The following is a 72,089-nucleotide window of genomic DNA, read 5'->3' as shown; positions in this document are numbered from 1 at the left end:
GAAGAAGCTGCAAGGAGAATGAATGAAGGAGGATCGACTTCTGATGAACCTCCTTCTAACAATGCTTCTGTCGAGGGGGAGCCAAGCTCTCATGTCGAGGGGGAGCCAAGTTCTACAACTCCAACCGAAGGTGCTTCTCCAACCGAAGGTGCTTCAACGCCTGAAAGCTCCGCACCACAAGAAACCCCTGAACCTCAAGTTTCTCAAAGCTCATCAATCGAGGGGGAGCATGATGATATGACGCTTGATTACGATAGCCAATCTGAGCCAGAAGAGATGATCAATGCTGAACTAGACCCAACCTTTGATCCAAATTACCCTCCTCTTACCAAATGGACCAGAGATCATCCTATCTCTCAAGTGGTTGGTGATGTCTCTGAAAAGGTTCTGACCCGATCACAACTGAAGGCAAAACAGACATCCTTATTTTCAAAAGTTGAGTTTTGTATGTTTAACTCATTCGTATCAAAAGTTGAACCGAAGACAGTTAACACTGCCCTCGATCACTCTGACTGGGTTCAAGCAATGCAAGACGAACTGAACGAATTCGAAAGGAACAAAGTCTGGCGCCTCATTCCAACTCCACCAGATGCTTCGGTTGTTGGTCTTAAATGGGTTTTTAGGAACAAATTGGACAAGGAAGGAAATGTTATAAGGAACAAGGCTCGTTTGGTTGTAAAGGGATACTGCCAGGAGGAAGGGATTGATTATGAGGAGACTTTTGCTCCTGTGGCTAGGCTTGAATCTGTAAGAATATTTCTTGCTTATGCTGCTTACAAAAACTTTGAAGTTTTCCAAATGGACGTCAAGTGTGCCTTTCTTAACGGAGAACTCGAAGAAACCGTGTATGTGGAGCAACCTCCTGGGTTTGTGAACGAAAAATATCCAAATCACTGCTACATTCTGGATAAAGCTGTATATGGCCTTAAACAAGCTCCGAGAGCCTGGTATGAAACGCTAACAAAATTTTTAAAGATGTCTAAGTTCAAACAAGGTTCAGTTGACCCAACCTTCTTTCGCAAAAAGGAAGGTAACCACCTTATGATAGTTCAAATTTATGTCGATGACATCATCTTTGGCTCTACGAATCCCAGCTTAACAGCTGAATTCAGAAAGTTGATGGAGACTAAATTTGAAATGAGCTCAATGGGTCCTATTAACTTTTTCCTTGGTTTAAATATTAGACAGGGACCCGAAGGCATCTTTATCAATCAGGAAGCTTACACGAAGACTCTCCTAGCAAAGTTTGGTATGATGGGAGACTCCAAAGTCAAAATCCCAATGACATTCGGCACCAAGCTAACTCCATCCCTAGACAAACCAGCTGTCAATATCACGCTCTATCGTCAAATGATAGGCTCACTAATGTATCTAACTGCTAGCAGGCCTGACATCATGTTTTCTGTGTGTTATTGTGCTCGATTTCAGGCAAACCCACGCGAACCTCACATGCTTGCAGTGAAGAACATCTTACGCTATCTCAAGCGAACCACCTCCTTAGGTCTATGGTATCCTTCCAACTCAGGCTTCTTCGTTCAAGCCTATTCTGATGCTGACCTTGGAGGATGTGGACTCGACCGAAAAAGCACAACTGGTGGCTGTCAAGTCCTTGACGGGAAGTTGGTCAGCTGGCAATCCAAGAAACAAACGTGTGTGTCGTTGTCTACTGCCGAAGCGGAATATATTGCCGCTGCATCCTGCACATCTCAAGTGATTTGGATCCAAAGTCAACTTCGAGACTATGGACTCAATATGAAGAAGATCCCACTATATTGTGACTCTGAAAGTGCAATTAGGATCTGTCATAACCCAGTACAACACTCTAAAACCAAACACATAGCACTGAGGTATCACTTTATCAAAGATCACGTGGAAGATGGAAACATCGAAGTTCACTTCGTAAAAACCACTGATCAACTGGCTGACGTCTTTACCAAAGCTCTTCCTGAAGCATCATTCAACAGAATACTGCAAGGGCTAGGTATGATGGAATCAGAGTCAGTACCTCACACTACCTCTCAACCTCAAACGTAAGAAGCGAAACCAACCGAACGTTCGGGTTCGGTTAAACCATCTGACTCGCTCATTACTTCAAAGGTAGCTTTTCTTGGTTGTATATTTCTTGTACAATTTTGTTTTTCTTAATATTAAAAGTATTTTCCAATTGCATGTCTAAATCCATTGGTTTCTCAAAATTTTCCAAAACCGAAACCTACCGAAGGTTTGGGTTCGGTTTTTCAAAATTTCGTTGAACCGAAACCAACCGAAGGTTCGGGTTCGGGTTCGGTTTTTCAAAACTTTGTTAAACCGAAACCAACCGAACGCTCGGGTTCGGTTTTTCAAAATTTTCGGAAACCGAAACCAACCGAACGTTCGTGTTCGGTTTTTCAATTTTTCATTTTCTTCTTTCCCAAAGTTTTTTTTAAGTCTTATTTTTTTTCTTCTTATTTTTTTTAATTTTATTTTATTCCTTGACATGAAACTCAAAAACACCAAAAATATTTTTTTTGTATGTTCGTTCGTTTATGGGGGTATAATAGATGAATTGCTTAAGTGTCCCTAGAAGCATGCTGCTGTATGTGTCCCAAGCCTCATAAGATTTTGAATAATAGCCTTCATGACATGATATACACAATCCTTGTCTTCCCAATAAGGCTAATTCATTTATTCTAATCGTGAGCTACCTCACTCTCTTCTCACATGAGTTGAGAGTTTCCTGCTTGGTCCTTACTTTCGCAGCTGAGGTACTATTATCTTCTTACACCATCTCTATTACTTTCTCCATTACATTCGTTTCATCAACGTAACCCTTGAGACTCTCAGAAATTACCACTGAGGTTTATGGTTACACAACATCTGTGTTTATGATCTTAGTTGTGTCACTACGAGCTGAGTGAAACCCAAAATTCAACGCCTAATGAATTGACGGTGAACAATTAATTTGCTCAAGTTTTCACCAAAGGATTGACGAATGTACCCTAATGAAATCTCAAATTTTCTTTTGTGTGATTCCTATGAAATTGTTAAACACCATAACATTTCTACCCTTGGAATCCAGTTTTTATTTTGTTTTTTTTATCTGAGATTTTATATTTTTCCAAGCCAATTTAAAATAAATTCTTACCTACTTGTTCAACAGGCTACACCGGTCTCACAAGTACTTTGTTCACTTTCTTTCTTATTTCAAGACTAGAATTGCTGAATCAAAGCGAAAGCCACCCTTATTTAGCCTAATTAAAAGAAGCCTTTCAACATTTATTAATAAATGTTTGATCGTAATTCAACGGGAATCCACGCTAACACTTTAAGGTCTCTCTTGACCTTGAAGGAAGAGATTCATGCCCGGGATCATCAGTTTCGTGTCATTATTGACATCACAGTAAATCCTTAAAAGAGTTGCTTTATTTCTTTTTCTTTTACACTCTTTTGCACGAAAATCTTTGATTTTCCAAAATTCCGTTACTAATTATTACAGGCTGTATAATTACTTTGGTGGTTAATTATGAAGCTGTGGTAAAAAACAATCCACGTGGGTATTTAATTCAAAAGATGCCATTTCAAAAGATAAGACGAAAGGTTGCTGACTTGGCGGGAGTTAAACGGATTAAAATTCAAACGACGGTAAAAAGTGGGCGCGTGTGAATTTGAAACGACCATGATTTTACTGACATTGTGGACGCGTGTGCGAAATCCAAGCGTCATCACTCTAGCATTAAAAGGCGCGTGAGGATTTGAACCGGTTTTCTTCTGAAACGGCGCTTATTGGGCGGCGTGATCCTAGGAATCTGACACTCTCTCTCCTACGTGATCAACACACGCCTCAACTGTCATCCATCTGTCACTCAGGAAACCTTTTCGTATTTCCATAGAAGATTTGAAACGATTTTTCTCTCTCCTATCTCCCACTATAAAAGGCCATCTACACCACCTTTTACCTCTTTACTGCCTACGAAATTTCCAAAGAAAAAATAATCCCAAAAAGCTTTACTGTTCATCATCTTCTTCAATCCTCAACAATGGCTGAATCATCTTCCGTCCATGCTACTTCACAAATCCTACCCATCCGTCCGCAACAATGTCTGGTGATTGACCTCAACCCTTTGGCGTACGACTCCTACATGTCGCCGATTATTGAGTGTTTGAAGTACTCCCAACTCGCTCCAGCACTCTCAAGAATCGAATCTGTGCCAATGGTGGCCCTATCGCAGGTTTATGCGACTGCTTATTACGACAAGGCAGTCGAACGGGTGTTCTTCGAAATTGCAGACCACAAGACATCAGTTTCTCGACAACGCTTCTGCACCATGCTTGGGTTGGCTGTTGACCCATCGAGAATAAATCCGGAGACGATTCCGGTTGGGCATCTGTTTAACATGTTTTACAACATGGGGTACACGGAGGTCCTCACCTCCGTCGCTAAGTTCAAAAAGTCCTGCCTGCCGCCACAGTGGAACGGCTTGTTTACAGTCCTATTAAAGGGCTTGTCGGAACGGAGTTCAGGATCCGACGGTGCCAGTCGCCTCTTCCTGTCGATCATGTACGCGGTCTACAACGGGATTAACCTAGACTATGGGTTGGTCCTATGGCAACAGCTCATTCAGAGCCTTTCTTCATCATCACGACACTCTGAGGTGTCGTTGGCCCGTTTCTGGATTTTGATTACAAAATAGGCGATAGACAAGTTCGACATTCCAACTGCTGCCGGTGCATCGATATCTTCTGTTGGTACGTTTCATACCAAGAAGATCATCGTCTCAGATGCATCTAAATTTTCGTTCATTGGCTCCATCCCGGAGACAATGTATGGCGATGTGCCCTCTGACAGCAGGTTGATTCGGACGATCAAGGAATTCAGGACAACTGGTCCTAGGGAACTGACACCGGATATGCTCAGGTCTATCCACGATGCAGACAAACCGGTGCCCAGGGGCAAAAAGGCAGACAAAGGGAAGCAAGCGACCAAAGCTCCGAAGGGTCCTTCTCCCAAGAAGAGGAAACAGACAAAGGTCGCACAGTCCCCGCAACCGAAGAGGAGGAAGACTCAACCGAAACGAAAGCTTGTTATTCCCTCTTCTTCGAATGACTCAGAGCACGAGAGTTCGGGTTCGGACGGCTCTCAAGGAGGCGAAACCCCACAACGAGGCAACACACCACCTCGGTCTCCTACCCCTGAGATGGAACTTCATAATTCACCAATCCATTCACCTCCTCAAACCATTCCTACTTCCATTCCGACCATAATCCCCACTACCACTATTCCACAAACATCTTTCCTTATACCACCACCCATTTTCACAACTGCAACAAAAACACCACCAGTAACCGAAACACCACCCGTAACCGAACCACCACAAACCGAAACCCATACAACCGAACCTACCCATACTCAACCACCACCCAAAACTACCCCACCCAATACTCAACCTCAACATACCCCAACCACAACACCCCCAGCTTCACCACCCCCTCCATCTCCAGAAAATGCCTATGATGGAGACAACCCTTACCTTGGTGGTGAACACATGAACTTTGATTCGGTCTACTATAGTCCGTTTCAGGTTCAGAGTGACGAGGAGGATGATGCTCCAGTGACAAAGAAGCATCTTAAAGAGCTTAACGAGAAGGTTGATCTACTTCTCGCCTCCTCTTCCAACCAGCAGTCCTCTCTCTCTGAAGCTGCGCTTCAGAAAATTGTTGATGCCTTCTCGAGGGCTCAACATGATTCGGTGGCCTCCGCAACTGCTGCTATTGACGCCTCAACCAGAGCCTGTGAGGCTGCGACCGAAAAAGTCGATAAACTATTCTCCGACGCTTCTATCCTGTTGAAGTCCTTACAGGAAAGCGCCGACGCTACCAAGACAACTTTGGAACCGATTGTTCAGCAATTGGCCAAGTTTGTCTCAATGGAGTTGACTTCGTTCGCTGCCCTTCGCCAAACCCTAAGCGACGACAACTCGACTCTTCGTGCCTCCATCGATGAACGTCTTGCTAAGCTACAAGAGGATCTTGCGGCTGAAAACTCTTTGATGGACGTTCTGGCAAGCAAAACAACCGCCCTCAAGATCAAAAGCACGCAGCTTTCAAACTCACAACAACAACTTGAAGCTCTTCGATCCGAAAGGGAGGTCATCAAGACATGTGTTTCGGATGTACACGCTGTCTTATCCAACATCCTGGAAGCACATGATCCGATCCTAAACTATTCGGTGAGGAGAACCCTTGCTGAAAAACTTGCTCCTGCCTTGGCCCTTCTCAGCAAAATAGAAGGCTTACCGAGTTTCGTGTCCATTCCGAAACAAGGGGGAGAAGATAAGCAGACCGGATCGAAACCACCTCCTTCCTCCAAAGCTACTCACACAACCGAACCACCTCAGACTGGTCAAGCTTCGGGTTCGGGTGTGAAGGACAAAGGGAAAAACATAGCTGAGGAAGAAGATGAAGACAGGGAGACCATTGCTGACATGTTGAAACGAAAGAACAGTCGCAATGTGGATGAAGATGTAAATCGTGTGGCGCGAGAGGCTGAAGAAGCTGAACGCAAGCAGAAGGAAGCCCACGATCTCCTCGAGAGCAGGAAGACTCTCTTCCCTGCCTGGACTCGGGAGCGTTTGTTTAAAGAGGCCATAGAAACTCCCAGCATATTATGGCTCGAGCCGGTTATCTTGTTCGACTGCAATAATACTGTCGACTCGCAGTTCGACATGCCGCTGACTCGAAAGGCGTTTATCTTCCACGCTTTCTCAAACATCTTTGAAGTCCCTCATCCGAACGCTGAGCTTGACAAGGAGCTCATCGACTTCTATCTGGCGGCTGCTCGTCCTCAGTACCTAACTTGGAGCGCCCAGAACATTGTGAACGTTCGGGTACTGAAGCCTTACACCGAAGGTCGTTTTATAAACGTTCGGTTCAAGGTGATTCGGGGATCTGCAAGAACTGCTCATCTTATCTCCCTGGCAGATCTACTGAACTTAAATCCTCATGATTGGATTGTCCTGTATAATATCCTTTTGACTAATGAAGCCGAATATGGTCCCATTATAGACCATATCAAAAGGATGTTAGCCTGCTACATCATGGAGGTTGCCCTAATGGATCAGGAGGTTGCCACAGTCTTCAAGAAGAAACCGAAGATAGCTCCTGTGGGATCGGCTAGTGATCTCAACCAAATGAAGATGGGCAAGATAGATCCGAGACGCAACTCGGTTATGTTCACTAGAGCAAAAGGACATAAATGTCTCTTTGCTTTAGCTGACAAACACCTTTACACCACTGCTTGTCTGGAGCACGTGTTATCAATCATCAAGAGGTGTAAAGAGAATTCAGCTGATGACATCAAGTACTTCAACGATATGATCCAATGGTACATCCGGTTTAGACAGACGATTCTCTCGCTCACCAAATGTCTGTTTAACACTGTGAAGAAGAAGGTACCTACTTCAGCTGCTGGCCCAAGTAACAAATGAAGGTCTCGCTCCAAGTGACGCAAAGGGGGAGATTGTTGGGCTGAAGTTTTGGTTAAGTGTTGCGTCGTTGGGCTCGAATGTGTATTTATTTATTTTGTATTCCGGTTTGGGCCTGTCCAACCGAGAGCCCATTATGTTTATTATATATGTATATGCTTGCATGCATATTAGGTTAACGATTGATACGATAATTCTAGAGCGTAACGATAGCATTACAGATTTCTTTAATCGTTCTTGTAACCTACTAATCCTCTACAGTTGATGTTCTTAATCGAGCTCTTTTGAGGATTTTGTTTTAATCATTCGACTCGTTTGATTCACACTTGTCTCGTTCTTATTTTCATGTTCTTACAGTTTTATATTTATTTGCCTGTTTGAGATCTAATCGATCTTCATAGATTTAAAGGTTTAAATCTCATCAATTTATAAAATTATATACCTACTATAAAAATATAAAAAATATATCAAAATTGATGGTTTTTAATTCCCTACAAAATGAGTATAATATATGTATGAAATATATTTAAAAAAAAAAGTGAGGATATCCATTCCTTGGCTTTTTGGTGAGGGAAAGGAAAATGAGGGAAAGAGAGGTATGGCCACCAAAAGTGAGGGAAGAGTCCCTCCCACACCCTCCCGTCTAACCCTCTCAAATAGACAAATATCCTTTCAACTCTTTTATACATTTTTTTTAAAATGTTAACCTTCAAAATCCTTCTAGATTTCAAATACGCCTTTCCTTCTAGATTTCAAATACGTCTTTCCTTTTCGTGGTTGTTGCTGATACTACGCGTCCCTACAACCATTCCCTATAAATACAAATCAAAACACCATTAATTAATCTTCAAAATCCTTCTTGATATTCATCTGAGATTTCACTTTGCAAGAATTTCAAGGACAAAAAAATGTCAGGTTTAAATATCAATTTGGTGGTGATTATGGCGCTCATGCTCTCATCTGTGCAGTTTCATGGCACGGAGGCTCAAACTACCCATGTGGTCGGTAACGCCTTGGGCTGGAATATTCCTCCCAACGGACCTTCTGCTTACATCACCTGGGCATCAACTCAGACCTTCAGAGTCGGCGATGTTCTTCTCTTTAACTTCATCACCGGATTCCATAACGTTGTTGAAGTACCGCAGGCGGCATACGGACCATGCACCACCGCCAACCCCATCTCCATGGTACGACCGGCCCCGCTAGAGTCACCTTGAACGCACCCGGCACACACTATTACATATGCACCGTTAGAACTCATTGCCAAATTGGTCAGAAACTCACCATCAACGTCTCCGCTAAGGCTGCCACCCCTTCACCAACAGCAACACCCGCACCGGTTTCTCCACCCACAGATAGCACCAGTCTACAACAACCATCACCCAGTTTTGCTCCATCTTTCACCACCGTGGTACCCTTCAGTTTTTTGGCGATCGCTTTAGCTTTATTTTATTAGATCTAGTGTTTACTAATTACGATGAGAAGGGTGTACGTAATTAGTTTTTGTTTGGATTTTCTCTTTTTAATTCTATTCATATATTTCAATGTACTTAAAGAGATTAATATTTGCTTTATATATGAGTATTTCCCTTATATTTGGCTTTTTTTGAAAAGAAACATGGGACTATACCACTACGGAATCAATATTAGTAGCTCATACTTGGATACGTGGCAATTATGATAAATTTTAGAAAATGGGAGCTCGACTTTTTTTATTGAATTAAAAGATACCACTACGGAATCAATATTAGTAGCTCATACTTGGATACGTGACAATTATGATAAATTTTAGAAAATGGGAGCTCGACTTTTTTTTTTTTTTTTATTGAATTAAAAGATATGGTGATAACATGGCTGTTCTAGACCCTCTAAGAGAAACCTACGAAAAAGATCGTGCAAAACTTTATCCATATTTATGTCCAATAATAATATAAGACGATACATGTAATTAATACATTTGTTGATAATACTTTGATGTTTGCGATTTATCTCATGAAAATAACAATAATGAAAATAATTCATTCAAAGGAGGATCCAGGATCAAAGTGAAAGAGTATCCCCAATAAGTAAAGGGTATCTCGACAAAAAAAAATCGCTTAATACAAAATAAGAAAAAAAATTCATAACGTTGTTGAATTATAAAAACTAACTGTTACATGAGCAAACGAATCAACAATATTTGATCCACTACGGAACAACATATTTATTCTAAAACTATAGTAAAATTATATACATCCGTATTAGATAATACACTTAAGTTGTTGTAATACTAGTCTTGTGGCTTTCTTTTGCAACAAAGGATGGATTAAACATTAATAATGTAGCTTCTTGGCATTCTTTTGCATCCTTAAGATGTCTTCCTTTTATACGTCCTTGTCAGGAAATCATCATAAGCTTCATGTTTGTCTTCTTTTGCATTAACTTTTGCATCATTTAGGTTTCTTCATTTTCATATGTCCTTCTCGTTAGGAAATCAATATAAGTTTCACGTTTGTCTTCTTTTGCGTTAAGTTTCATCTTAGACATGTGAGTCTTGAGGGACGCCAAGACTCACATTAGAATTATGAAATATCATAAAAGTACCTAAAGATATAATCTCCACATTCTTAGATAGACTGAAATATGTTGTCTCGCTACTCTTTACTATAACAAATTCTTATTGCATGGTTGAACGATACATCACGAATAAGCAAAACATTAATAATCGCAAGGAAATATATGACTCGCAGACACCATTATCGAGATTTGTTGGCGAGGTTATTATATATATATATATATATATATATATATATATATATATATATATATATATATATATATACAAACACACACAGAAGTAGGTTCATTCGAAAATATAAATATCTTGCGAAAACACGAAAACATATTTTATCTTATAAAAATCAAACACATGTACTATAAAAAAATAAATTTATTAGCAATAAATTAAAGATAGTAAGTTTACATTGGATGATGTTATGGTAATATAGATTTTAAGACGGTTTTAATAATTACTTTTTTTCACGTCCTTAATCATTTTTAAATCCATGATTTCCTAATAAAAATGTTAAAAATCATATTTTGCTAATATGATACAATTTCTCATCTATCATCGATTATCATCATGTATTTCAAAGTTTGGATGAATTATTTTCCAAAATATAATGTTGAGGTGACACAATATCATAGGTTTTTCTTATTTTCGTGTTTTCGCAAATTATTTGCATTTTCGCATGAACACTATATATATATATATATATATATATATATATATATATATATATATATATATATATATATATATATATAGATCTTAGGAATAGTACCATGTAACCTAACCAGGGTATTGTTCATAGGGTTACTTAATTCCACCGAGGTTAGTTTAATCCCTACGCCGCCTCATCTCTCAAGCGCCCTAAAACTTCCTTCGTATATGTTAGTTACTCCTTACCCCGTTTGCGCAGACTTTATAACACTACAAGAAATATACCCTTTAGCGGCGACACTATTACCGGCGACAAGGGGCTTTACCGACGACTTTAGATAATGTCGCCGGTAAAGCCCCTTGTCGCCGGTAATAGTGTCGCCACTAAAGGGTTGCCACCCGAATCCGCACTTTCCCCCTCTGTTACATCTGAACCGTTCGATGAGATATCCAATCCAACGGGTGGGGTGTCTTATCCTGTCTAACCTAATACCGGTGACACAGATGTCGCCGCTAAAGGTTAAAAAAAGTCGCCGCTAATAGTTCACTAAAAATGATGCGGTACCCTTCCTTCCAGTTTGTTGCCGCTATTACTCATTGTCGCCGGTAAAGGGTTTGGTGTTGCCACTAAAGGTGTCGTCGTTATTGCCTCTCGCAGATAAAAAAAACGCACGCAGAAACCCTCCATTCTTCATTCTTCTTTCTGTTTGCTTCCAATTTCCTTTAGCATTTTGCCGATTTTCTCTTTAATTTGCTTCTTCCAAGCAAATTTCTCCCCACATTGTTCCAAGCAAATATCTCTAGGTGTGGTTAAAGCTTTTGGGACCAATTTCTAACTCCATTTCTTGAAGAAAGGTAAGTTGATTTAGTAGTTTCATTTTTAATTTGTATGTTAATTTCGATTTGTAGCTTTATCTAGTGATTGAATGGTAATAAATTGTTCATATTCTTGTTTTTGGTGGTGTTGTTTTGGATTAGAAGCAAGTTATTCAATTTCTTGTTTGTGGTTATTGAATTGCAATTAGTTGTATAACTTCCACTTGTAGTTTAGCCTTTAGGGACATTTGATGATTATTAAAAGCTGAATTTAATGACTAAATTGCAATAAATTGTTCAATTTCAGTGATTTTGGTGGTGTTGTTTAGTTTTTCCGGTGAGGGTACTTTCGGGTGAAGACTAGTTTTTCCGGCTACATATCCGTTGATTTTCGCCACTACAGGTTCTGTTATTTCATTTTTTGTGAATTTGTATTTATATGTGAAATTATGTGAAAATTGCCGTATGTGAAAATTAGATTGTATATTTCGTATTTGTTTGAATATATGTGAATTTGGTTTATATATACCAATGTATGTGTGTTTGATGTATATGTGGTATATTAGTATTTCGTAGAAATTATATGTATTTGTTATAAGTAGGATGTTATTGTGTGTATGTGAATGTATGTATGCTTGTTGTAAATGTGGTATATGATTGTGAAACTTTTGTATTTGGTATAAATAGGATGTTATTATGTATATATGTGAAATTATGTGTATTTGGTTTAAGTAGGATGTTATTTTGTGTGTATGTGTATGTATTTGTATTTGGTGTATATGTGGTATATATATGTAAAAGTATGTGAATTTCATCCTCTTATGTATTATATAAAACTATGTGGTTTTGGTATAAGTAGCATGCTATAATTGAAAAAAAAATAAAAATAAATTATTGTTATAATTTGAAAAAAAAACACAAAAAAAATTATAAAATTGTTTAAAAACTTATATACAAAAAATAGAAAGTTTCTAGTTTTTACCCAAGCTAACTCCAAACTAATTAACCAATAAGTTATATAGTTAACTTATAATCTTCAAATTAATTTATAAGGTTATATTTCTATAACCAATAATAATCGGTTACCATAAAAATAGGTTAAAGGATGCTATAATTGAAAAAAAAATAAAAAAAAATTATTGTTATAATTGGAAAAAAAACACAAAAAAATTATAAAATTGTTTAAATACTTATATATAAATACTAAAAAGTTTCTAGTTTTTAAGTGTCTTATTTGCAACATATTTATATAATATTATAAATTAAATATATATATTTTTTAATCTCGACGGTAAAAAAGAACAACACAACAACATAATATGTATGTAAAAGTATGTGAATTTCATGTTCTTATGTATTATATAAAATTATGTGGTTTTCTTATAAGTAGGATGCTATAATTGAAAAAAATAAAAATAAATTATTGTTATAATTGAAAAAAAACACAAAAAAAATTATAAAATTGTTTAACAACTTAAAATTGTTTAAAAAAATTATAAATTTGTTTAAAAACTAAAAAGTTTGGTAATTTGGTTTTTGTCCCAAATGCAAGAAATAGCAATGTGCTTTGGTTTTCTGTCTTAGTTTAAAAATAGCAATCTACTTTAGGATCGTAAAATGCATGTTGAATTGGTAGTTTTGGTTTTGTGGTGATTATTTGCTAAAAGGTTTGGTAATTTAGTTTTTGCCCAAAATGCAAGAATAACAATGTACTTTGGTTTACTATCTTAGTTTAAAAATAGCAATCTACATTAGCATCGTAAAATGCATGTGGAATTGGTAATTTTGGTTTTGTGGTGATTATTTGCTAAAAAGTTTCGTAATTGGGTTTTTGTCCAAGTGAAAGAAATAGCAATGTACTTTGGTTTTCTTTCTTAGTTTTAAAATAGCAATGTATTTTGATAGTTTTTTGTTTATGTTTGACAATCTAACTTATAAGTTTATATATATATATATATATATATATATATATATATATATATATATATATATATATATATATATATATATATATATTGTTATTAATTATGTAGTTGGAAAATCTTCGTGCAATGCTCAGCGACCCGACATGTGGGGATGAACTTTATTCGTTTTTTCAATCACAAAATAATCAAGGAAACGATGGGAACGAAGATGGTGGTATGTAAGGATGCGTTTTATTTGCATATGTTGTCATGCTTTGCTACTTGGTAGATTGTAAAAATTTGGTTGTTTTGCTACTTGGATATTATGACTTTTGATATTTAATTGTAATCGGATGTTTGTTTGTAATTTGCATTGACACTATTATGTTTGATATTTAATCGGATGTTTGTTAACATTTAATTTGTAATTAGCGTCAACACTATTATTTTTTATATTTAATCGAATATTGTTATTACCGACGACATTATCACCGCCAACCAAAATCATTTATTAAAAAAAAGAAAAAAAATGAAAAATATTATTACCAGCGACACTTTTACCGGCGGCAAATATTATTACCGGCGACATGCTTATTAGCGGCGACAGTACTCATTAGCGGCGACATAGTCAATAGCGGCGACTTTTTTCATTAGCGGCGACATAGTGACCAATAGCGACGACTCATTATCGGCGACGCGTCGCCGCTATTAGTATTACCGGCGACTATTGGTAGTCGCCGGTAAAAGCCTTTTTCCTTATAGTGTAAGTCAGTGATTCCGTCATCCGTCTTTAACCACTTCAAATAAATCGATTCTCAATTCCACCTCCGTCGGCAACTGTTGGCGTTCTGACGATGACCATGTCAATTTGATGATGTTTGTTCCACAATTTCATTTCTCTATTAACTCCGACGATATAACCCTTCGGGGAGGCAAGGTGGTGATGCCGACAGCAACCATCCTCAAAAGCCCGCCGTTATACCCAAGAACCCGATTCTCCCAGACCCCTTTACTACACCCTCTAATAGAGAACGATTTTCTCACCGTTGCCTGGTGATGTCAGAATCCGTAATTGCCAAAAAAAAAATAAAAGAACAAGAACGCCTTCGTGTTGATAAAGAACATGGCAATATCCATACTCGCGTCAAAAATGAAAAGGTCAGGTTTCATTTCTATATCTTTCTATTTCCCAAACATACGTAGATTGAAATTGAAAAACCTAATTTTTAGTATATATATTTTACGCATTAACTGTTGTTTAACTTGCAAATTTGCTTTGGTTAAGACCTAAGCCAACCGAAATTTCAAAAGTTAGGTTTACTTTTTTTGGTTAATTGAGGAATTATTGAAGATGGTTGTTGTCCCGACGACTTGTCGTCGGCATAGAGTTGACCAACTTTCTTTGACCTTGAACTGTAAGCTGACGATATATCATCCGAATAGGTTAGGCGGGAAACAAAAAGTTTTTCGCAGCTTCTGAAAATGTGTACCGACTACATATCGTTGGTATATGTCACGACAAATATAATTTACCTTTATTTTTATTCCATGGTGCAGAAGGTAGAAACAATACCGTTTCGGGAGAGCTATACCATCGACACGTCGTCGCCTTGCCACGCTGCAATCCTGACGACTTGTCGTCGATACAGCTCCCTATTTTCAATTGTTTTCTTTGTTTCGGCAATAAAAACGGCGTAATCTTGGCTAGTGGTACCCTATGATGATGACTTGTCGGCGGCAGAGTGTTTAGCCCCATCAAGACCAGCGACTGCATCATTTCACTTCCGATGTCTCTCTTTCTCTAATTCTGTCGACGAATAAACCTCCTCCGGTCACTCCCCTTCGCCGACAACTAGCAGGTATGCTTCTTGGTCCTTTTATTCCTCTTAATTTTGTGATTGGTCAAGGATTTTACTCCGGTTTTGAGGTTTTTTGTCTGGTTGTAGCTTTCATCTTTAATTTTGGGGTATTATTTCCAGTTGCAGCCTTCATAGCCTTCATCATCGTCGGCCCTTCACCACCACCGGCCTCTACAGCAAGCTACACTGGTCATTTTAAGGTAAGATCCTGATTTCTCTTTTTTATTATTTTTTTATGTTTTGGGCAAAAAAAATTTTTATGTTACTTGTTTAGGTATGAAAACGAAATTGGGCATGATTTATTTGATTTTGTGTTTAGATGTGTACATATTTAGGCAAAAATGGCAAAAATAGGGAGATTTATGTTTTGTGTTATTTTTTTAGGCATGAAAATGAAATTGGGCATGATTTGTTTGATTTGGTGTTTAAGTGTGTACATATTTTTATAGAATTGGATGTATTATATATGTAACATTCCATTTGAAATTTAATTAAATAAGTAAATAAATAATAAACCCTTAACCCCGAGATGTAAATCATATTATTTTATTGTAACCCTAAATCCTTAATATTTAGCGGGGTGTTGCCCCCTTCAGTCATGCATGGATCGCCGAGCATCGTTGTCGCTGATCTCATGGCCGACGAAGGCATGGTTTGCGAACCCGACGTCATTTTAATCGGGAATGGTCGGGAGCGCGAGACTGTTATTGTTGCTATTGTTGTTTGCTAGATAAGGGTGTTGATCTTCTTCCTCCTTCGCCTTTCTGTTGTGGCGCTGTCGCCGCCGCCGCAGCTCCGAGCGACTGCCCTTTGTGCTCCGGTTGCCGCCTGCCACCCGAAGTGGATGAGATGGGTGTGTGATTTTCGACAGAACTCGTGTTTGTGTGTGTTGTTGCTTCACCATGAAGTGTGTGTGAGGGTGTGTTATTGGCCAGAGAGCTAGGCGGACCAATATAGCAGCCAACCATGGTGGCTGCCGCTATGGTGCTTCCTTTTGCCACAACCAGCCACCGTGAGGGGTGATTTTGTATGTGTTTTGGTGTGTGTGAGCGTATTTTATTAGTATGATATTGTATGGACTTTGCTTGGCCAGGAAACTAAAGAAAAAACCCATCACCACCACCGTAAGGTGGTGGCTGTCATCTCATGCAGCCACCTTGGGTGCTTGTGTGCATTTGTGTATGATTGGATTGTTATTTGGGATACTTTTGACATGTTTTGGGTTAAAATTAAAAACCAACACAATTAAAAATGGTGGTTGCCGCGGTGAACCGCCGTCGACCACCACCGCCCGAGGTGGCAGTGGGTGGTTGATATTGCTATATTTACACATACTTTTAGACAATATTTGAATACATTTTTATACATATTTTGGTTATTTGCATAGAATAATGGTACTTATAATATTAAATTAAATTTTGCAGCCAAAAGAAGTCATTTGAAGAATAAGGACTAAAAGTGACAAAAGAATGAACTTTGGAGGCTTGGAAGACTAAAGAAAAGCAAACCCATGAAAACAGCTGAATCAACGTAGTGGACTTCTCTTACACAACGTGGAATGGAAAAATCTAGAAGATAAGTACACACAAAGTCGAAATCCTTGCCCGATAAGGATTCATTCAAGGCCACGACGCGGTGTCCTAATACACGACTTGGAATTCAATTTCATGATAAGTATATATATATATATATATATATATATATATATATATATATATATATATATATATATATATATATATATATATATATCTTTAACACTTACATGTTTGAGAGGTTGGCTGGAGATTAGAAGTTACAGAAGGTGAATTTCAGAAAGAATTAAGAGAGAATTCAAGCATTAGTATTGGAGAAAAATAGGAAGATCATTACTTTACTTTTGATTTGGTACAATTCATTATGTATTTATTAATTGAAATTGTGTGTTTTATTTTAACTATGAGTAGCTGAATTTAGCTACTTTTGTTAGCTAGATGGAGCTGGAACTCATGGTTTGGTTAGATTAATTTAGACTTTTCTAGTTGGTTAATGTTTTGTGTTTGATTGTTTATACCTAGGATGCTCAATTTGATAGTAGATTGCTTTACTTAATATTCTGTGTAGTTTAGTGACCATTAATCTGCATGAATTTGACTACCTAGTAATTTAGTGAACATTAGATTATTAGAGCTAAGATCAAACAAGTCTTAGATAAGTAATTGAAGTATTGAATTTGGCTGTGCTGGATAACTCATATTATGACCATAATTGTGTTTGTCAAGTCAAACTTACATATCTCCAATCCTATCTAATAATTGATTCTCTGTTAAATTATCTATGATCATGCATAGCTCTACATGAATTAATTTAATATTAGTAAATTTGGAATTGAATTGCTAATAATATTTAAATTGGTAACCAACGAGCATTGTCACAATTAATAGTTAAACCATCGAGGGAAAGTGGATTCAAACTAATAGAAGTGTTTTTATTATTTGATTGAATTGTGTTTGAGAATTTAAGTTTGTCTAACCTTGCAAAATTAGATAAAAACCTTGTTTACTTTTGTTAGAGTTTTAGATTAATTTAATAGTAAGTAGGTTAAATAATTAATTTTGCTCCCTGTGTTCGATACCCGGCTTTTATGCTATAATATTTGCGAGGGGTACACTACGTTGGGTCGAATAGCTAGTAGGAGAGTAGGTAAAATTAGGTGTAGCTATTTGCACGCATCAAGTTTTTGGTGCCGTTGCCGGGGAATGACTTATTTTATTGTTAATTTAATTGCTCTAGGTTAATCGATCATTTTTGTGGGGTAAAACCTGCAAAAAGTTAAGCTCTATATTAGTTTTTGTTTCAGTGTTGTACCTATGACTTGGACCTTAAGTCCACGAGGTGAGTCCAGTCAGTAGGGTATTTTTATTTATATTTTTTTAGTTTTTGTTCAGATTTATGTTTTTATGTTTTGTTTATTTTGCAGTAGTTCATGACCAGAGGTTCCGGCACACCTTTGGTACCACCGTTTGAAGATCCAGAGTCGGCCATTCACAAAAAGACAGATAAGAACATGAGAGAAGACCAACCACCAAAGAGCTCACCTTTTAAAGACCTTAAATTAGTTTTTGGGAAGAAGAAAGGAAAGAACGTGGGTGAGTCCATGGGAGCATACAAGAAGTGAATAAGAGACGATGTTGGTCCCGGTAAGTACAAACCACAATTCTTGTTGCTACAACATTCGAGTTTAATTGACATATTTTTACTGCACTTAAGGATGTACCATTTTCTGGGAAGGATCATGAGCATGCTTAGTAGCATTTAAATGAGATCAATGAGATTGTGGATCATTTCAATGTCCCGAATGTTCCTAGAGAGACAGTTTTATTAAGGATGCTTCCTGTTACTTTTTAGGGAACTGCCAAAGATTAGTTGAAAGCACTTCCACCTGGTGCAATTACTACTTGGGCACTGATGTGTGACCAATTCCTGGAGCAATTCTTCCCACCATCAAAGATATCTAAACTCAAGAAGACAATAGCCAACTTTGAGCAACAACCGGGTGAGTCAGTTTATGAGGCATGGGAGCGTTATAAAGGGTTACTAAGAAACTGCCCTCAAAATGACGGTAACATACAACAGGAAGTGTTTATCTTTTATGACGGAGTGAATGTTATGACGAGGCAAATCCTTGATTCTCAAGGACCACTTACGAAGAAAAATTCGGTTGAAGTAAAGGGGCTGATTGAAGAGTTCTCGAAGCATTCTTGTGAGTACCATAATCCAATACATGATGGAGTTAAAGGAATTGGGGGAGGAAATTTTGAAGACATGGTTGTTGTACTAGCTATGCTTGACACCATGGACAGAAGAATGACCAAGATGGACCAATCAATTCATGTTATTAGAGTTGGTTGTGAAAGATGTAACATGGAAATAAAAAGGTGCAATTTTGCTACTCGAGTGGGGATAAGTATGATGAAAATTGGAGGAAACCAAAGAGGGAGTGTAATCGCCTTAATTATTTTAGAAATTGGTGAAAATCAAGTGTGGGGTCCAAAAAGATTTAGTGGTATATAAATTAAGGTTTTTATATTAAAATAGACATTTGAAGTGTAAAACCTCAATTCCATGTCGTGGGTTAAAAGCCCACTTCGCGGAAAATGAGTTAGCCCGATGATTCTAGGCCCAACATATGATCCCACGATGTGGACTTAAAAAACACCTCGGGGGGGGGGGGGGGTGACTACTTTATACTAAACACTTTGACAATTCCCCATTTGCTTACTCTTTACACGCACGGACGAAGAGCTTAAGCCCCACACCTGATTTTCTGCCATTTTCTTCCTAAATGTCTTGTATCCTTTGTCTCTTAACGACATTTGGTAAGTGTTACATCCACTAATATTATAGTTTTCTTCACATTTTATGCATTTGGTGGTTAGGGTTTCTTTAGAGATGAAATACCCAAAATTGAGTCCATTGGTTGGTTATTTTCGAATGCATGTCTGATATAAGGCCTTGGATTGACAAAATAAACAAACCCCAAGTGAGATTGATGGTTGATTTTGACCATAGTTGGACCGATACAGAATCACGTCACGAACCAGGTCCACAACATGGAAACTGGGCGACTAGTTCCCTGTTTTGCTTTACAATTTGATGTCTTGGTTCTTTTGGTTTGTTTTGTTTGTCGTTGGTCATTTCAGGAAAAATGGATCCTCAAAGGGCAGTTCCTCAAGCACAAGACCCTATTGATGTGGCAAGTATTCACCCGCTATACTGGTTTCCGCAAATCCATTCTCATGCAATGTTGAATAATTATGAGAATCGGTTGGGATGGTTATATAATCGTGAGTTTGCAGTTGCTCCCATTGTGGATTGGGCATGCTTATGCGGGGTTGGTATGATTATAAAGCTGGAAAGATATTGGACAAAAGTGTTTATGGGGGATGGCTTTACATTACGTGTAACGGTAGAGGAATCTATTTTCTCTTCAAGAACCCGTCTATTGGGAATTTTCGATGGAGTTCTTTGCCACCGTGAGTTTTGAGGATAAGACTGTCGATCCCACCTACAACTGGGCACTCGCTATTAGATTGAGAGGCGTGTAACACGAATGTAGCCTTCGGGAATTTGCATGACGCATGGGACTCTATACTGAGGAGGAGACACTCTCACCATTTTTTGTTCTATTCTTGCAGGGATGTGTTCGAGACTTCACCTCCATGATTTTTTATGTCCATTTTTGGAGGACTATATCGAATCATGAGTACAATTCTAGTGATGCATGCGAAGGACAAATTTGGAATCCCGTGTATCATTTTTTGCATCGCCTCATTACCTTCTCGATCAATCATAAAAATCATGGAGATAAAGTGCCTCTTTAAAACTTGTTTCATTTGTGGAGCATAATCACCCCCGGTATTTTTTGTGACATTCTGTATATGCTTGCATGGTTTATGGGTATCCGGTAGTCCCATCACGGGTGGACATCTAGTCACCCAACTTTCCCGTTCTTATAGCATCTTAACTCCTAATTTTATTAGGAATCTCGCGCGCTTTTAGGATAGTGGCTAGACTATCCAAGTTTTAGGTGTCGTACGGGTTGTAGTGAATGTTGGAGGAGTTTATGTGATACCACTAGAGTATGAAGAATAAAAAATAGGGCAACAAGGAGAACAGCCTCGGCCTAGGCGGAGGAATGTGAGACCCCGAGGAGAGAGGGTACAACCACAACAACCACCTCAACCATTTGAGGGTGGTATACCGACCGATCCGTTTCAAAGCCGGGTTGGTTTATATTCTGAAAATCTTTGTGGATGTGTTAACTACAACACCAAATGCTCGATGCTTTATCTATACATTTTAATATGGAGAGACCTCCCATGATACCACCTCATTGCCCGTATATTCCAACATGGGAAGAGTTATGGACAAGACAAGGAGACGGGGCAGGAACTAGTGGAGATTGAGGTGATGAAGATGATTATTAGTTTTTATTTTTATGTTTTTTGAACTTGCTCGTTTATCCTTTTATTTGTTTGAAACTTGTAACCGGATAATGGATGATTATTTTCTTTTCTTCTCTATAACTTGCTTTGTTGCAGATTTCGTGAGTTTTCGTGAGCGAGAAGTTTAGAGTTAGAGATAGAAGTTTTCGAGAGAAGCCATGTCATTTAGAGTTATGAGTCGAGATCCACAATCTTAGATAAGTGTGGGGTTAATCGAGAGAGAAGCGAGTTAGAGAAGAGTCACAAAATATACAGTTAAGAAGGGTCTTAATCTATTAAGACACAAGTTCACATTACACTTATTTGAAGAAGAAATGCTTTCTATGATGCCCAGTTTCCATGATGTGGACACCAAATACACGTCGTGGATTGAGTTTAATTCACGAATTCAGAAAATAGCATTAATCGAAGCCACATCGTGTATTCATACACCACGACATGGAATGCAGAAGTTTCATTTTTCTTCTTTTCTACACCATTCAATGTGGCGTATGCTTTCCCACATTGGTCTATTATAATTTGAATCTTTTTACACTACATTTGTTGAAGATTAAAGTCTCAGATTCATATTTTGTCAGCACATTTACGTATATCACTTGTTAAAGATCCAATTTCCATATTTGAAGAAGTCCAAGTTCAAGATGTTCAAGTTATCCACCTTGTTCAGAATCGATCTCGCCACTACTACCCGAGGGGAGTTTGTTCCCCTTTTTTTTTTTTTTTTCATTTTTATTGCTTTTAATTTATTTTATGAATACAATGAGGGCATTTTATGTAATAAGTGTAGGGATAGGGGTCAAAAAAGTAAATGGCTAGAAAATTTTAAAAAATTAAAAATTTAGAAATGGATTTGAAATAATAATCTAAAATTTGAATCTGGTAATAGTTTAGACTTAAGTTGCTAGTGTTATATGGGATAATCCAATGAGAGCTCAAATGTTTAATTGAGCCAATATATGTTATAGTATATTTCTGGCTTCCCAAGTCTTAGTGAAAAGCATTGAGATATGAAAGGTAATCGGGTAGTTTATATGATATAATATGTTTTGCGGCCTGAACCTGAAAATCTATCCAGGAAAGCTTATGTAGTCATTGTACATAGACTAATACCTTTAACCAATAAAGATTGATGTTAAGCTCCCTTGCTTAAGCACGTAGGATTTAAGTGAAAAAAGTGAGAAATTGAAAGAGAGAGAGAGAGAGAGAGAGAGAGAGAGAGAGACAGACAGACAGACAGAGAGAGAGAGAGAAATTACCGAAAAGTTGAAGAATTTTTGGAGCAATAAAAGTATGAAGATCAAAATATCAAAAATTCTAAAGGATCAAAATATCAAAAATACCAAAAATCACACAAAAAGGTGGTGAATTCAAAGAAAGCAAAGATCAAATACTCATAGAAGTGAAGAATTCCAAGAGCTCCATTTTGGTATGTAAAGCTGTAATTTCTAGATTATGTATGCTTGGGTAGCTTAACCAAAAATACCTTGAGGTTAGGAAAGGTTTTTGCAGATTGATTCAGAGGGTTGCAAAAATGACTATTGTATAAACTAAGGGGTGAAGGTTCATAAGGATTGTGAGTAGCTAGGGTTGGGAAGTTATTAGGAGAATTATACACAACTATACACATTGAGGTCTTCGTATAATGGTTGAGTTCAAAATGGATTGTTCTATGTGATGCTAGTGATGAAGGTTTGAATTAAAAATAATTAGTTTTGCTTGAGGGCAAGCAAATTATAAGTGTGGGTTATTATGATATTGCCATATTTTTACATACTTTTAGGCAATATTTGAATACATTTTTATACATACTTTGGTTATTTGCATAGAATAATGGTACTTATAAGACTAAATTGAATTTTGCAGCCAAAAGAAGTCATTTTGAAGAATAAGGACTAAAAGTGAGAAAAGAAGGAACTTTGGAGGCTTGGAAACTAAAGAAAAGAAAGCTCACGAAAACAGCTGAATCCAAGTCGTGGACTTCTCTTACATGACCTGGAATGGAAAATTCTGGAAGATGAGTATACACAAAGTCAAAATCCTTTCCCGATAAGGATTCATTCAAGGTCATGAGGTGGAGTCTTAATCCACAACGTGGAATTCAATTTCATGATAAGTATATATATCTTTGACACTTACATGTTTGAGAGGTTGGCTGGAGATTAGAAGTTCCAGAAGGTGAATTTCAGAAAGAATTAAGAGAGAATTCAAGCATTAGTATTGGAGAAAAATAGGAAGATCATTACTTTACTTTTGATTTGGTACAATTCATTATGTCTTTATTAATTGAAATTATGTGTTTTATTTTAGCTATGAGTAGCTAAATTTAGCTACTTTTGTTAGCTAGATGAAGCTGGAACTCATGGTTTGGTTAGATTAATTTAGACTTTTCTAGTTGGTTAATGTCTTGTGTTTGATTGTTTATACCTAGGATGCTCAATTTGATACTAATCTGCATGAATTTGACTACCTAGTAATTTAGTAAATATTAGATTTTTAGAGCTAAGATCAAACAAATCTTAAATAAGTAATTGAAGTATTGAATTTGGCTGTGCTGGAGAAATCATATTATGACTATAATTGTGTTTGTCAACTCAATCTTACATAGCTCCAATCCTATATAATACTTGATTTTGTGTTAAATTATGTATGATCATGCATAGATCTACACGAATTAATTTAATATTAGTAAATTTGGAATTGAATTGCTAATAATACTTAAATTGGTAACCAACAGTAATTGTCATAATTAATAGTTAAACCATCGAGGGAATGTGGATTCAAACTAACAAAAGTGTTTTTATTATTTGATTGAATTGTGTTTGAGAATTTAAGTTTGTCTAAACTTGCAAAATTAGATAAAACCCCTTTTACTTTTGTTAGAATTTTAGATTAATTTAATAGTAAGTAGCTTGAATAATTAATATCGTTCCCTGTGTTCCATACCCGACTTTTGTGTTATACTGTTTTACGAGGGGTACATAGCCCTAGGTCGAATAGGTAATAGGAGAGTAGGTAAAATTAGGTGTAGCTATTTGCACACATCAGTGGTGTCTGGCCTAGTGAAACCCTAATTGACCTAAAACTTAAGCATTGGACTAATTGACATGCGATTTGGTTGGAAACCCAAATTAGGGTTTAGAAAACCCTAATTTTGGAGATGTTAGTTTTGGATTTGTCGGGGATTTATCGGGACCCGTGTTTTAGACCGTTGGATTAAAGTTATGACTTAAGTCCGAACACATTGTATGGTTGACCTAGTAAAGTGATGGATTTAATGGATTATGTCCTTAATGGGTTAAGTGTTCTTACTTAACCCTAATCGTAATTTTATGTGAAAACCCTAATTTTGTTTGGGATTTGAGTTGGGCCTATCTTTTGGGCTTAGGTGTTTGGGTTCTTGTTGGGCCATCTAAGGACTAGTATATGGACTAGAATATTTGGATGGGCTTTAGGGTAAGGCCCATGTGAGGAATTTGGCGCTAATTTGGAAAATTAGGTCATATGTTGGGTCTTGATTCATTGTTTGGCTTTTGGGCCTTTAGAGTGTGACCTTGGGCCTTGGTCTTGGATCAAGATAGGTTGTGGGTAAAGTTGTCTTTTACCCCAAGTATGGATTTATGGATACACACTCAGACCCAAATATTAATTGGGTGTTTTTTTTTATGTTGACATTTCTGGGATATGTCAGCTAGCAACTAGAGTTTTATCCGCAAGACTTCAGTAGTGCGAGATGAGTCTTCTCACCTTACTAATGGGTCGAAGGCACCAGGTCTGGCCCATTTATTTCTTTGGGAGGATTATTGTGAATGCGCTATCGATATATTATGTATTTATGTGAAGACCATGTGGGGGTTCCCATGGCTATTAGTCATATATAGTATGTCAGTTGTCTTCGTGACTCTAGCATGTAGTGGTATTTGAAAATCTGTTTCCAATATGTTACATATTTATGCAAAGACCATGTGGGGGTTCCCATGGCAGTTAGTTTATTTTGGCTATAGTGATTATTTGCGAATGTGCTATTAGTATGTTATATATTTATGTGAAGACCATGTGGGGGTTCCCATGACAGTTTGTTAAGACCATGTTCCCATGGAAAATAGATAAGACCATGTGGAGGTTCCCATGGCAGTGGGCTAAGACCATGTGGGGGTTCCCATGGAAGTGGGCTAAAACCATGTGGGGATGCTTATGGCACCCAGAGTAAGACCCTGGAGGGTTTCCATGGCATCCTTATATGTTTGTACGCATAGCTTATATGGATTATGTGATTTTGTGGATTTATGTGGGGTATGTTATCGGGAACTCACTAAGCTTCATGCTTACAGTTTTGTTTATGGTTTCAAGTATCACCTGTTTGGAAAGAAAGGGCCCAACTTGATCGCAGCGCACACACCTATGTTTCCGCATTATGTGATTTTGGGATATAACTCTGATAAATGTTTTAATTACTCAATGTTTGTGAACGTTTGAATTAAATAATATATGTGTTTGTCTATAATGAAAAATGAAAGTTTTGTTTACTGTTTCAGGTGTCACTGGTTCAATGGGTTGAGAATCCATTAGATTTATGGGTGAAAGAGCTTCACCGAATCCAAGTGGGGGAGAATCGATAGTAATTTCTGGGAATTGGATCAGGTGTGGAACTAGGGCAAGTTCCGCATCCTGGTCAGGAATTGAGATGACTCAAGTGGCCGTTTAGTTCAAGGTTTTATAAGTGGAAGTACAGGGAACTCCCTGCAGCCAGTCGACATCTTCTTGTTATGCATAGTAGGTTTGAGGATGAATCCAGATTGAGGGCTATGTTAGAGCCTCGCTACTTGTTCTTATCTGATGAGGGTTTCAGAATTCGAGGTATGACCTAAACACCTAGTTGGATGTGGGTTTCGACTCAGGCGCGTGTGGTTGTGATGGTTAAGGTGTGGTAAGGTCATGGATGGTAACCATGGTCGATCTGAAGTATTGTAAGACTATGATAGGATTACATCACTCACCAGACTGAGGTAGACAAGCATGGCGATGGCCATAAGGGTATAAGGGAAATCAGTAGTGCCTTTGATGCGCCGGCCAGGTCTGTCGAGGAGTATTTCTCTGTTTAGGATTTAGGACCAGTGGGGTCCGAGGTGGAGCCGCGCCTATGTAGCCCTAGTTTGAGTCAGCCCCGTATGAAATTGAATTGTAATTGGATGTATTTTACACATGTATGAAATTGCATAATTATGTCTCATTTGATTTTATGTCTCATTTGAGTAGATATATTGTATACATGTATGAAATTGAATAGATGTATTGCATAATTGTATGTCTCATTTGACTTTGTGTTTAGATGTGTACACATTTATATGAAATTGTAATTGGAATTGGAATTGCATCAATTCCTACGGAATTCCTATAAATTGTGGCATAGGAATTTACCAGGTTTTATGGTAGTGTTGATCGAAGATACAAAAGTCGTCAAGGGTTTCTAACGCGAACGCAAGTGGTGCCTTATGTTTTCCAGTGAGCAAGTTCTTTTTGGGCAGAGAAAGTAAATAGTGATTTCTAATTTAGGTTATGTATTTTTATCAAAGATAGAGATTGTAATTTGGATATTGATTAGTTTATTATCTTTTTCTAAAGATTTTGTTTCTAAAATTTAGTTACCTAATTATATTTGAAATGTTATTGATTTTTTTCAGCAATCTTATTGTTATGTTAGATATTTAATTGGTTGCATAGTTGCAGAATTTAGCAAATAAAACTGATTTCTTTGTATTCGTAGTTACTGCTTAACTAAATAATCTTTTAAATCACATATATAAATACATATACCTACGTAGGGGCCAGGAAGCCATAACATGAAAAAAAAACGATCATCATATATATATATATATATATATATATATATATATATATATATATATATATATATATATATATATATATATATATATATATATATATATATATATATATATATATATATATATATATATATATAATAGACAAATATCCTCTCAACTCTTTTATACATTTTTTTAAAATGTTAACCTTCAAAATCCTTCTAGATTTCAAATACGTCTTTCCTTTTCGTGGTTGTTGCTGATATACTACGCGTCCCTACAACCATTCCCTATAAATACAAATCAAAACACCATTAATTAACCTTCAAAATCCTTCTTGATATTCATCTGAGATTTCACTTTGCAAGATTTTCAAGGACAAAAAAATGTCAGGTTTAAATATCAATTTGGTGGTGATTATGGCGCTCATGCTTGCATCTGTGCAGTTTCATGGGACGGAGGCTCAAACTACGCATGTGGTCGGTAACGCCTTGGGCTGGAATATTCCTTCCAACGGACCTTCTGCTTACATCACCTGGGCATCAACTCAGACCTTCAGAGTCGCGATGTTCTTCTCTTTAACTTCATCACCGGATTCCATAACGTTGTTGAAGTACCGCAGGCGGCGTACGGCCTATGCACCACCGCCAACCCCATCTCCATCTCCACTACCGCCCGCTAGAGTCACCTTGAACGCACCTGGTACACACTATTACATCTGCACCGTTGGAACTCATTGCCAAATTGGTCAGAAACTCACCATCAATGTGTCCGCTACCTCTGCCACCCCTTCACCAACAGCAACACCCGCCACTCCCGCACCGGTTTCTCCACCCACACATAGCACCAGTCTACAACAGCCATCACCCAGTTTTGCTCTATCTTTCACGGCCGTGGCACCCTTCAGTTTCTTGGCGATAGCTTTAGCTTTATTTTTTTAGATCTAGTGTTTACTTATGATGAGATAAGTGTACGTAATTCGTTTTTGTTTGGATTTTATCTTTTTTTATTCTATTCATATTTCATGTACTTAAAGATATTAATATTTGCTTTATACTGAAAATATGAGTATTTCCATTATATTCGGCTTTTCTAGACCTTCTAAGAGAAACCTACGAAAAAGATCGTGCAAAACTTTATCTATATTTATATCCAATAATATAAGACGATACATGTAATTAATACATTTGTTGATAATGCTTAGACGTTTGCGATTAATGTATTTTTTTTATCCGATTATCTCATGAAAATAACAATAATGAAAATAATTCATACAGTGGAGCATCCAGATCAAAGTGGTGGGTATCCCCACCAGTGGCGAATTTAGGATTAAAATTCTCAGGTGTCCCAACCCAAATAGAATACACAAAAAACAAGTTAAAATTTAATTTTTATTGGGTCGAACTTTCAATAATACAATCTAAACCAAAATACTATTAAATTTAATACCAAAGATTCACTGCATTTCTAAAAATACTAGTTAATATCTTAAAATTGTTCACGACGAGGTTTCATATTTCTAATATAATCTATAATTGCATCGTTGCTAATATTATCTAACACATCTTTCTCAACATATGACACTAGACAATCACTTATAAATTGATCACTCATCTTATTGCGTAAATCGTTCTTTATCAACTTCATTGTTGAAAATGCTCGTTCCACGGTAGATGTTGCAACTAGCAAAATCAATGCTAATTTTAGTAGAAGATATATCATTTGATATATTGTATGCTTGTTTGTTTCAACCATCATCTTTGCCAAGTTTCCAATTCCTTTCAAGTTATTAAACCTTGGATCTCCACGCACATCTATAATGTAATTTTGCAAGTTTGCTTTAAGTGCTCCAAGCTTATGTTCTGGGAACTCGCTAGGATAAAATTTAGCCATTTTGAGCAATTCTTCCACATTAAATGCTTTAAAAGACTTACTTGGACACAAAGAAGCCATAGAAACAAGTAATGCCGTGTTTACTTCATTAAACCGATTGTTGAGCTCCTGAGATTGCATATCTATGACCGCAACAAATACATCAACCTTGTAGTGGTGCAAGCAGTTAATCTGTGAGTTAAATAGAAAAAAAAACACGTTAATAGTTAATTTGAAAGTTATGGAAAAAAAATAATCTTTGCAATTTCTAACCTTTGACTCTTTGTGGCGACTTACTCCATCATAATATGGATCTTCCATATTCAGAATTTCAACATCATCTTTTTTGCAGAACAAAGTAACATCGTTTAAAAATGGTCCCCATCCTTCGTTCCTCATTTCTTTCAGTCTCTCCTTACAAGACCTCGACTGATGCATTGCATTTACAATATCTTGGTCTTTCTTTTGTAATGTGGTGTTCAAATCATTTGTGACCCCTAAGATATCAACCGTCAAGTTTAGGCAAAAAATAAAATCAAAAGTTTGTAATGACTTCAGTAGTCAACTAGATTCTACTTTATGATCTTGACAATTACTATCTTTCATGATGTATTTAAGTACTTCACAAATCGAAGAATATATTCTCTTTATATTAGAAAGTGAACCAAAATGAGAACCCCAACGAGTATCACCGAGTCGTTTGATACCAATTTCTTGATTCAAACCTGTACCACTTGAAATGTCACCTAAAATTAACATTAAAAACTTTAGCAATAAAAAAACAATGTAAATTAAAGCAAAACAAAAAGAATAAAAAAAACAGAAGAAACCTGCAACAAGTGCTTCCACCAATTTTGTTGCTTGAGTCCCTGTTAACTTGTCTCGGCGTTTATAAGAAGATCCAATCACGTTTAACAAACGATAAATCAAATCAAAAAAATCATTAATGTCAGAGTAATTTTTCACAACAAACACAAGCGCTAATTGTAACTGATGAGCAAAACAGTGAATATAATGTGATGATTGCACTTTTTTCATAATCGAGGTCTTCAATCCATTAAATGCACCTCTCATGTTACTAGATCCATCATAGCCTTGTCCTCGGATCCTATGTGGACTCAATCCACATTCCGACAAAAATGAATAAATAGTCGCCTTAAGTGACAAAGCTGAAGTATCATTTACATGTTTTATACCAAAAAATATTTCTGTAACAACTCCTTGACTATTTACGAACCTCAAAACCAATGCCATTTGCTCCTTACAAAACACGTCGCGTGACTCGTCTACTAAAATTGCAAAAAAATCATCTCCGATATCTTTCATAATAACTTTAATAGTTTCCTTCGCTGTAGCATGTACTATGTCTTTTTTAATAGAACTACTTTTCATTTGTGAATTCCGTGGAACATTCTTTAAAGCAACACTTCCCACTTTATCATTTCGATCAGTATAAAATTGAAGAAGTTCAAGAAAGTTGCCTCTGTTACTCGAGTCTTCACTTTCATTGTGACCCCGAAAAGTAATCCTTATCGCAATAAAAATCTAACACAATCAATGGAAGCATTTAATCTAATACGATGCTGGTTTTTCATCAATTCGGTTTGCTTATCAAAAGCAGTGGCTATGGACTGTCTTTGATTCATCAAAAATTGACATTTTTGGACTGCCATATTGTGTGGACTTCCATTATTATGAAGTTCTAGAGATGTTCTCTTGTTCCAAGTGTTAAATCCATCTTTTACAAAATGATCCGAACCACCTTAATTTTTATCTCAGAGTTGAACAAATAACAACATAAACAAAATGTAGCTTCTAGTTTTACACTATATTCCAACCAATATTTATAATCATCAAACCAAGAGGGATTAAATCTACGAAGTTTACCTCCGATCTCTCTTTGTTCGAACGAACGTTTTCAAGGTTGATAAGGTCCTTTTTGTAAATACGCTCTTCTAATTTCATCTCGTTGATTGACATGATAAACTTCCATACTTGGTCTTTCTCCCGGATCCGTTGGGAGTGTATTTAAATCAATTTTTACATGCTTTGAGGTAGAGGTGCGTTCCTTGCTGTCTTCATGTAATGTTTCGTGTTGATCTGATAAAGAACTTGAACTTGGATTATCAATCTTTTACATTGTCCCTAAAACAAAAAAAAATGTTAGTTCACACTCTTTGACCAAAATAAATAAACTATTTAAAAATAAACATATGATCATTACATTAATTTAAAATTAATGAACTAACATTACATCTAAAATAATCTATATTATAAAGGCTAGTAAATTGTTGGTTAAAATCAATAGTAAAATTAAACTAATAAGAGCAGATTATCAAACTATTAATTACAATCAATCAAAAACTAAATTAATAAAATCAAAGCATTTTCAATTTGAAAATACTTATATACTGCCAAATGAAAGGAGCTATTGACCTATTGTACCTAAGCCTCTATTCTTTTCCAGTATGCCATATATGTCAGACTTTATTAACTTTATTAAGGACCATACTCTTTTATATTGAAGACTTTCTCTTCCAACTCCATTCATCAATTTCTCTCTTCCATTTACACGATTAAAAGGATTTCTCTGTTTCTCATACTTTTTTCTTCAATCAAATACCACTGATTTATCTAGAGAAAGAAACTAACCTTTTTTCAGCTTTCGGCTTTGAAGATAAAGGCTACAATAAAGCAATATTCTTGTGGACATGTGACAATCTAAGGATAGATATAAGCAAAAAATGAGGGCAAAAATAAAGTCGGAGAAGAGGGTGGCAGGTGGCGGAATATAGCAGCGGCGATGGGAGCCGGAGTAGAGTCGTGACGGTGCTGGTCGCTAGTATGTGAGAATTCGAGAAACCCTAAGATATGTCGAAAATCAGAGGTGAAGTTCTCGGAAATCAGTATTTTGGTAAAAAAAATTATTAGTTTTAGGTTTTTCCTTATTTTTTTCCTACTTTTTCTCACTTTCTATATTGCAATTTTTAGAATACGTTTCACGTTTGTGTTTTAGAATTATGTATGAATTCTTCTTCTTTTTATTCATATATTTGAGGGTGTCCCTATAAAATTTTCAAGGGTATCCTGCTATAAAAAATTATATACTCTCTAAAAAAAATTCAAAGTAAGGGGTGTCCGTGGACACCCTTTGTATTAAGGTAGTGTCGCCCCTGATCCCCACAAAAAAAATCGTGTAATACACAATAAAAAAATTTAATATCGTTGTTGAATTATAAAAACTAACTGTCACATTAACAAACAGATCAACAATATTAGACCCACTACGGAACAACATATTTACTCTAAAAATATAGTAAAATTATATACATCCGTATTAGATAATACACTTAAGTTGTTGTAAGACTAGTCTTGTGGCTTTCTTTTGCAACAAAGGATGGATTAAACATTAATGTAGCTTGTTGGCATTCTTTCGCATCATTAAGATTTCTTCTTTTTATACGTCCTTGTCAGGAAATCATTATAAGCTTCATGTTTGTCTTCTTTTGCATTAACTTTTGCATCATTAAGGTTTCTTCATTTTTATACGTCGTTCTCGTTAGGAAATCAATATAAGTTTCATGTTTGTCTTCTTTTGCGTTAACTTTCATCATAGATATGTAGTGTAATAACCATAGGGGCTCGGAGCAGCAACACTTGAGGGACGCCAAGACTCACATTAGAATTATGAAATATCACACAAGTACCTAAAGATATAATCTCCACACTCTTAGATAGACTGAAATAAGTTGTCTCGCTACACTTTACTATAACAAATTCTTATTGCATGGTTGAACGATACATCACGAATACGCAAAACATTAATAATCACAAGGAAATATATGACTCGCAGACACCATTATCGAGATTTGTTGGTGGGGTTATATATATATATATATATATATATATATATATATATATATATATATATATATATATATATATATATATATATATATATATATATATATATATATATATATATATATATATATATATATATATATATATATAGATCTCAGGAACAATACCATGTAACGTAACCTGGGTATTGTTCCTAGGGTTACTTAATTCCACCGAGTTTAGTTTAATCCCTCCGTCGCCTCATCTCTCAAGCGCCTAAAAACTTCCTTCGTATATGTTATTTACTCCTTACACCGTTTGCTCTGACTTTATAAGTCGGTGATTCTACAATCTGTCCTCAACCACTTCACATATATCGATTAATTCCACCTCCGTAGGCAACTGTTGGCGTTCTTACGAAGACCACTGTCATGTTGATGATGTTTGTTCCACAATTTCATTTCTCTATTAACTCCAGCGGTATAACCCTTCAGGGAGGCAAGGTGGTGATGCCGGCAGCAACCATCCTCAAAGGCCCTCCGTTATACCCAAGAACCTGATTCTCCCAGATCCCTTTACTACACCCTCTAATACAGAATGATTTTCTGACCGTTGCATGGTGATGTCAGAATCTGTAATTGCCAAAAAAAAAAAAGAACAAAAGCGCCTTTGTGTTGATAAAGAACGTGGCAATATCCATACTCACGTCAAAAATGAAAAGGTCAAGTTTCATTTCTCTATCTTTCTATTTCCCAAACATACATAGTTTGAAATTGAAAAGCCTGATTTTTGGTATATATATTTTACGCGTTAACGGTTGTTTGACCTGCAAATTTGCTTTGGTTAAGACCTAAGCGAAGCGAAATTTCAAAAGTTAGGTTTGCTTTTTTCGGTGAATTAATGAATTTTTGGAAGATGATTGTTGTCCCTACGACATGCCATCGGTATAGAGTTGACCAACTTTCTTTGACGTGAAATTCACAACGTGAAATTCAATTTCATGTTAAGTGTATATATCTTTGACACTTACGGGTTTGAGAGGTTGGTTGGAGATTAGAAGTTCCAGAAGGAGAATTTCAGAAAGAATTAAGAGAGAAATCAAGCATTAGTATTGGAGAAAAATAGGAACATCATTTCTTTACTTTTGATTTGGTACAATTTATTATGTCTTTATTAATTGAAATTGTGTGTTTTATTTTTGCTATGAGTAGGTGAATTTAGCTACTTTTGTTAGCTAGATGAAGCTGGAACTAATGGTTTGGTTAGATTAATTTAGACTTTTCTAGTTGGTTAATGTCTTGTGTTTGCTTGCCTATACCTAGCATGCTCAATTTGATACTAGATTGCTTTGATTCATATTATGTGTAGTTTAGTGACCATTAATTTGCATGAATTTGACTACCTAGTAATTTAGTGAATATTAGATTATTAGAGCTAAGATCAAACCAATCTTAGATAAGTAATTGAAGTATTGAATTTGGCTGTGCTAGAGAACTCATATTATGACCATAATTGTGTTTGTCAACTCAATCTTACATAGCTCCAATCCTATCTAATAATTGATTTTGTGTTAAATTATGTATGATCATGCATAGCTCTACATGGATTAATTTATATTAGTAAATTTGGAATTGAATTGCTAATAATATTTAAATTGGTAACCAACGGAAATTTTCATAATTAATAGTTAAACCATCGAGGGAAGTGGATTCAAACTAACAGAAGTGTTTTTATTATTTGATTGAATTGGGTTGTTACGATATACATGTATGAAATTGCATATTTATAACTCATTTGAGTAGATGTATTGTATACATGTATGAAATTGCATAGATGTATTGCATAATTGTATGTCTCTTTTGATTTTGTGTTTAGATGTGTACATATTTGTATAAAATTGGAATTGGAATTGGAATGGCATAAAGTTATGAAATTGGAATTAGAATCAAATGTATTGTATACATGTATGAAATTGGAATTCAAATTGGATGTATAAAATGTATTGTATATCTCATTTAGATGTATTGCATAATTGTATGGAAATGGAATTGGATGTGTTGTATACATGTATGATTCGGTTAGATGTTTAGGTTTATTAGTTTGAGTGCATGTAAGAGGAAGTGATAAAGTGCTTAATTAATATGTGCTTAATGTGTTGTGTAAGTGAATGCTTAATGATTAGTTGATATTGTATGTATTGTAAGGTGCTTAATAGGTTAGTGTGTAATATCATTTTATTTAGTTGATAATATGGTTTTAAAGTACAATGTTATAATAGAGAAAACAAATAAGATGCCACAAATTGCTTATTCGTTTTTTTAAAATATGTTTAGTATATTTTCTAAAATCTATTAAACAGATGGCTACACATGTTGCGAGGTGGCATGGGGTTTTTTCCGACAGAATACCAACCGAACGAACAAATCAAAAAATATATACTCACAAGGATTTTTCCTACAACCCAACTTCTATACGTATTTTGTAGGTTACGCTCAATTCCTACAGAATTCCTATGAATTGTGGCATAGGAATTTACCGGGTTTTATGGTAGTATTGATCGAAGATACATAAGTCATCAAGGTTTTCTAACGTGAACGCAAGTGGTGCCTTATGTTTTCCAATGAGCAAGTTCTTTTTGGGCAGAGAAAGAGATTGATGATTTCTAATTCAGGTTATGTATTTTATCAAAGATCGAGATGATAAATTGGATACTAGATTAGTTTATTATCTCTTTCTAAAGATTTTGTTTTCTAAAATTTAGTTACCTAATTTTATTTGAAATGTTATTGATTTTTTCAGCAATCTTATGGTTTTGTTAGATATTGAATTGGTTCCACCCATTCCTTGACTTTTTGATGAGGGAAAGGAAAGTGAGGGAAAGAGGGGTATGGCCCACCAAAAGTGAGGGAATAGTCCCTCCCACACCCTGGGTCTTACGATGAGAAGGGTGTACGTAATTAGTTTTTGTTTGGATTTTCTCTTTTTGATTCTATTCATATATCTCAATGCACTTAAAGAGATTAATATTTGCTTTAAATATGAATATTTCCCTTATATTTGGCTTTTTTTGAAAAGAAACATGGGACTATACCACTACGGAATCAATATTAGTAGCTCCTACTTGGATACGTGACAATTATGATAAATTTTAGAAAATGGGAGCTCGACTTTTTTTTTTTTATTGAATTAAAAGATATGGTGATAACATGGCTGTTCTAGACCTTCTAAGAGAAACCTACGAAAAAGATCGTGCAAAACTTTATCCAATAATATTAGACGATACATGTATTTAATACATTTTTTTTGATACGTTTGCGAGTAATATATATATTTTTGAAGAGATTATCTCATGAAAATAACATTGATGAAAATAATTCATAACAATGTTAGAATTATAAAAACTAATTGTTACATGAACAAACGAATCAACAATAAACATATTTTTTCTACAAATATAGTAGAATTGTACTCGCAAACGTCTCGGTATCAAAAAAGTGTATTAAATACATGTATCGTCTATATTATTGGATAAAGTTTTGCACGATCTTTTTTTTGTAGGTTTCTCTTAGAAGGTTTGGAACGGCCAAGTTATCACCATATCTTTCAAATCGATAAAAAAAAGTCGAGCTCCCATTTTCTAAAATTCATCATAATTGTCACGTATCCAAGTATGAGCTACTAATATTGATTCCGTAGTGGTATAGTCCCATGTTTCTTTTCAAAAAAAGCTAAATATAAGGGAAATACTAATATATAAAGCAAACATTAATCTCTTTAAGTACATTGAAATATATGAATAGAATCAAAAAGTGAAAATCCAAACAAAAACTAATTACATACACCCATCTCATCATTATTAGTAAACACTAGATCAAATAAAATAAAGCTAAAGCGATCGCCAAGAAACTGAAGGGTGCCATGGCCGTGAAAGATGGAGCAAAACTGGGTGATGGCTGTTGTAGACTGGTGCTATGTGTGGGTGGAGAAACCGGTGCGGGAGTGGCGGGTGTTGCTGTTGGTGAAGGGGTGGCAGAGGTAGCGGACACATTGATGGTGAGTTTCTGACCAATTTGGCAATGAGTTCCAACGGTGCAGATGTACACCACAAGGAAAAAGGCCATTACCGGCGACAAAAGTCGCCGGTAAAAGTCCCAAAAGTCGCCGGTAATGATAATAGCGGCGACGCGTCGCCGGTAATAAGTCGCCGCTACTGCCTCGTCGCTATTGATCAGCTTGTCGCCGGTAATGATAATAGTCGCCGCTATTAGTATGTCGCCGCTAATGAGTATTGTCGCCGCTAATAATGTTGTCGCCGGGAATGACGTTTGTCGCCGGTAAAAGTGTCGCCGGCAAAAGTGTCGCCGGTAATGAGATCTGTCGCCGGTAAAAGCGTCGCCGGTAATTGTTTTTCAATTTTTTTTTAAAAAAAAATGATTTTCGTTGCCGGTGATAATATCGCAGGTAAAAGTGTCGCCGGTAATAACAATATTCGATTAAATATCAAAACCAATAGTATCGACGCTAATTACAAAACAAACATCCTATTAAATATCAAACATAATAGTGTCAAACAAACATCCAAAATACAATTAAATATCAAAAGTCATACTATCCGAGTAGCTAAACAACAAAATTTTTACAATCTACCAAGTAGCAAAACGAGACAACATATGCAAATAAAACCCATTCTTACATACCCTCATCGTCGTTCCCATCGTTCCCTTGATTATTTTGGGATTGAAAAAACGAATAAAGCTCATCCCTACATGCTGGGTCGGCGAGCATTGCACGAAGATTTTCCAACTACATAATTAATAACAATATATATAAACTTATAAGTTAGATTGTCAAACATAAACAAAAACTATCAAAATACATTGTTATTTTTAAAGTAAGATAGAAAACCAAATTACCAAACTTTTTAGCAAATAATCACCAAACTACCAAATCAACATGCATTTTACGATGCTAAAGTAGATTGCTATTTTACCTGTGATGGTTGTGATGGTGGTTGTGATGGTTGCGAAGGCTGTGGAATCGTCGGGAGACCAGAAGGTTTGCGGCCAATGCCTCTAATGTGGCCACGTCGCTCTCCTAATACTTTCTCGAACGTAGCTCTTTCTTGAGTTGGCGTAAACTCACTTTCACCTTGAGTTTGTTCTAGCAGCTCTTCAACTAACCGATTCTGTAACTCCCAAAAGTGAGTAACAATTAAGTATAAATAAACATTTAAATATATGATAAAATTATAATTAAATACTTACATATTGTTGTTCCGATTCAGCAGTAACAAATACACCATTCTTATCGGTATGAGCTTTGCGAAATGTTTCCACTCTCTTAAGGTTCTGTTTAAGTTTAAAAATTAGATTATATTTTAAATAAATAATTACATGTATCGTACGGTACCTTCTTATAGCAAGTACTGCTATACGAGCTCGAACCCCCACGATTCACAATTGTTTGCTTTTCACGGATTTTTTTGTTCCTTTCTGAAGCAATTTTGTGTTCGTCAGTTTGAAAATACTCAACTGTCTTCTCCCAGTTATCAACAAGCATACCATCCGGAGGATTTGCCAATGCTCTCGGGATATCTTCATACCCTCCGACCATCTTGAAATATTCTTTAGCGTCGGCTTTACGCTCTCGAAAACCTCTTAACAAGGCTGCTTGAAAACTCTCTGTCAATAAAGTAGCTTGTGCATCCTGGTACATTTGATTGAGATCAAACTTTGTCTACAATAAAAAAAAAAAGTTAACCAAGAAACAATTATAGTTAAACCTATAAAATATATTTAAATAAATAATTACCGCTAAATGTTGTAATACAGTGTCCTTTATATCAGGGGAAACTCTTTTCCAACTCCATTTGTCGAAAGGGACCATCTGCCACATTGTTTTCCCAACTTCTCGGGAAAACATGTCTCCCGCCTCTCCTACGGGATTAAATGTGATATCCCTATCAAATTGCATGGGTATTGGTTTCCCCTGGTTCTGCAAGATTGCTTTTTCAAGCTTTATATTTTTTGCTTTTCCTCGAGCTTTCCTTCGGGCACGTCCCTCAACTACAAATGTAATTAAAAATTATTAGAAACGACATTTAATTTATGATAATTGAACAAAAATAGTAAATAAAAATTCATGATAAGACTTACCGTCCAGCTCGTGCTGGCCAGGACCTCTACCACCTGGGAAAGGTGGGTCCTCAGCTCCGTCTCCCCCATGTCCACGACCCATGACAGCAGCCATGGTAAACATAAACAACAGCCACACTCTCATCATTTCCTGAAAAATTATAAGATATACAAATACAATTTTTATTATAGATACACATTACATAGAAATAAACATTTAGATAGGAATAAACATTTAGATAGGAATAAACATTTCCATTTAAACTAGAAATCCAAATACAGTTCATATTACAAACACATATTACAAATACATATTACATAAGAACTATTCTAATCAGAATCTTCCTCATATCCTTCAGTGTCTTCTTCGGTATCATAGTCAGAATCGGTGTCATCATAATCAGTATCGCAATCAGAAACATCATTGACTCTACCAGTTGGCGGAGGAACTTCAGATGCACTTTCTACATCAACAATGACTCTAGGAATGTTTTGAAAGTACATGCTGAAATCGATAAAAAGCGGAGCATCGGATGAAGAGATATTTTGAAGTACATCGACATCGTCTACATTTTCGTGTGAGACATTGTCAACATTTTGAACAAGGTCATCGTTCGATGGTAGATCCCAAATACTTCGATGATTAACATGCTCGACAACACACCGATGGTTATTGTTTGGCTCTCTGATGTAGAACACTTGTTTGGCTTGTGACGCATATATGAGTTGATCATCTTTGTATGCTTCGCGTCGTGTGTCGATACTGGTGAAACTATCACTAGAAATAACTCCTGTTCGAGTATCAAACCACTTGCAACGAAATAGTACAGTTGAATAATCATGTGTATACCTCAACTCTATAATCTCTTCTAACTGGCCATAATACTTCTCGCCTTTCTCACCCACCGCTAAAACCCCAGAGTTTTGTGTTGTACGTTGTGTGTCACGACTAAGTACCATAAACCTAACACCATTGACTATGCATGCGGTGTAAGAATAGGCATTCATTTGCGGGCCCATTGCAAGAACCGACAACTCTTCGTGGAATTCTGGAGATTTTTCTATTTTCATTTGATGAACCTAACAATTATAAATTAATATGTATTATGTATTCGTTAGATCAATGAAACAAATTTGTTTATTAATTTATATTACCTTTTCACGAAACCAATTACGAAATTCTCTCTTTTCATCACTTTGCGGATGCTCAGATTTGAATTTCCTATGTTGGTGACCAAAAGATATAGATTTAAAAAGATAAAATAAAAAATTAAGAATGAAAGTTAGAGATAAGATTAATTACTTGATATACTGTCTGACTTCTTCACAGCTATTCAATACAAACCATTCCATGTTATGCATTTCCGTTAAATTAAGAGTTTTGATTTGAGTTGTGCTGGTCGGTCGACATTTAGACTCAAACATCCAAAACTTTGTTTTTTCAATGACAATATCTACATTTCTTTCCGGACGATTCTTTACATCTCGAAGGTACATTGAACAAAATGATAAAGCTTCTTCAGCAACATAACCCTCAGCTATAGAACCTTCTGGCTTCGCCTTGTTTCTGACATAGTTTTTTAGTTTTTTCATATATCTCTCGAATGGAAACATCCATCTCATACAAACCGGGCCTCCAGCAATTGCTTCATCAGGTAAATGCAAAAGTAAATGAACCATAATGTCAAAAAACGCCGGAGGATAAATCAATTCTAACTTGCACAAGATTGCAATAATGTCTACTTTTGCTTTCCTCATATCCTCCACCTTCAATGTTCTGGAACAAAGTTGCTTGAAAAACGTACAAAGGTCTACAATAGGTGTATAAGTATCTTTGTCTAACAACCCTCTTACTCCAATCGGTATCAAACGTTGAATAAGAATGTGGTGGTCATGCGATTTCAACCCAATAATGTTAGTATTGGTATCGTTCACTTTCTTACTAATGTTAGAACCAAACCCATCCGGCAGCTTAACCTCTTTTATAAATTGACAAAAGAGTTGTCGACTAGATTTCGTGAAAGAGTATCTTGCCTGGGGTCTATGAAACTTGTCACCATTTTTTTGCAACCATTCATTTCTCCGAATGTTTAGAATTCTCAAGTCCTCTCGTGCATTTGATGTGTCTTTGCTTTTATCGTTCATTAGGAGAGTACCTAACAAACTCTCGTCCACATTTTTCTGGACATGCATGACATCTATGTTGTGTTTCAACTGTAGAGAAGACCAATACTCGAGTTCGAAGAAAATGCTTCGTTTCGACCAGTTCAACTCATAATCTTGCCGCTTTGGCTCCCCGCCTCCATGCTCAGGATGTTTACCCGGTTTACGAGTTAGTAGACGACCTAGTTGCTCTTGTATGTCATCATTACTAAAGTGTCTCGGAGCGGGTCTTGTCTCTTCCATCCCATTAAAGTCCAACCTCTTTCTTAACGGATCATTAGCATCTAGGAAACGACGATGACCGATATATACGACTTTGTTTGTTGCACGGTACGAAGGAGTGTCTTCATTGCAAGTAGCACATGCTCTATACCCTTGCCCACTCCAACCCGATAAACTACTACGAGCTGGCCAATCGTTTATTGTCCACAACAACATAGCTCTCATCGTGAAGAATGTGTTTGTCGCCGCATCTTTAATACGTACGCCTGAGTTCCACAAATGTTTAAGCTCTTCCACCAACGGTCTAAGGAAAACATCCATATCCTTACCTGGAGCTTTCGGTCCTGGAATCAACAAAGTCAACATGAATGATGACTCTTTCATACAAAGCCAGGGTGGCAGATTGTATGTGGTGAGTATGACCGGCCATGTGCTATGTGGATTACACATGTTTCCAAATGGATTGAAACCGTCAGCTGAAAGACCTAGGCGTACGTTACGGGGTTCACTCGAGAAGTCGGGGTATTTTTTATCAAAATCTTGCCAATGTTCCCCATCAACAGGATGAATCATCACACCATCTTCTGAACGTCTGGTACTATGCCAAATCATATTTTTGGCAGTGTGCCTCGAACAATATAAACGTCGTAGTCTAGGGGTCACAGGAAAGTACCGTAACACCTTATGAGGTACTTTCTTACCCTTGGTGTTTTTATCGATCCATCGGCTCTCTTTACAAATGGGACAAACTTGCAATGAATCATGTTCTTTCCAAAATAGACAACAATCGTTTTTACACACATGTATCGACTCATACCCCAGGCCAATAGACTTTAGTTTCTTTTTGGCTAGATAATGTGAAAGGGGAACCTTGTTGCCTTTGGGAAATGCTAATTGCAAGAGCTCAAGGAGTTGATCAAATGAACTATCAGTCCATTTGTTGTTCACCTTGATATGCATTAACTTTGCTAGAAACTCAAGGGAAGAAAAGATGCAACCAGTATACAATTGAGTTTCCATTTCTTCCAACAACTGTGCAAAATCATCATCCACACCGTTACCCCTTGTATTCGAGGTTCCTTCATCGAGGTTGGTATCATTTTCTCTCGACTCCCACATCACATCGTCGATTAAATCGGCCATTTCGTTACTTGGCAAGACGACGGGAGGAATAAAAGATTCACCATGATAGATCCAAATTTTGTACGCCTTACTGAAACCATTTATAAATATATGGCGTTCAACTACAGTCGGGTACTTGAAGTAACGGTTATCACATTTTTCACACGCACATCTGATTTTACCATTACTATCAAGGTGCAACTTCGACTTCTCAATAAAAGCTTTGAGTCCTGCTTGGAACTCGGGATGGTTTCGATATGGATTAGTAGTCCAGCTTTTATCAATAGACATGATGTTGCTGAAACATAATTTTGGGTTTAGAGTTTAGTATACAGAATTAGCATTGTTTTTTTTCAGTCCACATTTTTTTTACATCTAAAATAATACAAAAATTAAGTAATAAAAAAATGAAAAAAATAAATTAAAAACTATATAACTTATTGGTTAATTAATTTGGAGTTACCTTGGGTAAAAACTAGAAGCTTTCTAGTTTTTGTATATAAGTTTTTAAACAATTTTATAGTTTTTTTTTTGTGTTTTTTTTTTCAAATTATAAAAATAATGTATTTTTTTTTTCAATTATAGCATCCTACTTATAAGAAAACCACATACTTTTACATACGTATTATGTTGTTGTGTTGTTTTTTTTACCGTCGAGATTAAAATATATATATAAGTTTTTAAAGAATTTTATAATTATTTTTGTGTTTTTTTTCCAATTATAAGTTAACTATATAACTTATTGGTTAATTAATTTGGAGTTACCTTGGGTAAAAACTAGAAGCTTTCTAGTTTTTGTATATAAGTTTTTAAACAATTTTATAGTTTTTTTTTTGTGTTTTTTTTTTCAAATTATAAAAATAATGTATTTTTTTTTTTCAATTATAGCATCCTACTTATAAGAAAACCACATACTTTTACATACGTATTATGTTGTTGTGTTGTTTTTTTTACCGTCGAGATTAAAATATATATATAAGTTTTTAAAGAATTTTATAATTATTTTTGTGTTTTTTTTCCAATTATAAGTTAACTATATAACTTATTGGTTAATTAATTTGGAGTTAGCTTGGGTAAAAACTAGAAGCTAAGTTTTTAAACAATTTTATATATTTTTTTGTGTTTTTTTTTTCAATTTATAAAAATAATGTATTTTTTTTTCAATTATAGCATCCTACTTATAAGAAAACCACATATTTTTACATACGTATTATGTTGTTGTGTTATTTTTTTTACCGTCGAGATTAAAATGTATATAAGTTGTTAAAGATTTTTATAATTTTTTTTGTGTTTTTTTTTTCCAATTATAAGTTAATTATATAACTTATTGGTTAATTAATTTGGAGTTAGCTTGGGTAAAAACTAGAAGCTTTCTAGTTTTTGTATATAAGTTTTTAAACAATTTTATAGTTTTTTTTTGTGTTTTTTTTTCAATTTATAAAAATAATGTATTTTTTTTTTCAATTATAGCATCCTACTTATAAAAAAACCACATACTTTTACATACGTATTATGTTGTTGTGTTGTTTTTTGAACCGTCGAGATTAAAATATATATATAAGTTTTTAAAGAATTTTATAATTATTTTTGTGTTTTTTTTCCAATTATAAGTCAACTATATAACTTATTGGTTAATTAATTTGGAGTTAGCTTGGGTAAAAACTAGAAGCTTTCTAGTTTTTGTATTTAAGTTTTTAAACAATTTTATAGTTTTTTTTTGTGTTTTTTTTTCAATTTATAAAAATAATGTATTTTTTTTTTCAATTATAGCATCCTACTTATAAAAAAACCACATACTTTTACATACGTATTATGTTGTTGTGTTGTTTTTTGAACCGTCGAGATTAAAATATATATATAAGTTTTTAAAGAATTTTATAATTATTTTTGTGTTTTTTTTCCAATTATAAGTCAACTATATAACTTATTGGTTAATTAATTTGGAGTTAGCTTGGGTAAAAACTAGAAGCTTTCTAGTTTTTGTATTTAAGTTTTTAAACAATTTTATAGTTTTTTTTTGTGTTTTCTTTTCAATTTATAAAAATAATGTATTTTTTTTTTTATTTCAATTATAGCATCCTACTTATACCAAAACCACATAGTTTTACATAATACATAAGAGGGTGAAATTCACATACTTTTACATACATATACCACATATACATCAAATACAAATACACACAAAATAACATCCTATTTAAACCAAATACACATAATTTCACATATATACATAATAACATCCTATTTATACCAAATACAAAAGTTTCACAATCATATATCACATTTACAACAAACATACATACATTCACATACACACAATAACATTCTACTTATAACAAATACATATAACTTCTACTAATATACCACATATACATCAAACACACATACATTGGAATATATATACCAAATTCACATATATTCAAACAAATACAAAATATACAATCCAATTTTCACATATGACAATTATCACATAATTTCACATATAAATACAACTTGAAGCTATACAACTAATTGCAATTAAATAACCACAAACAAAAAATTGAATAACTTGCTTCTAATCCAAAACAATACCACCAAAAACAAAAATATGAACAATTTATTATCATTCAATCACTATATAAAGCTACAAATCAAAATTCATACAAAATAAAAAAGAAATCATAAAAAAAAAACTTACCTTTCTTCAACAAATGGAGGCACCTACAAATTGATCCCAAAGCTTTAACCACTTGCTTGGAACAATGCTTCTAATCCAAAACAACACCACCAAAAATAAAGAACGTGAGCAATTTATTCTCATTCATACAACACAAAAATGAAATCATCAAAATAAACTTACCTTTCTTCAAGAAATTGATCCTAAAGCTTTAACCACACCTAGGGACACTTGCTTGGAACAATGAGGGGAGAAATTTGCTTGAAAGAAGCTGATTGAAGAAGAAAATCGGAAATATGGTGAAGGAACTCGAAGCAAACAGAAAGGGAAATGAAATGGAAGGGTAATCTGCGTGCGTTTTTTTATTTATCTGCGATCATCAATAGCGGCGACACTATTAGCGGCGACGCGAGGATCAATACCGGCGACAATTGTTAATAGCGGCGACAAACTGGAGGGAAGGGTACCGCGTCATTTTTATCAGACAATTAGCGGCGACTTTTTTAGGGTTTTAGCGGCGACATGCGTGTCGCCGGTATTAGGTTAAACCGGATAAGGCACCCCACCCGTTGGATTGGCTATCTCATCGAACGGTTGAGATGCAATGTAGGGGGAAAGTGCGGATTCGGGTGTCAACCCTTTAGCGGCGACACTATTAGCGGCGACTAGTGGCTTTACCGGCGACTCTAGCTAGAGTCGCCGGTAAAGCCATTAGTCGCCGCTAATAGTGTCGCCGCTAAAGGATATATTTCTTGTAGTGGTAATAGTGTGTACCAGGTGCGTTCAAGGTGACTCTAGCGGGCGGTAGTGGAGATGGAGATGGGGTTGGCGGTGGTGCATAGGTCGTACGCCGCCTGCGGTACTTCAACAACGTTATGGAATCCGGTGATGAAGTTAAAGAGAAGAACATCACCGACTCTGAAGGTCTGAGTTGATGCCCAGGTGATGTAAGCAGAAGGTCCGTTGGGAGGAATATTCCAGCCCAAGGCGTTACCGACCACATGGGTAGTTTGAGCCTCCGTGCCATGAAACTGCACAGATGCAAGCATGAGCGCCATAATCACCACCAAATTGATATTTAAAACCTGATGCATTTTTATTCACTTATAAATAATGATAGCTGAAAATATAAAAAAAATAAATTTTTTATTTTATCTTAAAACTATATCAATATGGATGTCTATTTGTAGAGAATAAAAAATCAAGAATTTTGGTATATTTAAAATCATTTTTTGATAAAAATAGCTTGTAAAAATTAAAAAAAAAAACAAAAAAAAACTATATTTTGTATATATTAAGGTAATGATTAACATAGTTTAAGGAATATGTTTTGTTGAAAATACATGTGTATTCCTTTCCCATTTCCGCCGGTACGTTGGAGGCTTTTACGGCAAAAATAAATGATTGGCTGAGAATGATTTCCCCATTCTTAACCTTTTTTTTTTCTCAATTGAACCCTCCTCGGCCCCTACCTAAGTATATGTATCTATATTTATATATGTGATTTAAAAGATTATTTAGTTAAGCAGTAACTCCAAATACCAAGAAAATCAGTTTTATCTGATAAATTCTGCAACTATGCAACCAATTAAATATCTAACATAACTATAAGATTGCTGAAAAAATCAATAACATTTCAAATATAATTAGGTAACTAAATTTTAGAAACAAAATCTTTAGAAAAATATAATAAACTAATCTAATATCCAATTTACAATCTCGATCTTTGATAAAATACATAACCTAAATTAGAAATCATCAATCTCTTTCTCTGCCCAAAAAGAACTCGCTCATTGGAAAACATAAGGCACCACTTTCGTTCGCGTTAGAAACCCTTGATGACTTATGTATCTTCGACCAACACTACCATAAAACCGGGTAAATTCCTATGCCATAATTCATAGGAATTTCGTAGGAATTGATGCAATTCCAATTCCAATTACAATTTCATACAAATATGTGCATATCTAAACAGAAAATCAAATGAGACGTACAATTATGCAATACATCTATGCAATTTCATACATGTATACAATACATCTACTCAAATGAGACATACAATCAAATGAGACATATAATTATGCAATTTCATACATGTATAAAATATATCCAATTCCAATTCCATACAAACATGTACACACCTAAACACAAAATAAAACAAATCATGTCCAATTTCATTTTCATGCCTAAACAAATAACACAAAACATAAATCTGCCCATTTTTGTCCAATTTTGCCCAAATATATATACATCTAAACACAAAATCAAAAAAATCATGCTCAATTTCATTTTCATACCTTAACAAGTAACACAAAACAAAATTCTGCCGAATTTGCCCAAAACAGAAAAAAAAAGAAATGAGAATCTTACCTCCAAATGACCGGTGTAGCTTGCTGTAGAGGCTAGTGGCGGCGAAGGACTGACGATGGTGAAGGCTATGAAGGCTGCAACCGGAAATAATATCCCAAAATCGGAGGTGAAAGTTGTAACCGGAGAAAAAACGTCAAAATTGGAGTAAAACCCTTGACCAATCATAAAGTTAGGAAGAATAGAAGGACCAAAAAACATACCTACTAGTTTTCGGCGAAGGGGAGTTACCAAATGAGGTATGGTCGGCAACAGAAAGAGAGAAAAAGAGAAACCGGAAGTGAAATGACGTAGTCACCGAGCTTATGGGGCTAATCCCTCTGCCGACGACAATTCGTCGGTATAGGGTATCCAAGACTACGTTGTTTTGAGTATTGATGAAATAAAGAAAATAATTAGAAACATGAAGTTGTGCCGGTGACACGTTGTCAGGATAGCCATTTCACCCGGATTGCCAGCGTGGCAAGGCGACGACGCGCCGTGGTATAGCTCTCCTACAACGGTATCGTTTCTTCCTTCTGCATCATGGAATAAAAATAAAGGTAAATTACATTTGTCATGACATATACCAATGACATGTCGTTGATATACGTTTTCAGAAGGGCACAAAAAACTTTGCGTTTCCCACCTAACCTACTATATCGTCGACATACAGTTCAAGGTCAAAGATTGTTCTGTACCGACGACATGTCGTATGGACAACAACCATCTTCCAAAATGCCCTCAATTGACCAAAAAAAGTAAACCTAACTTTGAAAATTTTGCTTCGCTTACGTCTTAACCTAAGCAAATTTGCAAGTTCAGAAACCGTTAACGTGTAAAATAAATTTACTAAAAATTGAGCTTTTCAATTAAAAACTACTTATGTGTGGGAAATAGAAGGTGAGAAAAATGCAACCTGACCTTTTCGTTTATGACACGAGTACGGATATTTCCAAGTTCTTTATCAACTCGAATGCATTCTTGTTCTTTGTTTTGGCAATTATGGATTCTGACATCACCAGACGACGGTGAGAAAATCATTATGTATTTGAGGGTGCAATAAAGGGGCTTGGGAGAATCAGGTTCTTGGGTATAACGGAGGGCTTTTGAAGACAGTTGTTGTCGGACTCACCACCTTACCTCCTTGAAGGGCTATACCGCTAGAGTTAATAGATAAATGAAATGGTGGAACAAACATCGTCAACTTGATAGTGGTCATCTTTAGAAGGACAACGGTTGCCGATGGAGGTGGAATTGAGAATCAATATATGTGAAGTGGTTGAAGACAGATAGTGAAGTCACTAAATTTTAAAGTCGGCGCAAATGATGGAAGGAGTAAATAACATTTTTTTAGAACGGCAGGGATATTATTAAATCAAAACTAGCACACCAACCAAAACGAAAGTTACATAAGAATAAGCATAGGACTTTGCAGCTAACCATACCAACTAAACTTAGAATTATGTCTACTTTGACACTAGTTGAAAGAATTTAAAACAATGCTATCAAAAACCAATGACCTCTTTGGCTCAACATTACCAAAAAGTGGCTTATTCCTAAAATTACAAATCTGTCACCAAGAAACTACAATGACAACTTCCAGAAATAGCCTTTGAAGAGAAGATATGCACAACGCCGACAAGCAAGATAACCACTCTTCATAACAAAACAAAAAAGGTATGTCAATCTCCCACCAAAGAAGAATTATCTCTTGAATTTCCAAAGCAAGCGTGCAAGAGAAGAATAAGTTGTTCACCGAATCAGTGCCAATCGCACATATAGGGCAGCGCAACAAAGGAATCTCCATCCCTCTTATATAAAGAAATAACTGAGAAGGTAAAATATTTATAGTCATTCTCCAAGCAAAAATATTAACTTCAATTGGAAGAATACGAAGGCTTCTAGTCACCTTAGGACACATAGGCAACCTAGTAGAATCAATATGGGCCCTAGCTGAAGCAACAAAAGAATCACCTGTTCCACATAACCTCTAAAACCATCTATCTAAGACAGGAGACAAAGAAACAATCTCTAGAAGTGCAGGCAACATGTTGCCCTGCTCCGTCTCTACCCCTCTCGATTCTCTTCTAAACGAGGAAAACAACATCCCACTCAATTTCTCTACAACCAAAACTTTCTTATTTAATTCCAGTAAAAATTATCTAGGAAACCTTGCCATTAAATGGGCATTATCTAACCAGGTATCCTTCCCGAATATCGTCGACTCACCATTGGCTACAATCCTCTGATAATAAGATAATAAATGGACACCTTTAGACTTGAGTTGATTTATAGAAGCCAAAATATCTGTCCCAATCGATTTATAAGAAGGAGTGGAAATATTCAAGTTACCATCATAGTCATGAATAACTTTAATTACGTGACCCCATAAAGAATCAAGTTCTTTAAAAAACCTCCACACCCATTTAAAAAGGAGAGCTTTGTTGACAACAAAGAAACTGTTAAACCCAAGACCCCTATTCTCTTTGGAAGCCAAGACCGTATCCCAACTAACCCCATATAGTTTCTTAACACCCTCATCAACACCAAGGAAAAACTCCTTATCAAAGACTCTAACTTAGCCAAAATACCAATAGGAGCCTTAAAAAAGGAAAAGTAATAGGAAGGAACTGAGCCTAAAACTGACTTCAAAAGAGTAAGTATACCACCAATCGATAAGGCTTTCACTTTGCATTTAGACAATCTAGAAACTACCTTTTGGCAAACGTCACGCCAAGCATTTAACCGGGCCATAGAACCCACCCACAGGGACTCCAAGAAACAAAAAAAGTTAAAGATAGCAACACAACCGATTAAAGAAGTAGCTTCCTCAACCACCTATGAGCAAACACTGATTCCCATAATCCAACACTTTTGAAATTTAAATGAAGCCCTGAAGCCAAGAAAAAACATCAAAAGATTCTAACAATTTTGCGATGATTAGAATCAATCCATTCCCTAATAAAAACCACATCATCTGCATAGAATAAGTGAGAAATATGGACCGGAACAACTTCACCAATAGAAATAACCCTAAAAAACCATGATCTACCGCCTTCATAAAGGATATATGTAGCACTTCCATCACAAGAATAAACAAAAAAGGAGATAAGGGATCTCCTTGGCGCAACCCACGAAAAAACCAAACCTCTTCCGTTGAGGAACCATTAACCAACACAAAACTCATAGAAGAAGTAAGACAAACTTGAAGAAGTAAATTACATATGTGAACGAAGTTTCTAGTCACTCGAGAGATGAGGCGGTGGAGGGATTAAACTAACCTCGGTGGAATGAAGTAACCCAAGGAACAGTACCCTGGATACGGTACATGGTACTGTTCCATATATATATATATATATATATATATATATATATATATATATATATATATATATATATATATATATATATATATATATATATATATATATATATAACAACCCCACCAATAAATCTCGATAATGGTGTTTGCGAGTCATATATTTCCTTGCTAGTATTTGCCTTGCCTGTTCATGAGGTTTCGTTCAACCATGCAATAAGAATTTGTTATAGTAGAGAGTAGCGAGACAATATATTTCAGTCTATTTAAGAGTTTCGAGATTATATCTTTAGGTACTTGTATGATATTTCATAATTCTAATGTAATTCTTGGCGTCTCTCTTGTGTTGCTGCGCCAACCCCTATCGCTATTATACTACGTGCTTAAGATGAAAGCTAACACAAAAGAAGACAAACATGAAGCTTATAATGATTTCCTAATGAGAAGGACGTATGAAAAGGAAGAAGCTTGAATGATGCAATAGTTGACGCAAAAGAAGACAAACAAGAAGCTTATAATGATTTCCTAACGAGAAGGACGACGTATGAAAAGGAAGAAATGTTAATGATGCAAAAGAATGCCAACAAGCTACATTAATGTTTAATCCATCATTTGTTGCAAAAGAAAGTCAACAAGACCAGTCTTACTACAACTTAGAAGTGTATTATCTAATACGAACGTATATGATTTTACTATATCTTTAGAAAAAATATGTTGTTCCATAGTTGGTCTGATATTGTTGATTCGTTTGTTCGTGTAACTGTTAGTCTTTATAATTCAACTTTGTTATGAATTATTTTCATTATTGTTATTTTCATGAGATAATCTTTTTAAAAAGTATACATTACTCACAAACGTCTCAGTATTATCAACAAATGTATTAAATACATGTATCGTCTTATATTACTGAATATAAATATGGATAAAGTTTTGCACGATCTTTTTTGTAGGTTTCTCTTAGAAGGTCTGGAACGGCAGTCTTATCACCATATCTTTTAATTCAATAAAAAAAAAAGTCGAGCTCCCATTTTCTAAGATTTATCATAATTGTCACATATCCAAATCCAAGTAGAGCTAGTAATATGGATTCCGTTGTGGTAAAATTTGTCATAATTGTCACATATCCAAGTATGACCTGGTAATATTGATTGCGTAGTGGTGTAGTCCCATGTTTCTTTTCAAAAAAAGCCGAATATAATGGAAATACTCATATTTTCAGTATAAAGCAAATTTTAATCTCTTTAAGTACATGAAATATGAATAGAATAAAAAAAGATAAAATCCAAACAAAAACGAATTACGTACACTTATCTCAACATAAGTAAACACTAGATCTAATAAAACAAAGCTAAAGCGATCGCCAAGAAACCGAAGGGTACCACGGGCGTGAAATATGGAGCAAAAATGGGTGATGGTTGTTGTAGACCGGTGCTATGTGTTGTTGTTGCTGAAGGGGTGGCAGAGGTAGCGGAGACGTTGATGGTGAGTTTCTGACCAATTTGGCAATGAGTTCCAACGGTGCAGATGTAATAGTGTGTATTAGGTGCATTGAAGGTGACTCTAGCCGGGACGGTAGTGGAGATGGAGATGGGGTTGGCGGTGGTGCATAGGCCGTACGCTGCTTACGGTACTTCAACAACTTTATGGAATCCGGTGATGAATTGATCAACTATGCAACCAATTCAATATCTAACAAAACCATAAGATTGCTGAAAAATTCAATAACATTTCAAATAAAGTTAGGTTACTAAATTTTAGCAAACAAAATCTTTAGGAAGAGATAATAAACTAATCTAATATCCAATTTACCATCTCGATCTTTAATAAAATACAAAATTAGAAATCATCAATCTCTTTCTCTGCCTAAAAAGAACTTGCTCATTGGAAAACATAAGGCACCACTTGCGTTCACGTTCGAAACCCGTGATGACATATGTATCTTCGATCAACACTACTAGAAAACAGGGTAAATTCCCATGCCACAATTCTTAGGAATTCCGTAGGAATTGAGCGTAAGCTACAAAATACATATATAAGTTGGTTTGTAGGAGAAAACCTTGTGGGTATATTTTATTTGATTTGTTCGTTCTAAAAAAACCCCATGCCACCTCGCAACATCTGTATTTAACAAATTTTAGAAAATATACTAAACATACTTTAAAAAAACGAATAAGCAATTTATAACATATTATTTTTGTTTTCTCTGTTATAACATTACACTTTAAAACCATATTATCAACTAAATAAAATGATATTACACAGTAACCTATTAAGCACCTTACAATACAAACAATATCAACTATTCATTAAGCATTCACCTACACAACACATTAAGCACTTTATCACTTCATCTTACATGCACTCAAACTAATAAACCTAAACCTCTAACACAATCATACATGTATACAACACATCCAATTCCAATTCCATACAATTATGCAATAGATCTAAATGAGACATACAATACATGTAATACATCCAATTCGAATTCCAATTTCTTACATGTATACAATACATATGATTCTAATTCCAACTTCATAAATTTATGCAATTCCAATTCCAATTCCAATTTCATAAAAATATGTACACATCTAAATACAATTATGCAATACCTCTTTGCAATTTCATACATGTATACAATACATCTACTCAAATGAGACATACAATTATGCAATTTCATACATGTATATTGTAACGACCCAAAAATCCAAGGTAAAAAATTCATTTTTCATTATAGACAAACACAAATATTATTTAATTAAAACAGTTATCAGAGTTATATCCCAAAATCACATAATGTAGAAACATAGGTGTGTGTGCTACGATCAAGTCGGACCCTTCCTTTCCAAACCGGTGATACCTGAAACCATAAACAAAACTGAATCCATTTATTTCCTTTGAACCCTTTGATCGATGCCGCCAACACATAGATACCCTGATCCTCAACCCACGGAAACAAAAATTCTGCACAAAATGCTCGCGATACCTGAATTGAGCTCTTACCCAGAAATCCAAAACCCTTTACTAGACTGAGACATAAAGATTCCCAAACCAACGTCGAGACTACTAATCTGGCACCTGGTCCAACCACCAGGTTCTCAAGAGTCCAATAATAAGGCTACCCAACCTATAACCCTCTCTATGCCAGACTATGACCGCCCACTAGCTTCTACGATTTAATATCCAAATCATTGACCAAAGAGTATCGATCAGGTCTCACCTATATTTTCCAAAATCACACGGGCCTCACCCACTGGTCCCACCCAAATAAGGGCTACATAGGTTCGACTCCACCTCGAACCCCAATGGTCCTCAATCCTAAAAAGAGAAATACTCCTTGATAGACCTGGCCAACGTATCAAGGGCACAACTGATTTCCCTTATACCCTTATGGCCATCGCCATGCTCGTCTACTTCATTCTGGTGAGCACTGTAATCCCATCATAGTCTTACAATACTTCAGATCGACCATGGTTACCATCCATGACCTTACCACACCTTAACCATCACAACCCCACGCACATGAGTCGAAACCCACATCCAACTAGGTGTTCGGGTCATACCACGAATTCCAAAACCCTCCTCAAACAAGATCAAGTAGCGAGGCTCTAACATAGCCTTCGATCTGGATTCATCCACAAACCTGCTATGCATAACAAGAAGATGCTGACTGACTGCTGGGAGTTCCTTGTACTCCCACTTACAAAACCTTGAACTAAACGGCCACTTGAGCCGTCTCCATTCATGACCAAGATGCGGAACTAACCTTAGCTCCACACCCGATCCAATTCCTGGAAATTCTGATCGATTCTCCCCCACTTGGATTCAGCGAAGCTCTTTCATCCCATAAGTCTGATGGATTCCCAACCCATTGAACCTCATATAGCAGGAACTGCCTTTAACATGTGCTTACCAAAACTAATGTTCCATTACTAGCCAATCTCAACGATTGTCCAATTCTTGGAATCCTAAAGAATACTCTTGAGACCTTAACCAGTCTGATGATCCAAATCACCTCCCATGATACCATACCAATTCCTTGAGTTCTTATGCCGGCGACTAAGAACCATAACTCTTGCCAAGCACTGACAAACCTCTACTCTAATTTCTATTCTTAAGGAATCATTGAACTCTAACCGACTTTTGTCCATGCGAAAATACAATTCCCTTGACACGTCCAATGATCAAACAACTCACGCAACTGAAACCACCATCTTCATGCTACCATTCCTTTCCTAGCAACGATAGTGCCTTGAACTCCAAAGTTCTTCCATAGGAAACTGTCGATCATACCCAAACAGTTGATAGAACCGCGGAATCCTGACTTAACTAGGCAACTATCAAGCTAACCCTTCCCAAATATCCTTCAAGAAACACCCCTGAATTGATCCGGACAAGGACCAGGATAGAACGGAACATACTGAAACCTACTCAACAAGATACATCCATCAAAAGATTCATCGAAGACCATGAAGAAAAACATTTAACCCTCCTTGATAACCCAGACAATAGCAAAGAACCGACCCGAGATATAACTTATTCGAACTAAATCAGAATTCCAAAGCAATATAAATTCCTGATATCCACTTTGAAGATGCAGAAGATAACATAACCGCAAACATCTGAAGGAATCCTAACTTCCTCCATCAAAGTTACCTTGACCCTCCTGAGTACATGGTACGAAACTCCCTTCCGATCCCAAATGACAAGAGCTAACTATAAGGTTCTCTAAGTCTTGGGCTCCCGATGAGCCCTAACTGTCCTACCATGATCCCGGCCAGAAAGGCCTCAAGATGACCATTGAAGGACTACAAAATCCCTTCCTAGGCTAAATGAAAGACCACCAAGGTCCATCCCAAAACTCTGCGAGTAATCTCCAATGAGATGAACTCCCATAATTGCGCATCAATTGGCCCAGGTCCTGCTCCCGAGCCGGAACCAGAATCTGAATCACATTCCTGAGTGCTCAACACCATACCGAAATGACATGGAAGAAATCTGAGTATACCTAAGAATCCTCATCCCGGCCACAGGCTTCCTAGATTCTCCAAGACTCTTTCTGATTTCAGTATGGATCCTGTGCTTTTAGTAGTACGGGACCAATACTACCTTCCACACCTATCCATACTTTCCTCAAGAATCCTCCCGAATCTTCTAAGTCACCCTCTCAAACTGGTACTCTAAATACTCGCTAACAACACAACCAAATCCACTAAAGCATTTCCTAGGCTTTCCTAGGTTTGCGTTTTCTCCCTGGCATCAGCTGTTGAAGAACTCCCCATAATGTCAGTTAGCTACCTCATGAATATAGTCACATGCAATAAAGCTCGAATAATCCTTCGAGTAAAAGACTCATCACTGCAATGGTTGGACTCAAACGAGAGCTGCGCAATAGGGGTAAAATCCATCACTCTGAGATTATTCAACCTTTACTGCCATGTGACTTAACACATTCATTCAATAGCTAACTCACATCACTTAAGAGTCCCACAAAGCACAAAGCAAGTAGCATTCGTGCAATATCACTCCAATCCATAAGCCATCACCGAACCTTCGACCCACACACTACAACTTATGCTAGAACTACACCCTTACAGTCGGTTTCCTTATGCATGCAAATTTTTACACAGAATAGGTAACACGTCCAGATCATTCTAAGCCTATCGGATCCTATTCATATACAATTTTTAAAGCATACATGTAGCAATTAATAATCAATCCTGTTCTAGCATAACATCCAATACTTCCAAGGCTATAAGCATAACATATCGGCCAATCTATCGCTGACTAATCAGCACTAGTATGCAAGTCTACCAGCTCATACACCATACATACAAAGGTATCTCTCCTAGCCCTAACTAGCATGCGATTCATAGATTCATAAATCAAATCATAACAGATAACATATATGGGTATTATGGGAAACTTACTTGAGCTCGGCTGATTGCATGCACCACACCCTTTTCTTATCTTAGAAAGTTTATTTTCTTAAAATATTTTTCTTTTGAAAATTTTACCAAAACCTCAGTTTGAGTTCAGACACACTCGAGAGTACGTCTGAATCCATCAAACCAAGGCTGTGATACCAACTTGTAAAGAACCAAAAATCTAGGGTAAAATTTTCATTTTTCAATATAGGCAAAACAAATATATTATTTAATTCAAACATTCACAAACATTGATTAATTAAAACATTTATTAGAGTTATATCCCAAAATCACATAATGCGGAAAAATAGGTGTGTGCGTTGCGATCAAGCCAGACCCTTCCTTTCCAAACCGATGATACCTGAAACCATAAATAAAACTGTAAGCACGAAGCTTAGTGAGATCCCCATAACATACCCCACATAAATCCGCATAATCACATAATCCATATAAGCATTGCATACAAACATATAAGGATGCCATGGAAACCCTCCGGGGTCTTACTCTGGGTGCCATGGGAACCCCCACATGGTCTTAGCCCACTGCCATGGGCACCCCCACGTGGTCTTAGCTACCAGTCATGGGAACATGGTCTTAACCAACTGCCATAGGAACCCCCACATGGTCTTCACATAAATATATAACATACTGATAGCACATTCGTAAATAATCTCTACAACCAAATAAACTAACTACCATGGGAACCCCCACATGGTCTTAACTAACTTCCATGGGAACCCCCACATGGTCTTCACATAAATAAATAACATATTGGTAGCACATTTGCAAATAACCACTACATGCAAGATTCACGAAGACAATTGGTGTACTACATATGACTAATTACCTTGGGAACCCCCACATAGTCTTCACATAAATACATAATGTATTGATAGCGCATTCATAATAATCATCACAACTGAATAAATGTGTTGGACCTGGTGCCTTCGACCCATTGGTACGGTAAGGAGACTCACCTTGCACTGCTGAAGTCATGCGGATAAAGCTCTAGTTGCTGACTGACAGATCCTCGAATTGTCAACATCAAAACAACACCCAATTAATAATTGTGTCCCAGTACGTAACTATAAATCCATACTTGGGGCAAAAGACTACTTTACCCACAGCCTAGATCCAAGCTGAAGGCCCAAAATTACACTCTGAAGGCCCAAAAGCCAAACAATGAACCACGGCCTAATATATGGCCCAATTTTCCAAATTGAGCCCAAATTCCTCATATGGGCCTTACCCTAAAGCCCATCCAAATATTCTAGTCCATATACTTGTCCTTAGATGGCCCAACAAGAACCCAAACACCTAAGCCCAAAAGAGAGGCCCAACTCAAAGCCCAAGCAAAATTAGGGTTTTCACATAAAATGACGATTAGTGTTAAGTAAGAACACTTAACCCATTAAGGAATTAATCCATTAAGTCCATCACTTTACTACGTCAACCATACAATGTCGTCGAACTTAAGTCATAACTTCAATCCAACAGTCTAAAACACGGGTCCTGACAAGTCCCCGACAAATCCAAAACTAACATCTCCAAAATTAGGGTTTTCTAAACCCTAATTAGGGTTTCCAACACAATCACATGCCAATTAGTCCAATGGTTAAGTTTTTAGGTGAATTAGGGTTTCACTAGGCCGGAAACCACCCACTGCCACCTCAGGCGGTGGTGGTCGACGACGGTTCACGGTGTGGCGGTTTATAATTTTATCCCAAAACATGTCAAAAGTATCCCGAATAACAATCCAATCATACACAAATGCACATAGCCACCCAAGGTGGCAACTGGTGGTGGCATGAGGTGGCAGCCACCACCTCACAGTGGTGGTGACGGGTTTTTCTCCAGTTTCCTGGCCAAGCAAAGTCCATACAATATCATACTCATAAAATATGCTCACACACACACACACCAAAACATACACGTAGCCACCCCTTATGGTGGCTGGTGGCGGCAAAAGGAAGCACCATAGCGGCATCGACCATGGTTGGCTGCAATGGTGGTTTGCCTAACTCTCCGACCAATAACACACCCTCACACACACTTCACGGTGAAGCAAAAACACACACAAACATGAGTTCTGCCGAAAAACGCACACCCATCTCAGCCGCTTTGAGTGGTAGGTGGCAACCGGAGCACATAAGGCAGCCGCTCTGAGCTGCGGTGATGGCGACAACACAACGACAAAAGGCGGAGGAGGAAGAAGATCAGCGCCCTAATCTAGAAAACAGTAACAAAAACAATCACAATCTCGCTCTCCCAACCATCCCCCATTAAAATGACGTCGGGTTCGCAAACCATGCCTTCGATGGCCATGAGAGCAGCGACAACGATGCACGACGATCAATACATGACTGAATGCGGCGACGACCGGAACATGGAGGTATAAGGGTGGCAGATGGCGAACATGAACTAGGTTTAGGGTTCCATTCCGCAAACGAGGGGAAGGGCACCAGGTTTAATCTCGTGTTCCTTTCAAACTTTTTACTTATTTTTCCAAGTTTAGTCCCTCTCCATAAAACCTTTTTCAAATCAAAATCCCAAACTTACCAAATAGCCCTTAACCTTCAGAATTCTTTACAAAACCAATCCAGAACTTACACTTTTAACCCCAACAATCCAAATTATATCATTTAACTCCATGAAACCAACAACCCGCTAAATATTAAGGATTTAGGGTTACAATAAAATAATATGATTTACATCTTGGGGTTAAGGGTTTATTTTTTATTTACTTATTTAATTAAATTTCAAACGGAATGTTAGATATATAATACATCCGATTCAAATTCCATAAAAATATGTACACACCTAAACACAAAATCAAACAAATCATGCCCAGTTTCATTTTCATGCCTAAAAAAATAACACAAAACATAAATCTCCCCGTTTTTGCCCAAATATGTACACATCTAAACACAAAATGAAACAAACCATGCCCAATTTCATTTTCATGCCTAAACAAGTAACACAAAACAAAATTCTGCCCATTGTTGCCCAAAACATAAAAATAAAAGAATGAAAAAGAGAAATCAAAATCTTACCTCAAAATGACCGGTGTAGCTTGCTGTAGAGGCCAATGTTAGTGAAGGCTATGATGGCTGCAACTGGAAATAATACCTCAAAATTAAAGATGAAAGCTACAACCAGACAAAAAAAACCTCAAAATCGGAGTAAAAACCTTAACCAATCACAAAATTAAGAGGAATAAAAGGACCAAGAAGCATACTTGCTAGTTGTCGGTGAAGGGGAGTGACCGGAGGAGGTTTATTCGTCGAAAAAAATAGAGAAAGAGAGAAATCAGAAGTGAAATGATGCAGTCGCTGGTCTTGATGGGGCTAAACACTATGCCAGCTACAAGTCCTCGGTATAGGGTGCCACTACCCAAGACAAGTCGTCAGAATTGCAGCGTGGCATGGCTACGACGTGTCGTCGGTATAGCTCTCCCAAAACGATATTGTTTCTACCTTCTGCACCATGGAATAAATATAAAGGTAAATTACATTTTTCGTGACATATACCATCGTTATGTAGTCGGTGTACGTTTTCAGAAGTTACGAAAAAACTTTTGTTTCCTGCCTAACTTATTCAGACAATATATCGTTGGCTTACATTTCAAGGTCAAATAACGTTGGTCAACTATGTACCGACGACATGTGGTCGGGACAACAACCATCTTCCAAAAGTACCTCAACTGACAAAAAAAGTAAACCTAACTTTTGAAATTTCACTTCGCTTAGGTCTTAGCCAAAGCAAATTTGCAAGTTCAACAATCGTTAACGTGTAAAATATATATACTAAAAATCAAGCTTTTCAATTTCAATCTACGTATGTGTGGGAAAAAGAAAGATATAGAAATGAAACCTGACCTTTTTATTTTTGACGCGAGTATAGATATTGCCATGTTCTTTATCAACACAAAGCCATTCTAGTTCTTTTTTTTTTGGCAATTACAGATTCTGATCACCAGGCAACGGTGAGAAGAAAATCGCTCTCTATTAGAGGGTGTAGTAAAGGGGTCTGGGTGAATCAAGTTCTTGGGTATAACGGAGGGCTTTTGAGGATGGTTGCTGTCAGCATCACCACCTTGCCTCCCTGAAGGGTTATACTGTTGGAGTTAATAGAGAAATGAAATTGTTGAACAAACATCATCAACTTGACAGTGTTCATCGTCAGAACGCCAAAGGTGGAATTGAGTATCAATATATGTGAAGTGGTTGAAGACAGATGGTTGAATTACTGATAAAGTTGGTGCAAACGGTGTAAGGAGTAAATAACAAATGCAAAGGAAGTTTTCAAGCGCTTGAGAGATGAGACGGGGGACGGATTAAACTGACCTCGATGGAATTAAGTAACCCTAGGAACAATACCCTGGTTAGGTTACATGGTACTTTTCCTAAGAACTATATGCAATTATATATATATATATATATATATATATATATATATATATATATATATATATATATATATATATATATATATATATATATATATATATATATAACAAATGCAAAGGAAGTTTTCAAGCGCTTGAGAGATGAGACGGGGGACGGATTAAACTGACCTCGATGGAATTAAGTAACCCTAGGAACAATACCCTGGTTAGGTTACATGGTACTTTTCCTAAGAACTATATGCAATTATATATATATATATATATATATATATATATATATATATATATATATATATATATATATATATATATATATATATATATATATATATATATATATATATATATATATATATATATATATATATATATATATATATATATATATATATATATATATATGTTTAGGCTCTATGGAAAACAAAAAACCCTAAAATAACACTAAGAATCATAAAATACATAGAAAAAATACTTAGAGATCACAAATATTATTTTTGACTTTATATTATTAAAAATCACAACTTTTTATATAATTTCGCTGGATTTTTTTTGAAAAAAAAAAACCAAAAAAAACTCTAAAAAAATTGATTTTTTAATTTTCTTTTTCAACGAATTTATAAAAAAAAAGCTGCGATTTTTAAGTATATAAAGTCAAAAAAAAAAGATTTGTGATATCTAATAAGTATTTTTTATGCATTTTTATGATTTATAGGGTTTTTTTTTTTATTTTCCATATAACCATTCCCTCTCTCTCTCTCTCTCTCTCTATATATATATATATATATATATATATATATATATATATATATATATATATATATATATATATATATATATATATATATATATATATATATATATATATATATAAAGTAGCCCCGCCAACAAATTTCGATAATGGTGTCTACAAGTCATATATTTCCTTGCGATTATTAATGTTTTGCTTGTTTGTGATTTATCGTTCAACCATGCAATAAGAATTTGTTATAGTAAAGAGTAGCGAGACAACATATTTCAGTTTATCTAAGAGTTTCGAGATTATATGTAACGACCCAAATTTCAAGGCCAAAATTTTCATTTTTGAATTAACGCTTTCAATAAACATTTTACCAAAGCCTTGTCAATAGAACATTTCATTACAAATTCATAATGTTGTATTTCAAACCATAACATTGTAAGTATTAAAAATCAGAGTACAGTCCCAAAAACTTCTTGCGGAAACATGTGTGTGTGTGATGCGCTGCTACACCGCCAACTCTTTCCCCTTCGACGAAGAGGTACTTGAAACCAAAACCAAAACTGTAAGCACAAAGCTTAGTGAGTTACCCCATCATACCACATACCAAACATTTCCGTTGGTATCTTTCAACCGGTAACCTTCATCGGTATCTTTCAAACGGTATCCATCATCGGTATCTTTCAACCGGTAATCAAGATCAGTATATTTCAACTGGTAACTGTTTCACCCCCTACCACTAGCATACAATCAACATATATAAGCATACAACCAAGCATATCCGGGTACTGACCTACCCTTGGGTCCTAAGGACCACTGTCAGGGAAACTAATCCCTACCATACACATAAGATACTAACCAGATAAACCTCATAAACAACACATAACCAGACCAAGATAATTATCACATAGACCATTATCTTCTAAATACCCCTTTTTGGTGGGCCGACATTGTGGCCTTAGACCCACCCCTACTGGAAGGTAACTCACCTCGATATCGTGCAGTGTCTGAACTATCCTCGGCGCACAAGTCGACTCCCAACGACTCATTGATCCCTACATGACAACCTTCAAGTCAACACACATCACATACAACCCTAAACAGGGTTAGCCCAAGTTCAGTCAAAGTTAACATTGGTCAAAGTCAGCATTCAGTTGACCTGACTCGCCAAGTTGGCCTACAAACTCGTCGAGTCCATGCTTCTCGAATCCCACACAAAACCCCGACTCCACTCATCGAGTCTAGCAAAAATTCGACGGGTTCTCCTTCAATCATACCATCGGGACCATCTTCATCCGACTTGCCGAGTTCCTACTTGAACTCGTCGAGTTCATCTCCAACTTAAGAACTTGTCTAGTCTATGACTCGCCGAGTTGTATGAACAACTCGTCAAGTCGATCTTCAAAGATTGGGAGATTGCTATGGACTCGCCGAGTCTGCTCATACCACTCGCCGAGTCCCATGGCTTCCAGGTCCCTTTTCGCATCTAAACTCATGAAGGACTTCCTTCCTAACACTTACCCATTCACAGAAAGGGTTTGGTGCACAATGGTCACCGACTCGTCGAGTGCCAAGAGCAACTCGCCGAGTCCAATCTTGACCAACTCCATACAGTCGATTTAAATGAGGCCTAACACACCAAAACCCTTGATCTGGCCTCCTAATGTCCATTTTATACGTAAAGTTCCAAACTTGATGCACATGCATGGGGTTTTTAGCTCAAAAATCCATATAAAGTGTCCTACAATGTGCATGGGACTCTCATGGCCCTAAAGTTCGCACCTTTATGCCATGAGACCCCTCTTAAGGCCTAGATCTGAAGGCTAGAGTCCACATAACACTCCTTAAATCCGAAAATGGCTTGAAAGCCCTAAATGCACCCAAGATCTACAATCCAAAGATGAACAACCAAATGGAAGACCAAAGCAGGAGCATTTTACCTTGATTAAGCTGAAGAGGGAATGGGATTTCTGGATCCACAAGCCCCAAGTCGAATACTCAAGCTCCTCTTCTTCCTTCCAAGCTTCACAAGTCAACAAAAGCACCAAAATGGCCTTAACACACACACAAATGGCAAGGGTTTCGATATGCAACTCTAGGAGAGTGTTAGAGACAAGGGGGGATGAGTTAAGACGTTTATATAAGGTGCAAACCCTCATATTAGGGTTTTTGTCCAGATAGCACGGACTCGTCAAGTCCGGTCTCTAACTCGCCGAGTCAGCCACTTAACTACCGTGTCCAAACCGCTTCTACTCGACGAGTTCGGCCACCAACTCGCCAAGTCCCAGGCCAAAATGCAAAATACTTAATTTAAAAATACGTACCAGGAACCAGGTATTACAAATCTCCCCCACTTATTTTAGACTTTGTCCTCGAAGTCTACTGCTTGTTCCTGGAAAAGCTCTGGGTAAAGCTCCATCATCTCATCCACCGGCTCCCAAGTCCACTCGGTGCCCTTTCGGTGCTGCCACTGCACCTTTACCAGCTCTACTCTCTTGTTCCTCAGATCCTTTGACATCCTGTCAAGGATCACCACTGGCCACTCGATGTAGTTCACGCTGTCATAAACCTGATTGTCCCCTAAAGGCACTACTGCCGAATCGTCCACCAAACATTTCTGCAACTGGGAAACGTGAAAGGTGCTATGAATCTGACTGAGTTCGGTTGGCAGATCCAACCTATATGCCACCTTGCCCAGCCAGGCTACAACCCTGAAAGGTCCAATATACCTAGGGCCCAACTTGCCCCGCTTCCTGAATCGAATGACACCCTTCCAAAGTGACACCTTCAGGAGGACCATATCCCCGACCTGGAATTCCAAGTCGGATCGACATTTGTCGGCATAACTTTTCTACCGACTCTGAGCAGTCTGAAGCCCGCTCCGGACATGTTGAATCCTCTTCGTAGTCTTGAGTACCACTTCGGTACTCCCCATAAGCCTCTGACCAACCTCACCCCAACATATCGGGGTTCTACACTTCCTCCCGTACCACATCTCGAAGGGAGGACGGTGAGTACTTGCGTGATAGTTGTTGTTGTATGAGAACTCAGCCAAAGGAAGGTAAGTATCCCAACTACCTCCGAAGTCTAGGACACACGCTTGCAACATATCCTCCAACGTCCGGATGGTCCGCTCACTTTGTCCATCTGTCTGGGAGTGAAAGGCGGTGCTAAAATGCAGACGAGTACCCAACTCGTCATGAAACTTCCTCCAAAACCTGTAAGTGAACCGCACATTCCTATCTAAAATCACAGAAACTGGCACACTGTGCCGCGCCACTACCTCCCGGATATAGATGTCGGCCAACTTCTCGTTCGAGATGCTCTCCTGAATCGGGATAAAATGGGCGCTCTTGGTCAATCGATCGACGATGACCCAGATCGAATCCACTCCACGCGCGGTCCTGGGAAGCTTAGTGATAAAATCCATCGTGATGTCTTCCCATTTCAACAACGGAATATCCAACGGCTGCATTTTGCCGTGAGGTCTCTGATGCTCGACCTTGACCTTCCTGCAGGTCAAACACCGCTCTACGTACAATGCCACATCCCGCTTCATGCAGGGCCACCAATAGTCTAGACGAAGATCCCTATACATCTTCATCGCCCCGGGGTGAATGGAGAATCGAGATTTGTGCGCCTCTTCCATCAATACCTGGCGCTCACCCCCATGATATGGGACCCACACCCTACGGTGCAGAGTCAACAACCCCCGGTTGTCATACTCAAAAGAGGAAACCTGACCCACAATTCGCTCGCTCTTCCGATGTTGCTCCATCATGGCCTCCTACTAGGCCTCCCGAATCCGCTCTAACAGCGGAGTCACCACCGTCATCCTCAGGCAGATATCCCTGATCGGTGCTGCCTTGTGGCTAAGCGCGTCGGCCACCACATTGGCCTTACCCGGGTGATAAAGGACCTCGCAATCGTAATCCTTTACCACGTCCATCCACCAACGCAACCTCATGTTTAGGTTCGGCTGATCCATGAGGTACCTCAAACTCTTATGGTCTGTGTAGATAGTACAGCGAACCCCATAGAGGTAATGACACCAAATCTTGAGGGCGAAAACAATAGCCCCTAACTCCAAATCATGTGTCAGGTAGTTCACCTCGTGAGGCTTCAGCTGCCTAGACGCGTAGGCGATGACATGCCCTCTCTGCATCAGAACTGCGCCCAAACCTGAGCTGGACGCATCGCAGTACACAACAAAATCCTCCATGCCCTCTGGCAGGGCTAAGATTGGCGCCTCGCACAATCTCTGTCTCAGAGTCTCGAATACGGGCTGCTGATCAGGCCCCCAATGAAAGATCACGACTTTCCTTGTTAGCCTGGTCTGGGGTACGACTATCTTGGAGAAATCCTGGATGAACCTCCGATAGTAGCCGGCTAATCCTAGGAAATTTCGAATCTTAGATGGAGACTTCGGAACCTCCCATCTCATCACGACCTCCACTTTAGCCGAGTCCACTGAGATCCCATTCTGGTTGACGAGATGCCCAAGGAACCACACCTCGTGCAACCAGAACTCACACTTGGAGAACTTAGCAAACAAGTTCTCGCTCCTTAAAGTCTCCATAACCTCCTATTGATGCTCTTCATGCTCCTCCTGCGTCTTGGAGTAAACCAAGATGTCATCAATAACACTATCACAGACCGGTCTAACATCGGTCTACACACGCGGTTCATGAGGTCCATGAACGCGGCAGGAGCATTGGTGAGCCCAAAGGGCATCACCACAAACTCGTAGTGGCCATAGCGCGTCCGAAACGCAGTCTTCTGCACATCCTCCTCTCTGACCTTCATCTGATGGTATCCTGAACGCAAATCAATCTTGGAGAACCAAGATACTCCCTGTATCAGGTCAAAGAGGTCATCAATCCTCGGGAGTGGGTAACGGTTCTTCACCGTTACCTTGTTCAGCTCCCGATAATCTATACACATCCGATGCGACCCGTCCTTCTTCTTCACAAACAGAATCGGGGCTCCCCAGGGAGAACTACTCGGTCTAATGAATCCTTTGTCTAACATCTCCTGTAGCTGTATAGACAACTCCTGCATCTCAGGAGGAGCCAGCCGATACGGTGCCTTGGCTATCGGAGCCGCACCGGGGACTGCACCACAGGCACATCGCCCACCATCGCATTACCCGCCTCCTGGGTGTCCATAACATAGGAAACATATCCTGCACAACCCTACTGAAGGTAAAGCCTAGCTCTCGCTGCTGAACATACCGTTGGTCCTCGCTGCGGCCTCTCGCCATGAACTACCAACTCTCCCCCACTTGGGGTTCTGATCCGAACCAGCTGTTGCGCGCAGTCTATCACTGCCCCATTGGGACTCAACCAATCCATTCCTATGATCACCTTGTTCCCATTCAGCGGGATAGAAACCAGGTCTACCAGGTAACGCTCCTCAAACAGCCTCAAAACACAGTCCCGATAGACGTCCGACGCTCGTACCGACCGGTCGTGTAACGTCCAAAATTTTTCAACCAATTTAAACTTTTCAAAAACAACCCATATTCATTAATTCATTACAAAGGTTTTCAATTCATTTATTATCATAGTATTTCCTAGAACCACATCATAAAACACGAGGAGCGGTACGATCACGCCTTCGCCTTGCCATGATCTCCTGAAGTACATGAAACAATACACTGAAAACTGTAAGTCCGAAAGCTTAGTGAGTTACCCCCAAAATACCAACCACATATACCATACACATAACATATCATATCATAAACAGAACAACCATGCACTTCGGTTCTACTGTGTGACTGGTCCGCCACACTGGGCCTTCAGTCCACCTCGTCCACCCTCCGAGTCTAGCAACATACATCGAATCTGCAGTGTGGTTGGTCCGCCCGCACCGGGCCTTCAACCCACCTGGACCACTCTATGAGTCTACAGTATGACTGGTCCACCCGCGCCGGGCCTTCAGTCGGCCTGGTCCACTCTCCGAGCCTCAGCATGTCTGGTCCGCCCTCGTGGGGCCTACAACCTATCTGGGCCGCTCGTTGGGCCTTCGGGATATCCGGTCCGCCCTGGGTATGTTGGCCTACAGCACAAAGCATGACCCACCTCAACCTAACCCCAGTCAAACCACCATGTGCACATCAACATATAATCATATAGCAATTCATCACTAATCAACCGATCTAGCAGATCACATATATAGCACACTCTAACCAGGATACCGACCTAACCGGTCACTAACATAGCATCATCCTATATACCAGGATTCCGACCATAACCAGGTCTCTAACATATACCATCCTAACTACTAGGATGCAAACATATAGCAAAGCAATAACATAACAACTACCTGGATTTCCATCCGATAAAAGGCCGGCCTTGGTGCCTTATATCCTGTCGATATAGTGAGGATAACTCACCTCGCAAAGCCGATCTGCAGAAATAAGATCACGCTGCTCCAACCTCCGACACGAACTCCACCACTAATCAATACCAAAAGGCTGAACTCAATAAATATCAATAATTACCAAAATACCCTTGGAGGTCAACTTGTCAACTCTTGGTCAAAGTCAAAGTCCTCAATCAAAGTCAACCTTCCTGAGTGACCCTACTCGCCGACTCGCCTTGTCGACTCGCCGAGTCCCTATACTTATAAACTCCCATATCGCGACTCAACTCGCCGAGTCACCCCAAGACTCGCCGAGTCCAACAACTCTGAAACCCTTCACGCTCAACTCACCGAGTCATCCCTCGACTCGCCGATTCACCGTTCAACCAGAAAAGGTTAGGACTCCACAACCAGACTCGCCGAGTCCAAGACAATATTCAACAGACTCGCCGAGTTGTTCTTCCAACTCGTCGAGTTCCTGCCCATATTCATACAACTCACCGAGTCCACCCATGTGACTCGTCGAGTTACTATGCGACTCAAGACTGATATCAAGCCCGACTTGCCGAGTCATCTCCCAGACTCGCCGAGTTCATATGTAATATCTTCATTCAGACGATCACATGCCATTCCATTGCTTCCAATACATAGATCTGGGATCCTAGGGCCAGAGTCACAAGTAAAGTTTCCAACTTTACGTGCATGCAAGGCTCAACAAGCTCTAATCAAACTAAAATGGAGGTTTAAGGCAAGGACACTCTCAATCAAGCCCTAAAGCTATTACTTCCCAGGTTCATGACTCAAGACCAATCTACATCTGTAGTAGCAACCACAGATCTGAGCCCAATACTCAAAAAGAGACTCATATATGACAAATTGGCCGTAAACTTCATCCATGAACAAACTAAGCACAACAAGGTCAAGGCAACAGCTTTTTACCTTCAATCTGATGCCATCATGTAAGGAAATCAGATCCACCTCTCTCCTCTATGATTCCACCAACTCTTGCTTCAAGTATCCTTCTTCTCCAAGCTCCAAAACACACTTAGATCCTTCTCACTCTCAAATTAGGGTTTGACATCGATGAGGAAAGCTTTTGGACGTCAAAGGGAGTGCCAAAGAGGCTGGGGTGGGTTATAAGGTGCTTTATATAGGCCACAACCCTCGGACTAGGGTTTTCTTCCTTCAGTACCAACTCGCTGAGTCCAGCCGCCGACTCGCCGAGTCGGTCACTTAACCCCTGACCAGAATCGCGACTCGACTCACCGAGTCTATCCATCGACTCGCCGAGTCGACCTTCCTCATTTACACTAAGAACCCTGAACTTGCACTTCTGAACTCGGGGTGTTACAATTCTCCCCCACTTAAATTTGGCTTCGTCCTCGAAGCCTGCTGCGACACACAATTCCAGATAATACTCCCACAATGCACCTGCTGGTATCAATCGACCCGGGTTCCTCCGAACACTGCTATGAAACCTCTATAAAGTCCAACTCTTCCTTCATAGAGTTATGACAACCGATTCAAGCCGGCCACCGGCTTCTTTCTCAGATAACAACCCTTATTAACCAATGTTCACTTGATGATACTTTCATCACTCAAAATCACAAAAAACACTTGACTTTTACAAAGCTAGGTATCACCCTGAACCACCGGGTCCTGACCCGGTACCAAGTTGCTACCCCTTTCCTCGACTGGCATATCCTTTATCGAATCCACTTCTGGGACTTATCCCGCTTTCCTTACCGAAACCAACTCGTTTCCTTCCAAGCTGACAGGATGGCACATCCTTCAGCTCCTAAGCAACTCTCATGAGCTCTCCCCTATGGTCACATACGCATGATGAAACTGCTCTAACATCCTCGGGCTGGAAAACCCAACACACTGACGATACCTTCAAACATCCCCATGATGAATTTCCGCTACATACATAACTTCCTGCTCACAACCATACTGGAAAATCCAAGGCTCCCTCCTTGCATCCCCTCCGAACTCCTCTGGTTCTACACTACGAAAAATCCTTCCGCAACCTCAACAGACACCCAATCCAGATGTGCTTCCATACCACTGGTACAATCCTAGTACTTACTACTAATAGCTGAAACACTGTCGATAATCCACTTACTCCACTTCCTCCTCTTGGAGTACCCATTCTCCTTTCGGAGCTACATGCCTTTCCTTTCCAGGAATCCACTCAGCATCCCTTACTGCTCCTGCACGTGCCACTGAGCTACACTTCACTCTGCATTATCCATGTAGAGCAACTGCTATTCTCGAACTTCCATATACCCTAAATCTACTCGCAAGAACTCTCGGCTCCATGAACTGCTTTCCACTAACATGATCAAAACTTGGGGCCAGACCATATCAATTATCATTCCTTGGTGACGCTTTTCCTCATTTTCTTCGTATTGACCCCCTAACACATACAGAGTCTTCAGCATGACTGGACCGCCTTACCAGGCCTTCAGCCTATCTGGACCACTCTCAGAACCTTCAGCATATCTGGACCGCCCTCCTGGGCCTTCAGCCTGTCTGGACCGTTCCCCGAGCCTTCGGTCTGACTAGTACGCCTTCCGGCCTTCAGTCTGTCCGACCGCTCAAGGTTGTCTTACGTCACCTTGAACCATTCTTTTCGGGAATCTCTCCTGTACATACTGTTCTAGCCCTCTTGGGGTTCTGAACTCTAACTCCATTCTATATACTCAAATCCCGGCCTAACCCTAGGCCTAACCTTGGTCTGTATCCCGCCCCACTCGTCTGACCTACTCATACCAGACACGCTCTTGGCTGACTGAAACACTGCTGAAACCCGCACAGCTAATTGACCTCTCATGCTGTCGATCCTCCTAAGAATTTTCCAATTCTCCCCACTTAGAGCACTGACTACAAACCACCGGTGACCTGACCAGCATCCCTTACACAATCCCACTCAATAAATTCTCTTATACTTAATCTGATTCTGAATCGATCAACCTCCACAAAATCACCTTCCGACACCGCACATCTCGAACTCTAAGGGAGTTTGACCCCCAGCGGAGTATTCCTCAAATTACAAATGCTAAACACGACATTCAGACCCAAAAATCCTAATTCCCCACCATCAATCCCTAAGGATGATAACCAACTAAGACTCTCAATACCAAAACCCTCGATCATACGATAAACCCGACGAAGAGATGAACGAATACCCTACCATGAATCCTGCAAACGAGACTAGTAGATATAAAACACTCCATAACAACCATAAGATAACAAGATATTGAGAAGAAAACATACCCACAGATGTAACCGGCTCTGCCCTGACCTCCTCTCCTATAAGCTGAAAAACACGTCCCTAAGCCCTTGGGGGCTCTGCTCCACCCTGACCTCTACCCGTAATCCTCAAAGTGGCTGGTGCTGGAGCATGCACCGGTCCTGCAGTAAGTTGTGGACAGTTGGCCCTCATGTGACCAACCTAATGACACTGATAACAAATCCTCATATCCTGAACTGGGGCTGACTGACGGCAATCCATCGCGTAATGCCCCTCTCTCCCGCACTTGCGGCACGCACCACCGGACCTATAAACTCCGGTGTGACCCTTCCCGAACTATCCACAAGTGCGGCTGCTCTGATCTCCCAACCTCGAATCAACGGTGTTGGACCGTTTCGGCGCCGGCTGCGACTGCACCGGGGCCTGCCTCTGCTCTCTCAACTGCAACTCAATCTCCAACTCACGCCGCCTGGCGGCCTCTTGCAACTCTAACAAGGTATCACATCTCTGTGTGGACACAAACTGCCTGATGTCCCTCTTGAGCATACTCAGATATCGGGACATCTGAGCCTGCTTTGAAGCAAGCTCCGGGCAAAACATCGCCCTCTTAGTGAACATCCTGATGATTTCCGTCATTGACTCTGTATCCTGCTTCAGCTCCAGAAA

General features: G+C 37.7%; 1 protein-coding gene, 1 non-coding gene and 3 pseudogenes across 2 annotated transcripts; 2 read left to right on the top strand and 3 right to left on the bottom strand.

Moving 5' to 3' along the window:
* The first annotated feature begins 8,361 nt into the window (after window positions 1-8,361).
* LOC111897823 (umecyanin-like) lies at window positions 8,362-8,916 on the top strand (annotated as a pseudogene).
* A 9,820-nt stretch (window positions 8,917-18,736) lies between these two features.
* LOC111897833 (small nucleolar RNA R71) lies at window positions 18,737-18,843 on the bottom strand. Its single transcript, XR_002852397.1, has one exon. It is a non-coding gene; the product is annotated as a small nucleolar RNA R71 (small nucleolar RNA).
* Window positions 18,844-27,372: 8,529 nt separating this feature from the next.
* Window positions 27,373-27,991, top strand: LOC111897819 (umecyanin-like; annotated as a pseudogene).
* Window positions 27,992-28,538: 547 nt separating this feature from the next.
* Window positions 28,539-30,902, bottom strand: LOC111897712 (uncharacterized). Its single transcript, XM_023893662.1, has 5 exons — window positions 30,810-30,902; window positions 29,753-30,467; window positions 29,519-29,668; window positions 29,196-29,419; window positions 28,539-29,114 (listed from the first exon to the last, which is right to left on the bottom strand). Exons 1-5 carry the CDS (start codon window positions 30,900-30,902, stop codon window positions 28,539-28,541), a joined length of 1,758 nt encoding a protein of 585 aa, XP_023749430.1.
* A 5,729-nt stretch (window positions 30,903-36,631) lies between these two features.
* On the bottom strand, window positions 36,632-46,309 carry LOC122194832 (umecyanin-like; annotated as a pseudogene).
* Window positions 46,310-72,089: the final 25,780 nt, after the last annotated feature.

Source organism: Lactuca sativa, chromosome 6 (assembly GCF_002870075.4).
Source record: "Lactuca sativa cultivar Salinas chromosome 6, Lsat_Salinas_v11, whole genome shotgun sequence".
NCBI lineage: Eukaryota > Viridiplantae > Streptophyta > Magnoliopsida > Asterales > Asteraceae > Lactuca > Lactuca sativa.
This window is presented reverse-complemented; position numbering and strand designations above follow the sequence as displayed.

What these genes read in the sequence shown, in the direction of transcription:
- LOC111897712 (XM_023893662.1), bottom strand. Translation starts at nt 30,902, where the DNA reads ATGTCAATCAACGAGATGAAATTAGAAGAGCGTATTTACAAAAAGGAC. An exon ending in GGTGGAAGCACTTGTTGCAG is followed by an intron (nt 29,669 to 29,752) that starts GTTTCTTCTGTT and finishes TGTTAATTTTAG; the next exon opens with GTGACATTTCAAGTGGTACA. An exon ending in TAAATACATCATGAAAGATA is followed by an intron (nt 29,420 to 29,518) that starts GTAATTGTCAAG and finishes TTGATATCTTAG; the next exon opens with GGGTCACAAATGATTTGAAC.